Source organism: Heterodontus francisci, chromosome 50, assembly GCF_036365525.1.
Source record: "Heterodontus francisci isolate sHetFra1 chromosome 50, sHetFra1.hap1, whole genome shotgun sequence".
Taxonomy (NCBI): Eukaryota; Metazoa; Chordata; class Chondrichthyes; order Heterodontiformes; family Heterodontidae; genus Heterodontus; species Heterodontus francisci.
In genome coordinates this window covers 4,479,590-4,551,678 of record NC_090420.1, presented here as the reverse complement: position 1 = coordinate 4,551,678, position 72,089 = coordinate 4,479,590, and the positions used below count along the sequence as shown (strand labels likewise).

Here is a 72,089-nt window from a genome sequence, read left to right as displayed (position 1 = left end):
CGATAAGCCATGATCTTCTTTGAATGGCGGTCCAGGTCCGAAGGGCCGATTAGCCTACTCCTGCTCTAATATTTCTATGTTTCTATCATCCTCCGCCATTTCCGCCACATCCAGCATGATGGCACAACCAAACGCATCTTCCCCTCCCCTGTCAACACTCCGAAAGGACTGTTCCCTCCGCAACACCCTGGTCCACTCCACCATTACACATACCACCTCGCCCCCTTCCCACGGCACCCACTCATGCAATCGCATGAGGTGTAACACCTGCCCTATTACCTCTGCTCTCCTCATTATTCAAGGCCCCCAAAGAACTTATTTCAGGTGAAGCCGAGATTTACTTGTATTCTTTCAATTTAGTATACAGTATTTGCTGCTCACAATGTGGTCTCCTCAACTTTGGGGAGACGAAACGCTGATTGGGTGACCGCTTTACGGAACACCTCCACTCAGTCCAAAGAAATGACTCTGAATTTCCGGTTGCATGCTATTTCAACGTCACCTCGCTCTCATGCACACATATGTATCCATGGCTTGCCGCAGTGTTCCAGGAAACATCAATGCAAGCTCGAGGAACAGCATCTCATTTACCTATTAGGCACGCTACAGCCTGCCGGACTGAACATTGAGTTCAATAATTTCAGAGCATGACAAACCCCCTTTTTATTTTTAGCTATTTATGCTTTCTTAAATTTGTTTATTTTATTTTAGTTTGCTTTATCATTCTTTTTTTTACTACGTGCCTACCCTCTGTTTTTATTTCATCTTTGGGCTTTGGGCCAGGGATGTTCATTTATCTGTCACCTAATACACTCTCTGCACAAACGCTTTGTCTTTCAACACTCCACTGACATACCGTTTGCCTTTGCTCCATCACCTTCTGGTCAGTTATTCTATGTGCTCCTCTGTCCTATCAACGTCATTCATTTTGTTATCTCTTGCCAGACCCCCGCTTTAGTTGCTTAAAACCTGTTACGTTTCTAACACTTGCCATTTCTGATGAAGGGTCACTGACCTGAAGAGTTAACTCTGTTTCTCTCTCCACAGATGCTGCCTGACCTGCTGAGCATTTCCAGTATTTCTTGCATTTATTTTATATTAAATTTTTGGTGCTGCATTAGTTTGATGGATTGTATAGTTTGACGATCACGAGACAATTTATATATTGAATTGTTTAATTGAATTAACACAATAAAAGTCAAAAAATCAGAGAGCTGTGGAGGAAGCCGGAGAGTGAAAACTAACATCAGGATTTCAATTTCAGAATGGCCACACCAATATGAAAGCGAACACTGACACAATATGAGATCTAGAGATGGGACCGGTGATATTTGAAGGAATATATCAATTGTTGAGTGCATACGACATTAAATTATCTTGTGTTAATTCATGCAATGTGACGTGAACTTATTCCAATTCAAAATAAGAGCTAAATATAGTCCAGCACAACAGGGACTTAACTCAGCTGTCATAATCTGTTTGTTCAAAATACAAAAAAAGACAAATTAAACAGGTTTAAATTTGCATACTCCTTGGAGATTCCACAAGATATAAATTAAAGGATTTGGGAATGCATCGTCTCAACGTTTCTTTCATATAGATTTCTGAAGCACCAAGGGATAGATCACTTCACGTAAAGAAATGCATCTTCCAAGACAAATGGTTGACAAAATATTCTATATGGTTCTTGCCATTGTTGGTGTTCCTAGTACTTCACACAATATTGAAGTGGAATTTGTTTGAAATGCCTCTGGTTTTAATGTGTGATTTATAAAGTGAAGTGCTGAACTCGTGCTCGCCGTTTTAAAGATCTGTGCTATTATGTAATTAGCCAAACAGATTAAATTGCCTCTGCGTTTTATTCCATTAGCTACAATGACAACAAATCTGTCTGCGGCATACACTAAGGCAGAGGTAGATAGATTTGTGACTAACAACAGAGTCAATTATTCTTGGGGGTAGGTGGGAATGTGGGGTTTAGGCCACAATCAGATCAGCCACGAGCTTGCTGAATGCCGAAGCAGGCTAGAGGGGACAAATATTCTCCTCATGCTACTACTTTGTATGTTGGTATGTTCGGATGAACACTTTCTTTCATTCTCAAGTAATTGCGTTTAGTTAAATATGGTGTAATGTTGAGTCAGATGTTAGTGTAGGTACCTAACTGAGGGAAGGTACGAGGAACTGTAATTACAGAATTTTACTGGGCACATGTCACTAACCGGATCAGAACTCCTACTCACAGTGACATAACCTGACTTGGAGTATCTGCTACTGTGAATGATACCATGGATCTCGAACTGAAATGGAACAATCCGGTTTTCCTTTGTAATCATTGTGTCACGAAATTGATCTCTGCAACCCATGGTACTGTTGGTGTGTTTTATGGATGTAATCGTTGACAAGGGGCATGCTATCTCTGTACGTTGAATATGCTTTATAGTACGTGTTTAATGTGAAATGCATTGGTGTTTATCTGTGATCAATTGCACATCCCCGACTAAATCAATTCACTGAGGTAAATAGCCAGTGAACACTGTTAGTTCTTGCAAATCCTCTGCAAATTTACTTATAGTTACTCTAAGTTTAATTACTGAAAACACTTTATGGTGCTGAGGATTTCCTAAACCTCAGTATGGCCCTGAGAATCTGGGAATCCTGGGTGCTGAATTTTATTACCTTGTTGGTACCTGGATGGATATGTGGCTGTCATTATAAACCATCTCACTTCTGTATGTGATTAAGGTTTGACGAACCATTTAATAATAAAGGACCTAGGAATAGGAGAAGGCCATTCTACCCTTCGAGCCTGCTGCACCATTCAATAAGACCATGGTTGGCTGGATGCAGAACAAAATTCCATAACAATATTTTGAAGAAGAGTCGAAGAATTATCCCCAATGTGTTCGGCAAGAGGTACATCTCAATTATAACCACAAATGGAACAAATGTTTTTGTCAATATCACATTGTGGTTTGTGGAAGCTTGCTTCGAGCAAATTTGCAGATTGCATCTGTGAGGACACTAATGGGGAGAAGGCAAAGTGAGACCTAAGCTTGGGGACTTCGACTGATTTGCAGGGTGTCGGGAGAGGTGGAAACAGCAGTGGTTGTAGCGTTTGGAAAAAAGTCAAACCGTAATATCATCAGAGAGTGGTGAGTTGATTGGCTAGTGTGTATTGCTGCTCGGGGCTGAATCTAAACAACTGGGAGAATAAAATTTTAAAAAAGATTTCATATTATAAACAAGTAAAGCATAGTAGCGCGTAAGTCTTCCATTTTATTTTAAGTAAAATGTTTAACTATTAGTAAGTTTCACTATGATTGGAAAAGTGATTAATGATATTCTTAATTGATATTACCTTCGTTAAGTATTATTACTGTTGGTAAGGCATATTACCATCAGGAAGCGTTATTGGAATAGCAAAGTATATAAATAGCAGTAAGGTTTATTATTTCTGGGATGGTTTATTAACAGCGGTAATTTTTATTCGTAAAAGTAAATTTTATTCATAGTATTGAGCTTTACTATTAACAGTAGTAAGGTTTCTGAGAAAGTTAAAGCTTATTCACAAGAAGTATTAACTAGAAATAGAGGGATGGTAGAGCTACACCGACCACTAGTGGGCACATTCTGCGCTTTGGGGGAACTTCAAGACGCTTCTTGAATTCTGCATAAATATTTGAGCAGTAAGTTTCAGCATCTTCCACCCTGATGGCAAGTTCAAGAATGCCACTGACAGCTGCATAACTCGCTCAGCGGGAGGGAGGGGCTGAACAGGCAGCAGATGCAGTCCACATTGGCGTGAAGGTATAGGTGGAAAGAGTGAATCAGCCATGCCGTCAGAATTTGGTAGTTAGGCAGAAAATTTGAAAGGAGGACTTCAAATGAAGCAATCTCTAGATTACACCCTGTACCACGTGCAAGGGAGTAGAGGAAGAGGCAGGATTTTATAATGTCTAGATATTGAGAAAACTGGGTGTATATTTTCGAAAGCATGGTTGTCACATCTTTTAGGGTGGAGGGTAGCTTTGCGATTTTTGCTTGGTCTCGGGGTCTGATGAGAACATTTGGGAAGTTAAAGGCACTAAAAACGTATCGTACCAATAAAAAACAAAAAAAATGGGCATTTTTGTGAAGAAACTTTGAAATGAGAATACTAATTTGTTGAATTACTTTCTGGTCATTATATTGCAAACTGATTTAGTGACATACCCTGCATTATTTGTGCTTGCATGCACAGTCTATCTATGCCCACACACCTGATGTAGCGATGCAGAGTATTCTGGATAGATGTTTATCTCTCAGGAGAGACCATGATCCCTCTTGCCCCTCTCCCCGTGCTCTGTGTGTGTGTCTCCTTCTCTCTTTCTCTCTCTCCCACTTACCCCCCACCACTCATCTCTCTGACTAAGGGGCACAGAAGAAAATCGTTGTGCAAAAGATGAAGGAAGCATCTGAGGAAGCACTTTCTTACACAGCGGGTGATAATGACCTGGAATTCGCTGCCCAGAAGGGAGGTGGAAGTGGAGAGAAGCAATTATTTCAAGAGGAGGTTGGATGGCCACCTGAGTGAAGTAGAATTGTATGGCTACAGGGATCAGGAGGGGAATGTGGGACAGACTGCATAGCTCCGTGGAGAGCCAGCATGGACTCGATGGGCAGAAGAGCCTCCTTCTGTGCTGTAAGTAAATGACTCTATGTCTTCTCTCTCCTCCTCTCTCACACTCACTATCCCTCTCTCAGTCTCTCTGTCTCTCACTCCCTCTTTCCTCCCTCCGGCCCTCTCTCGCCCTCTCTTAGTACCTCTTTCTCCACTCTCTCTGTCCCTCTCTTATCCCCTCTGTTTCTCTCTGTCTGCATCGACCTCTGTCCCTCTCCCAGTCCCACTCTCCCCCTGCGCCCCATCTCTCTCCTCCCTTTTTCTATATGTCTTTCCCTCTCTCCCCTCCCCATTTCTTTCTTTCCTCTGTCCATCTCCACCCCACCTTGTCTTCCGTCTTGCTTGCTCCATCTTCCCTACTCTCCGCTCAGTGTCCCTCACTCAGTCTTCCAGTCTCCCACTCAGTTTTTCCTGCAGCAGCCATTCCCACAACTGGATACCTACCATGCCTGCATTATTTACGTTGGGGTGAGCGGAGGCGTTCACCTGCTCACGATACAAGACATTTACTGAATAGCTCGAAAGCAGCAGGGGCAGCCGATTCCAGGGTCCCGTCTCCGCATTCCACCAATCAGCGCTAACGCTGCCTGGGCAACCGCAGTCAGCAACGGGGAGTGAGAAATGGCAAACGGGGGTAACCCGGCCCGCCATAAACAGGTCCCGTCTACGCTCTCCGTCTGATGGACATGGGAGTTGTCAATCAGAGCTGAGCCACAGGGCGAAAGGAAGCCATCGGCGGACCGGATTCAGGCCCAGGGATTATATCTTGAACATCCTCGGTCTATAACCATGTGACATAGCTCTAGAACATGTGGCAGGTCATTTAAGACAGAGATGTGAAGTACTTTCTTCACTCAGGTGGTGGTTTATCTTTGAAATTCCTACCTCAGAGGACTGTGGAAGCTTAATCATTATTCATGTTCAAGACAGAAATCAATAGATTTTCAGATACTAATGACGTCAACATGGGGATTGCGCCGGAAAGTTGTTTTTATTCATTCATCGGATGTGGACGTCACTGGCCAGGCCAGCATTTGTTGCCCATCCCTAACTGCACTAACTAAGTGGCTTGCTAGGCCATTTCAGAGGGCATGTAAGAGTCAACCAAATTATTGTGCATAAATAAAAGCAAAATACTGTGGATGCTGGAAATCTGTAATAAAAACAAGAAATGCTGGAACCACTCAGCAGGTCTAGCAGCATCTGTGGAAAGAGAAGCAGAGTTAACGTTTCGGGTCAGTGACCCTTCATTCCGATGAGTGATTCCAGCATTTCTTGTTTTTATTTCAGATTACTGTGGATCTGGAGTCACATATAGGCCAGACCAGGTCAGGGCAGTAGATTTCCTTCCCGAAGGGACATTAGCGAACCAGATGGGTTTTAACAACAATCGACAATGGTTTCATGGCCATCATTAGACCAGCATTTTTTTTTTTAAATTGAATTCTAGATTTATTATTTGAACTCAAATTCCACTTTCATCAATGGTGGGTTCTGAACCCACGTCCCCAAAGCAGTACTCTGTGTTTATTGGTTTAGTGACAATACCACTGCGCCACTGCCTCCCCGAAAGTAGCGCTTGGGTCGATGATCAGCCATGATCAAATTAAATGTGAAGGAGTCTCGGCCGGCTGAATTGCCTGCTCCTGTTTCGATGTTCTAATGTTCCAAGTTGATGAGGCATCAAGATGAGATAACATGCGTCCAAGGACATTGAGGGAAGTGAAAGTGGAAATCGAAAAGACGTTGCCCATAATTTCCAAGACTTCCATAGATGCAGGGTGAAGCCAAAGGACTGGAGAATTGCAAAGGAGGGTGTAAAGATAATTACAGCTACTGCAGGTCTGTCAGTTTACCTTCAGTGGTATGGAAATATCGAGAAACAATAATTCAGGACCATATTAATCGTCGCTTGGAAAAAAAGGCAAGTTAATTAAGGCAATCCAGCGCGCATTTCTGAAAGGATAATCGTGTTTATGTAACTTTTTGGATTAGTTTGAAGACATAAAAGAGCGGGTTGATGAGGGTAATGCTGCTGATGTGCTGTACATGTACTTACACTAGGCATTTGATGCAGTACTGCACAACAGAACAAGTTATATCTCATGCAATAAAAGGTACAAGATCTTAACGGATATACAGCTGGTTGAATGATGGGAAATATAGTTTATTGGTGAACAGATTTTTTCTGGACTAGAGGAAGGTTTCCAGTGGAGTTCCTCAGGGGTCAGTGTTGGGATTGGAAGAATAGATAACATCGGCTTGATCAGTCATTTCCATGTTCTGTTCACTTCTCTCTCCCTCTCTCGCTGCAGTTAACTTAATGGCGATCCTGATCCTGTTCCGGGGAAAGTGCGGCCTCTCCACCTGCACCACTCGTTACCTGGTGGCCATGGCGACGGGTGATCTAATGGTTATCATCACTGATGTCATACTGAGGCGGTTCCGTTCTTATTATTACCCACTGTGTTTCCTGGATATGACCCTCGTGTGTACTGTTATCAATGTCCTGCTCCGTGCAGCAATTGACTGTTCTGTCTGGCTCACTGTTGTGTTCTCCTTTGATAGATTTGTTGCCATTTGTTGTCAGACGCTGAAAACGAAATATTGCACAAAGAAAACTGCAGCTGTGGTTCTTGCAACAACCTGCACTGTGCTCTGTTCAAAAAATGTCGCCTGGTACTTTAGATTTAAATCTAAAAGAATAATCAACAATGTACCCTGGTTCTGTTCCAATAAGAATAGCTATTTTACTGACCCTAGGCGGGTGGCATTTACTTGGTTTTCAATGGTATTAACACCATTGATCCCATTTGCTTTAATTCTGATCCTTAACGCTCTGACAGTCAGACACATTTTCATGGCCAGCCGAGTCCGTATGGCATTGAGGGGTCAGAGCAAGGGACAGAATCGCAGTGATACAGAGATGGAGAGCAGAAGGAAGTCCATGATTTTACTTTTAACCATTTCTGGCAGCTTTATTCTTCTATGGTTATTGTATATTTTGTATTTATTTGATGCCCTGGATCCCCATTTAGATGGTAATGCTTATGATATCTTTGAACAAGTCGCATATATGCTGCGAAATTTAAGTTGCTGTACAAACACCTTTATTTATGTGGCGACTCAGTCCAAGTTCAGAGAACAGTTCAAGACAGCGGTGAAATATCCGGTTGCATCAGTTACTCAGTTCATTAATAAATGCAACAACTGAGTGCAGCCCTAAAGTCCAGAGTGTATGGGGCAAGATTTGGCTACTGAAGGACCAGAGCAAAGAGTCTATTTGAGGAGCTACATGACCAAGATCCAGCTGACAAGTAGCAAGATGTGACTGCTGGAGGATAGGAAGGTAAGTGTCTTGAGGATCAAACAACCTTAAAGAGCTGGGAGAGGCGGGTAGGAGGTGACAGAGCTGGAAAACCGACGATATACTGGCAGGAAAAGGTCAGGGCAAGTGGGGATCTCCATAGAACGAAACATAAATGGATCTGAAACATTGTCACTGTGCCCACGGATAGTCAAAAGGGGAAACAACACAAATAATTCTCACCCCTACGTCTATTGCTTCGATTCTCAGCACCTCACATCTGCACGCAATAAACTTATTCGACAAAAGCAAAATCTTGCTGATGTTTGAAATCTTCCGTAAATTGATAATGATGCTAATAATAGCGACAATCATATCAAGCCCAACAAGTGGTAGAAGTGTCAGTGGGGGAGCATTTCGGGGATAGTGACCATAAATCTGTAAGATTTACGGTAGTTATGGAAAATGACAAAGAAGGGCCGGAAATAAAGGTACTGAACTGGGGGAAGGCCGATTTCAATCTGATAAAACAGGATGTGGCCAATGTGGACTGTGAGCAGCGACTTGTAGGAAAGCAAACATCAGACCAGTCGGAGTCATTCAAAAAAGAAATAGTGAGAGTTCAGGGCCAACATGTTCCCGTAAATGAACTACAGGTCCAGGGAACCCTGGATGTCAAGGGATATAGAGGATTGGATAAGGAAGATAAAAGAGGCTTTTGGCAGATGCAGAGTGCTGAAAACAGCGGAGGCCCTAGAGGAGTATAGAAAACTGCGTAAGCAGCATGCGATAGATAGAGCTAAGCGATGCCATGCTGTGAAGTCCTGTCACATCCGTGAATTAGCCGTGAATGGTGGTGGACAATTAAACAACTAACTGGAGGAGGTGGCCCCACAAATATCCCCATCCTCAATAATGGGGGAGTCCAGCACATCAGCGCGAAAGATAAGGCAGAAGCATTTGCAACAATCTTCAGCCAGAAGTGCCGAGTTGATGATACATCGCGGCCTCCTTCTGAAGTCCCCAGCATCACATTGATATATGATATTGATATATATTGATATATATCGCCGTTCCTTCACTGACGCTGTGTCAAAATCCTGGTGCTCCCTTCCTAACAGCACTGTGGGTATACCTACCCCAAATGGACTGCAGCGGTTCAAGAAGGCAGATCATCTTCTCAAGGGCAATTAGTGATGGGCAATAAACGCTGTCCTGGCCAGCGTCGTCCACATCCCATGAATGAATTACAAAAAAGAAATTATCGGGGGGTACTGAAAAAAAAAGTAATTAAGATAGCAAAGAGGGGCATGAAAAAGCACTGGCAGGAAGACAAAGGAAAATCCCAAGGCATTTTATAAATATATTAAAAGCAAGAGGATAACCAGGGAAAGTTTAGGTTCCAATCTGTGTTTGGAGCCAAGGAAAGTAGCTGAGGTATGAACTGAACTGTGTTCACTATGCAGAAGGATGATGTGGGAGTACAGATCAGGGAGGCGGAGTGTGATATACTCGAACAAATTAGCATTTAAAGGGGCGAAGTATTAGCTGTTTTAGCGGGGTAAAAGTGGATAAATCCCCAGGCCCAGATGAGATGCACCCCAGGCTTTTATGTGAGACATCGGAGGAGATAGCAGGGGCTCTGGCGCAAATATTCCAATTCTGTCTGGCCACAAGAGAGGTGCTAGGGGACAGAAGGACAGCGAAAGTGGTACCATTACTCATGAAGGGCAGCAGGGATAAACCAGGCCAGTGAGTCTAACATCAGCGGTAGGGAAATAATCGGAAAATAATTCTGAGGGACAGGATTAATCTCAAATTGGACAGACAGGAATTAATCAAGGATACTCAGCCTGCTTTTGTCAGGCGGATATCATAGTTAACAAACCTGATTGAATTCTTCGAGGAGGTGACTGGATGGGGGTAAAGCAGTTGATGTAGTCTACATGGACTTCAGCAAGGCTTTTGATAAGGTCCCAAGTGGGAGATTGGTTAAGGCAATTTGGAAAATTGGATCCAAAATTGGCTTAGTGGCAGAAGGTAGAGGGTGATGGTCGAGGGTTGTTTTTGCGATTGGAATCTTGTGACCAGTGGTGTCCCACAGGGATCGGTGCTGGGACCCTTGCGGTTTGTGGTGTACATTAATGATGTAGACGTGAATATAGGATGTATGATCAGTAAGTTCGCAGATGACACGAAAACTGGTGGTGTTGTGAATAGTGATGAGGAAAGCCTTAGATTACAGGACAACATAGATGGGCTGGTAAGATGGGCGGAGTAGTGACAAATGGAATTTAATCCTGAGAAGTGTTAGGTGATGCATTTTGAGAGGACTAACAAGAGGGTCCGAGTCTGAGGGACCTTGGTATACTTGTCCATAAGTCACTGAAGGCAGCAGCACAGGTAGATAAGTTGGTTAAGAAGACAGATGGGATACTTGCCTTTATTAGCCAAGGCATAGAATATAAGAGCAGGGAGGTTATGATGAAGCTGTACAAAACGCTATTTAGGCGACAGCTGGAGTACTGTGTACAGTTCTGGTCACCACACTGTCGGAAGGATTTGATTGCATTGGAGAGGGTGCAGAGGAGTTTCACCTGGATGTTGTCTGGGCTGGAGCATTTCAGCTGTGAAACGAGACTAGATAGGCTCGGGTTGCTTTCCTTAATGCAGAGGAGGCTGACGGGGGAGCCTTATCCAGGTATAAAACATTGCGAGGGGCATAGATAGGGTAGATGGGAAGAAAGTCCCCCCCCCCACCTCCCCCCCCCGTTAGGCAGTAACCAGGGGCATAGATTTAAGGTAAGGGGCAGGAGGTTTAGAGGGGATTTGAGGAAATTCTTTTTCACCCAGATTGTTGTTGGAATCTTGAACACACTACCTGAAGGGATGGCAGAGGCAGGAACCCTCTCAACATTTAAGAAGTATTTAGTTTAGCATTTGGAACGCCATTGCAAACAAGGCTATGGGCCAAGTGCTGGAGAATGGGATCAGAAAAGATAGGTGCTCGATGGACGGCACCGACACGATGGGCCGAAGTGCCTGTTTCTGTGCTGTGTAACTCTATGTCTCTAGGACGAGCAAAGGGATCCGGGTTTAGCACTGGAGCTGACCGTCCCAGCGCCTCAACTTTGCTGCAATTTAAAAAATTAATTCTTCTTCTGCCAACTGCCTCAGGATGAACCAGACTGTTCACAACCTCGATGTCATATTTAACCCTGAGAGAGGTTGGGAGAATATATTCGCACCATCCACGACATTTTCTACCATCAGCTCATCCGAAGCAGTCTCAGCTAATCTGCTGTTCAAACTCTTGCCCTCTCATTCCTTAAATCTGTAGTCCATAATTCCAACCAACTTTCAGGTGAAGTAGCAATTTACTTGTATTTCTTTCAACTTAGTATACTGTATTCTTAGCTCACAATGTGGTCTCCTCTACATTAGGGCGACCAAACGTAGATTGGGTGACCACTTTGTGGAACACCTCCACTAAGTCCGTAAGCATGTCCCCGAGCTTCCAGTTGCTGGCCATAGAACCCCACCCCAGCCCCACCCCCACCATGCTCTCATGCCCACATCTCTGTCCTGCGATTGCTGCAGTGTTCCAGCGAACATCAACGCAAGCTCGAGGAACTGCATCTCATTTATAGAGTAGGCACACTACAGCCTGCTGGACTGAACATTGAATTCAATAATTTCAGAGCATGACGCCTCGCCCGCCCCCAACTGGTTTTTCTGTTTAGTTATTTTTTTTTCCTTTTTTCTTTTATTATTTGGTTATATTATTTTAGATTTTTCAGTGTGTTCAGTTTGTTTCTACTGTGCCTACCCACTGTTTCTGTTTTATATATATTTTTTTAATGTTGGTGTTTGGAGTGATTGGTACTTTACAGGCAATTCACACCCTTTCTGTACTAATGCTTTGTCTTTCAGCACACCATTAGTAATCCGTTTACCTTTGCTCCATGACATTATGATCAGTTATTCGCTTTGAACTTGCCCGAGCAACACCTTCTCTTTTGTTATATCTTGCCCCACAGCCCCCCACCCCCTCCCTCTCCTCGCTTTACTTGCTTAAAATCATTTACATTTCTAATATTTGTAAGGTCTGACGAAGGGTCACTGACCTGAAACGTTAACTCTACTTCTCTCTCCACAGATGCTGCCAGACCTGCTGAGTATTTCCAGCATTTCTTGTTTTTATTAATAGTAAATCCAATGTTCACCTAACTGCCAATTGGGTGCTTTGTTGGAGTAGATTACTTGTTTTCTTTTTAATCTACGGTTTGACGTGATTTGTTTCTGTTTTATCTGGTTATTATCACAGTGCTGTTTGTGGGAGCTTGCTGTGGGTAATTACTGCTGCGTTTCCTACTTTACAACAGTGAAGTACAATTCTCAAAGACCTTCATTGGGTGGAAAGTGGTTTGGGACGTCCTGAGGTTGTGAAAGGTGCGAGAGAAGAGCAAGTCTTTCTTTGTGGAGAGAAAATGGATAATCTCATGAGAAGATTGCTTAAAAGTCATGAGGCTGTCGAGATGTTGATAGAAACTTTCGGAAGAGACAAGCTTATATTTCTGACAGAAAGGAGAAACACTGTATGTATTTGAAAGTTATCTACAAAACATAGTTCGGCTCCTAGAGTTGGGATCTTTAATTTTATGTACTCAAGGAATTGGAAGAAATATGTTCAGTAAATAGCTAACTCTATTTGATCGCTGTTTGATTATTTGTTTTGCATTTTAATACTTCGAATCAGGGCTCCTGGGATATTTTATTTCTTCTAAAACTGAACTGTAATTTTATAGAGGAACAAGACAGTCCAGTGTGTAAAAACAATTAACAAGCAGCCCATGCTGTTTCTCTACCTGGCAGTGAGACAAAAACTTACAAAGATCTCAAAGGATAGATGGACACGATGAAATCTATTGATATTCTAGAGCAAGAATATTTGTTTTTAAAAAGTGATACGAACCTTTATGCAAAATTGTATCAAATTTCAATGCTAGAAATTGTTCAAAATAATTTGTCAACTTTAACATATCCGTTACTTGTTTGCTTTGTCGGCTATTCGAGGTGCTGGCCATTATGTGTACGCTGATCAACCAGAATTCTTCAATCAAACACTACTGTAGATCTGTATATCGTAGACTAATGATCAGATAGCACCGGGAATCTGCAGTACTGTACATTAACTATCAAAACGTACGGGGAAAGCCTGCTAGCTGACCTGCCATTTTTCCAATCAATCAATTTTTCCTTTCACTGAAATTTACCTTACAGTCCAATCTCTCTGAATTGAATTCACTGAGCTTAGGAAAAGCAGTAAGAAAATGATCATTGGCTTCTGTGTTGCTCATGTTCAAATCTTCATGGCCTTGCACCCACCACAATCCACTCCAAATCTTTACAGCATTGCAACCGTCTGCAAACTGTGTCGACCAAAAAAGGGAGAGGGTAAGGAAATCATTAGGTTTCTACCCCGATCATGTCCAATGCACTCGGCCACAAAGTGCTCATGTGTGAAAGTTGAGGGATGGGGGCGTTGGCTCGTGCTGATGTGATCAGGATCAGATTACCCACAACTCCATCTGCAAGAATAGCCTGCTGCTGGAACGGATGAACCGGATCACAACATTTGGATAAGGTAGAGCGCAATAACCTGTTTGATATCAGGAACTTTATTGCGATAGTCGGATCTGGTTGGGTCGGGTCGGGTCGGGCACGAAAAAACTGAAAGAACTCGGTGCCGGGTCCGGTTCGGGTTGGATGTAAGGAATAAACTAAATGAGCTGCAGGCGCAAATTCAAATGGAAGATTATGATGTTGTGGCCATTGGGGAGACGTGGCTGCAGGATGGTCTGGACTGGGAACTAAATATACCTGGTTATAAAGTTTACAGGAGGGACAGGGAAATGGCAGAGGGGATGGCGTAGCCTTAGTGATTAGAAATAATATCACCACATTAGTGAGGGAGGATATAATGAGGGGAAAGCATCCAGTGTAGACCTAATGGGTGGAATTGAGGAACAAAGAATGATCTAAAACTGTTATGGGTGTTGTGTATCGACCCCCTGGTAGCAGTTCTGAGGTGTTAGATTGTATAAATGCACGAATTAGGCAAGTGTGTAACAAAGGCAAAGTAGTGTTAATGGGGGATTTTAACTTACACATAAATTGGGAGAGGCAGAGTAGCACCTGTCAGAAAGGTAGCGAATTTCTGGAATATGTTGGCATAGTTTCCTACAGCAATACGTCCTAGATGTAACAAGGAGACATGCAATATTATATTTAGTTATGAGTAATGAGCCAAATTTAATTAGTAGCCTATATGTGCGTGAACATTTATCAAATAGTGATCACAACATGATCAAATTCAAGGTAGCGTTTGAAGTGAAAAGCACGAATCGGCGACTAGAATTTTAGACTTGGGTAAGGCTGACATAACCGTGTTGAGACAGAGGCTGGGTAGATCTGTTAATGGGTGAAACGACTGAAGAACAGTGGAGAATATTTAAAGAAACATTTAACGAAATACAGAGTGACTATATACCCCTGACAGGAAAAGAGCTCCATTTCACAGAAAAAACAGCCATGGACAACTGAAGAGATTAGGGATAGCATAAAACAAAAAGAAAGGGCTTGCAAAAATGCAAATCGCAGCATAGATCCGGCCGAATGGGATCGATACAAAGACCAGAAAAGGGTCACAAAGCAGCTTATAAGAGCTACTAAAAAGGATTATGAAAGGAAATTTGTAAGGGACATCAAAATCAAAAACAAGAAATTTGATAACTTACATAAAGGGAAAACGGGTGGTCAAGAGCAATGTAGGCCCACTAAAAGCTGAAATGGAGATATTGTCATTGAGAATGGGGAAATGGCAGACATGTTGAGCAATTACTTTGCCTCAGTATTTACAGTTGAAAGGAGGATAACTTGCCGGAAGTCCCGAAAAAATTAATAGCCGACAGGGGACAGGGACTTAATACAATTAATGTAAGTAAAACATCAGTAACAAGGAAATTAATGGAACTAAAGAGTAAGAAATTCCCATGACATGACGGTTTCCATCCGAGGGTGTTAAAGGAAGTAGGGTAGCACATTGTAGATGATCTAACTAATGTCTTTCAGAGTTGGCTAGATTCTGGATTGGTCCCTCTCGATTGATAATTTGCACATGTCACTCCTCTTTTTAAGAAGGGTGAAAAGGGAGAACCAAGGAAATTGCAGACCAGTTAGCCTGACATCTGTGGTGGGCAAGTTGCTGGATTCCATAATCAAGGATAGGGTGACTGAACACCTAGAAAAAATCAGTTAATCAGCGACAGCCAGCACGGATTCATGATGGGAAGGTCATGCCTGACAAATCTCACTGATTGGTTTGAAGAGCTGACAAAGGTAGTGGACAGGGGAATGTTTGCTGATGTTATTTATAGAGATTTCCAGAATGTATTTGATAAAGTCCCGCAGAATAGACTGTTAACTAAGGTAGAAGCCCATGGATTTGAGGGCAAATTATTGACATGGTTAGGAAGCTGGCTGAGTGGTAGGCGATAAATAGTGTGGATAATGAGTAGGTATGCCAAGAAAATAGGAACTCAGTGATGCCATTGATTCTCCAGCCAGTGGAAAAGCCCTTAGGAAGGAGGACATTAGAGTCATAGATAGATACAGCACTGAAACAGGCCCTTCGGCCGGCCTAGTCTGTACTGTCCAACAACCACCCACTTGCTTTAATCCTACATTAATCCCATATTCCTTACCACATCCCCACCACTCTCCCACCACCTACCTGCACTAGGAGGAATTTACAATGGCAAATTTACCTATCAACCTGCAAGTCTTTGGCTGTGGGAGAAAACTGGAGCACGCGGTGGAAACCCACACAATCACATGAAGAGCTTACAAACACTGCATCGGCAATGCCCAGAATCTAAGACAGTTTGCTGCAGCTCTGAGGCTGCAGTGCCAACCACTGCATCACTGTGCCGCCCATCACTACTAGCATAATCAAGAGTGCCAAGCCTGCTATACTCTCAGCAGTCCATGAACTGCTTTGCCTGTGCTTGGTTAAGGGAGCAGTACAACAGGACATGCGCGATGCCAATAACATCAACCTCTATAAGAACAAGGGTGACCGTGGTGACTGCAACATAGTGGGGAAAGTCTTCGGTCGAGTCATTTTAAACATGCGCCAGAAGCTGACTGAGTGTGTCTACCCTGAGACACAGTGTGCTTTCGAGCAGAGAGATCCACCATTGACATGCTGTTCTCCCTTTGCCAGCTACCGGAGAAATGCCGCGAACAAAGATGCCCCTCTATGTTGCTTTCATAGATCTCACCAAAGCCTTTGACCACGGCAGCAGACGTGGTCTCTTCAGACTACTAGCAAAGATCGAATGTCCACCAAAGCTACTAAGTATCATCAACTCAATCTATGACAATATGAAAGGCACAATTCAGCATAGCGGCGCCTCATCAGACCCTTTTCTTATCGTGAGTGGCGTGAAACAGTGCTGTGTTCTCGCACCTACACTGTCCGGTATCTTCTTCACCTTGCTGCTGTCACATGCGTTCAAGTCTTCAGAAGAAGGAATTTTCCTCCACACAAGATCAGATGGCAGGTTGTTCAACCTTGCCGATCTAAGAGCGAAGACCAAAGTACGGAAAGTCCTCATCAGGGAACTCCTTGTTGCTGACGATGCTGCATTAACATCTCACACTGAAGAGTGCCGGCAGAGAGTCATCGACAGGATTGCGGCTGACTAAAACGAATTTGGCCTAATCATCAGCCTCAAGAAAACAAACATCATGGGACAGGACGTCAGAAATGCTCCATCCATCAATATCGGGGACCACACACTGGAAATGGTTCAAGAGTTCACCTACCTAGGCTCAACTATCACCAGTAACCTGTCCCTCGATGCAGAAATCAATAAGCGCCTGGGAAAGGCGTCCGCTGCTATGTCCAGACTGGCCAAGAGAGTATGGGAAAATGGCGCACCATCACGGAACACAAAAGTCCGAGTGTATCAAGCTTCTTTCCTCAGTACCTTGTTCTACGGCAGCGAGGCTGGACAACGTATGTCAGCCAAGAGAGACGTCTCAATTCATTCCATTGTCGCTGCCTCCGGACAATCGTTGGCATCAGGTGGTAGGACCGTATCTCCAATGCAGAAGTCCTCGAGGCGGCCAGCATCCGCAGCAAATGCACCCTTCTGAGCCAGCGGAGCTTGAGATGGCTTGATCATGTGACCTGCATGGAATATAGTAGGATCCCCAAGGACACATTATACAGCGAGCTCGCCACTGGTATCAGACCCATCGGCCGTCCATGTCTCCACTTTAAAGACGTCTGCAAACGTGACATGAAGTCATGTGACAGTGATCACAAGTCGTGGAAGTCAGTTGCCAGTGATCGCCAGATCTGGCAGACAGCCATAAAGGCAGGGCTAAAGAGTGGCGAGTCAAACTGTCTTAGCTGTTGGCAGGAAAAAAGACCGAAGTGCAAGCGGAGAGCAAACTGTGTAACCGCCCCGACAATCAATTTTATCTGCGGCACCTGTGGAAGAGTCTGTCAGTCTAGAATTGGCCTTTTTTGCCACTACAAGCGCTGCTCCACACACCACTGACCACCTCCAGGCGCTTACCCATTGTCTCTCCAGCCAAGGATGTCAAAGGAGGCTCCGATTGGCAAGATGTGACTAGTGGTGTCCCGCAGGGATCAGTGTTGGGGCGTCAGTTGTTCACATTATTCATTAACGAATTGAATGATGCCATAGTAAGCCATATATATTAATTTGCTGGTGATACAAAGTCAGGCGGCATTGTAGACAGTCTAGATGATAGCATAAAATTGCAAAGCGATATTGACAGACTAGGTGAGTGGGTAAAACTGTGGCAGATGGATTTCAATGCGGGCAAGTGTGGGATTATCCATTTTGGACCAAAAAAGGATAGATCCGGGTATTTTCTAAATGGGAAGAGTTTAAGTGCAGTGGATGTCTAAAGAGACTTGGGGATTCAGATGCATAGATCTTTAAAATGCCACGAGCAAGTGTAGAAAATAATCAAAAAGGCTAATGGAGTGCGAACCCTTATATTTCCACGATTGGAGTAAATAGACACAGAGGTTATGCTGCAGCTGTACAAAACCATGGTTAGACCCGACGTGGAGTGCTGTGAGCATTTCTGGGCACCGCACCTTCGGAAGGATATATTGGCCTTGGAGGGAGTGCAACATAGGTTTACAAAAATGATACCTGGACTACAGGGGTTAAGTTATGAGGAGAGATTACAGAAATTAGGCATGTTTTCGCTACAATTTAGAAGGTTAAGGGGTGATCTGATCGTAGTTTTGAAGATATTCACAGGAAAAGACAGGCTAGATTAAGATAAACTATTTCCACTATTTGAAAATTCTAAAACTAGGGGGAATAGTCTAAACTTTAGGATCAGTCCGTTCAGGAGAGATGTCAGAAAGCACTTATTCACGCAAAGGGTGGTCGAGGTTTGGAACTCTCTCCTACAAACAGCAGTTGAAGCTACAACAGTTGTTAAGTTTGAATCTGACATAGATAGATTTTTATTAAGCAAAGATATAAAGGGCTATAGGCCAAAGGCAGGTATATGGAGTTCGGTCGCGATCAGCCATGATCTCATTGAATGACGGCTCGAGGTGTTGAATGGCCTACTCCTGTTCCAATCATCCCATGTTCCTATGATGTCGTCGGGTCGGGTTTCAGTATTATACCCGAGCAGGCCTTTACTCCAAATCCCACAGGGAGGTCACCCTACTTTACTGGCCTTGATTCCAGCAATAATGGGAAGAGGCCCTTAAGTAGGTAATAATAGGCCTCTTTAAGGCCTCCAATGGCCTCTGGGCGGAAAGGCCGTTGCTGGTCATTTCCAGTCCCAACTGATTGCAGTGCAATGAGAAGATGACAGGCCCTCCCTCCCATGCCTGCCATAGCAAATCTATGGGTTACATGCTTCCTAGCCCATCTCTGGGAGTGCGGTGGCATTAAATCCAGGCCCAGGATTCATTACACTTCCTCCCTTGGGAAAAAAAGAATGTCTTGATGCAGTAAGGATTTCATTCAGACAGTTCGAAAATACAATTAATTCTTAATACCGTAAACATTTTTAGCAAATAACTTATTGCGTCCTGCAGAGGAGACACTTTCCTATGCTACAATAACACGTACCATATTTTATTAATACTATTTACAGTCTAGCTGACAGTGGCTGCTCGCTTCATCAAAGTACAACTGCTCTCTGGTGTGGGTATGAATTTTCACCTGGATGGGAAACTCATTAACCTCATTCACCTCTGTGCCAAAACTAAACTATGCATCATAGACATACATGATCTGTCGTTTTTGGATGACTAAACTGTCATTGCCCACTCTGCATCAGATTTGCAAACCACTCTCGATCTCTTCACTTCTACATGGAGAGGACTTGAATGCCCTCTACGGTTGTCAAAACAAAACTCATATATCAGCCTATACTTGGTCATAGAAGTATGCCATATCCCACGTATGTTGAAGGAGAAACTCTAGAATACATTGAAAACTTCCTGAAACTTGGCAGCTGCCTCTCTTAAAAGGCCACCATTGATGGGGAGATCCAACACAGGATCAACTGTGCCACATCAGCCAGCTACAAACTTACAGAAGTGAGTGTTTGACAATAAAGACTTCTGCAAGTCAGCAAAAGTCTTAGTTTACAAACAATTCTCGTCACCACACTCCAGCACTGCAATGAGGCCTGAACTGTGTATCACAGACAAATAAAACACTAAAGAAATTCCCTCAGCACTCCCTCCAATGCATCATCCAGATTAAAGGGAAGGACCATAGAACAAATGCTAGTTACCTTCTTGAAGCCAACTCTACTAGCATCCAGGCAAATTTCCTGAAAATCCAACTTCGATGGACTGGACACTGAGTTTGCGTAGCCAAAAACCGTCTGCCCCGCCAGGTCCTGTTTTCCCAACTCTGAAATGGCAAGCGTGACAGGGAAGGACAAAGGAAATGCTTCAAAGAACACTCTGAAGCTCTCGCTGAAGCTCAGCAGCATTGACATTCATGACTGGAAGGAGCTCGCGACTAATTGTTCAAAATGGTGGCAACTTGTCTATCACTTTGCGTCCAAGTGCCTGAATGAGAAGGAAGAGTGGCCGCAGAGAAGGAAAGAAACGGAAGCAAACCCCACACTTGGGATCCCACTACCTCTTGTGAAATCCTCTCCCATGTGCTCAAAGATCTGTGGGCCTAGACGCGGCCTATTCATTCACATGAAGACCCATAGCAGAAACTTGTGACCCTGTGTAGACGTCATCCTCTAACATCTGACGATTTTACAAAATTGCAGAATTTTACCAATAACAAATGAAAGATTAGTAAGATTCGGACATGGCCAAATTCTCACATTTCAGAGCCTCCCTTCAGACGTACGCCTTCTCTTTGAACTCTGGGCAGAGCATCAGCAATGGCATTGCTTTCCCTGCAAGATGTACAATGAACAGTGCAACTGGCTGTAACGATATTCTCCACAGAAACAATATGGCTTCCTTTGCTCTGATTTTTTTTGGCAGAAACACGAGTGGGTATCTGTATAAAACAAAATTTCCCCGTGACATTTGGTGACATCTGCATCAAACTGTTGTAAAGCCAGTACAAGATGGCAACACGGGTTGAAATACCACCAATAAAGTTGTTGAAAATTGATTTAAATTCAAGTTATTAATAGAATAAATCAATTAGTGCAACACAATTTGGATTTGAAGGCTATTGTCAGTCATGATGCCGTAACAACTTAGATCTGGCGTCGCAAACACCCACCTAGTTGACTAAGGCCCTTTGGGAAAGGAAATAAGCTTCTCTGGCGGACATGTGATTCCAGACCAACAGCAATCTGGTTAACTGTTAACTGCCCTCTGAAATGTCTTCGCAGGCCATTCAATCATCAAGGACAACTGGTGATGGGCCGTAAATGCTGGCTGTGCCAGGGCCCCCCACTTCCCGTTACTGCAGCATATCTTATTTTACAAACTTAATGTCTTCCAGGTGGCACAAAACCCCTGACGGGACACTATTACGAACTCTTCCATCGAATTACATCCCTAATGTTCTCAAAGTATTTTGCGAACATTATCGATTTCTGCCATCTGCCAAACTTCATTCTCTCAAGCAAATTCCATAGAATAATTGTTCCTGCTTCGTTTTGTAAATTATTTTTTTCTGTCTTTGGGCCTCTGGTAACAACTCGCAGGGATTTGCAACAGTAGTCTTTACTTTGTCATGGTCACGTGCGTGATCATCTGAAGGAGACTTCCATTCAAAACCAGTCTCCAGGAGCTTGTCTAAGATGATTTGGGCCATTCCATATTGTGGAAGATCTCAAATGGCACCATGTGAACTTCTACTCTCTCTTATATATATACTTTATATATACTTTGCCGAATCAAAGCTACCAGGAATTTCTCCCTATTAAATCTCATCTTACACCTCCAAATCACGTCCTCCAGCTTTGAGCTTTCCATTCTCAATTCACGATTTAATGCAAATTAAACATGCACTAACAGTTAACTCACGTTCGATGTTTGTTTATCTGAAAGATTACTCGTTAATTAGCATATGCAATAACGACAGTCTGTAGTCATCCACTGAACAGGTGTATCAACAAGATGGTGCCAAACACTTCCACAGTACAAGAAAATCGAGAATTTTTTCAGGTAGTTTTCTAAGTCTTTCCCTCCAATTTACAAAGCATCATATTCAGCCTGACACAACTGCTAGGATGGCGAATGGTGTCAGTGAAATGTGTATGGAGTTTGAGGCAGAGTAAAGGATGATTGATTTTTTATTTCATATATTTAATTGGAGAAAATTGCAGCTTCTGCTAAACAGACATTTGAAATCTTGTCACACAGAGGCAGTGGAAAGTCAAGGGAGATGGTGGAGAGCTGGACCTTGGTGTTGTCAACACACATGTGGAAGATGGCCCATGCCTGTAGTTGCTGTTGACATTGGGAAACATGTAGATGTGGAAGAGTAGGAGGCAAAATATAAAGGTCAGGCACAGGCGAATTGATAGTGCACGTAGGTGGACGGAATCGTTGCGAGGGAATCTGTGACTATTTTCGTATCGGGAAGACAGGAACCAAGAAAGGGCAGTCCCACAAAAAGTGCTCAATATTAGAGATATGGAGAGATCACGGGCGAGGTTTGATGGATGTTTGGAGGAATGAGTTGAGCCGGTGAATTTTGAGGCATGGATAGAGTTTAAGCTGAGAACGAGAATTTTAAATTTAAGCCATTGAGCAGACTGAAATCTAATGCGGGTCAATGAAAACCATTGTGTTGTGCGAGCTGCCAGATGTTTTGGCAGATAAAGAAGTGTAGCAAAATTTTGGAAAGAAAGAGAGTGGAGGTTTGGTTGTCAGTGAGCAGTGAACTGGGGGAATAGTGTCAGGAGATGGCCCAGTTCTTATTTAACTGGAGCCTTTAGCCACTGTGGAATGAACTGATAAACATGTGCAATACAATAATAGAGAGAGGAATGTCAATGGAGTACGCTCAGAGTCTGTCCCCTAATTCCACCCACAGTAAGTTCTCAGCTGTAATCTTTAACATGGATTTAATTGTCCTCGTGTCGAAGTTTACATTTTAATTGCATCTGCCGCTGGATTCAGTGTATACTGTGGAGAAAGCCGGAGAATTTATGCATGAACCATTATCAGTGAAAATTGTCATTACAATTATATGAAGCCGCTCATCATTGTGGGATCTGTCCTGTATTAGCACATGTTTCAGCCTTATCCCCAAGATAGGTCTGATTAAGTTACTTTGCTGGACTTTGAGATATTCATGTCAAATGCACCATTTTATTTACATGCCAGTCAAAGTTGCTGATGTAATGTGTTTGTTCAAGTGACTGTCACTAATAGCAATGATCAGGGGTATAACCATGTCAGTGGAGACTTATCCCCTGTATAAATCAGGGCCTATTGGTATGTATCAGCTCAGAGTGAGTACCGGAGCTGTCGGTTTCAGAACAATACCAGCTGTTGCTTCTCACAGAAATGAGATATCCAGTCCTATATCAGATTGAAGATATTTACTATCCCATTCTTGCAGTCATTGGAGTTCCCGGTAAGCTGCTGTCTCCAGCTCTTAATGTTGCAAATCAATATTAAATCGACTGCTGTACTTGATAATGTTTTTCTTGCTGAATGTTTTACGCAGTTGTCTATTCGGTTCGGTCAGTATAATGATGGGCTGTCTGGAGGCTCTGCTCATTTGGTGTTGTAGCAGATGCATAATGACTGTGATAATCTTTGTGCATCAAATCCTTGCATTAGTATTGCATTATTCACTGGGCTGAATGTATTTTCCTTTGATAGAATGCCCTTAGATTCTAAATGTACGAGCTCATTTTTCTTTCTTTATCTGTAATTGTTTGTGTTGATCCATTCCTGAGAATGTGATCAGATTAATATCTCAACTTAATGTATTGGGATCAGATGCTCGGGCTAAGTACGTAAGAATATATGCAATCGAAACATGCATAGGCCATTTGGTCCCTCGATCCTGCTCCACAACACATTCTGATCATTTGTGATTTGATCTCGACCTCAAAACCATTTTCTTGCTTGTTCTCCATAATTCTTGACTAGCCTATAGTTTAAAAATCTCTATATCTTAGCTTTGCATATAATCAATGACTCAGCCTCCACAGCTCTCTGGGTCGAGAATTCCAAAGATTCATGACTATCACAGAAAATAAATCCTCCTCAGCTCCGCCTGAAATGTGCACCTTTTGTCCCTTAGTTCCAGATTCCTCCTCGAAGGGTAAACATCTTCTCCCCACCCGACTCTGAAGCTTCCTCAGAATTTCACATTTCAATGTGTCTCTCATACTTCTAAACTCTGAAGTTTATTGGCCGAAACTATTCAACCTCTCCTCGCAAGACAGCCCCTTTTAACACCAGGAGTCATGGGAGTGAAGCTTCTCTGAACCTACCTCAATGCATGTCTATTCGTCCATAAATAAGGACAACACAACTGCACAGAGTAGTCTCGGTGTGTTGCCACCAACGTTCTAAGAGCAGTTATCAGACCATCAGGAGTTGTTAACAGTTTCATGCTGTGGAACTAACCTGCTTGGAATGTTATTTCATCAAAATAATTTCAATGATTTAAAATCAGGCAGATCCATGTCCTGGTTCCCAACATCAAGGGCTGGATTGTAAAGGGAGTCCAACGTTGGTAAAGGTGGCGGGGCGGAGCGGGGGTGGGGGTGTGGGGTCGGGTTGTGTAGTTTGGGAGGGGGCATGAAGATCGGAGCGGGTGAGGCCCGTCACCAACCCGAAGTCGGCAGGACCCCTCCCTATCTCAGCGGCGACTATCTCAGTTTTATTAAAGACAGAGGGCACAGCAACCCGACGTCCTGTGAGCTCGTAATAATAATGTCCATCATATCAAGTGCATTATCATGTCACCAATCAAAAATCTCAATCAAATCAGTTAAACTCCTTTTTGCATGAAAATATTGGTGCTTCATTTATTTAATTAATCGCACTTGCCCCAGTGACTGTTCGTTTCTTGCCAGTTTACCGTTTCTGAACTTTATTTTCCTATCACACATGTTAAGCACACTGGCCTGCAATAGCTCTGTTTATCTTTAAAGCTCTTTTTGAACAAATTCGTACCGTTTTCTTTTCTCCAGTTCTCTGGCAGCAAACCTTTATCAACAGGGGATTGCAGGATTATGGGCATTGCCTCTATAATTTCCACTCTTACTTCCCTCAGTATGCTCGAATGTACCTGATCCGTCCCTGGCGACTTATCAATCTCAAGTATAACCAGCGTTTCTAATCCCTGCTCCGTATCGATTTGAGCCAATCCAGTCTCTCGATACCTTATTATTCATTTGGTATTTGGGAGCTTATTTTCCTTGTTAAAGTAGTAAAAGGTACTCATTTAGCACCTCAACTATGCCTCTGCTTCCATGCACAAATCATTACTTTTTGTTTCCTAATCGGCCCTATTCCTTCTTTTATCACTCTCTCACCTTTCATACAGACATATATGAATGTACAGGCTTTTTAAATTCCCTTTACCTTGTCTGCCAGTCTCTGCTCATACTCTCTTTGCTGCTGTTATGATCCCTTTTAAGACCACTAACAAATCAAAAGAACTAAATGCACCCATTGATCTTAAAATCTGAAACAAAAACAAATGGACAAGATTTCACTTTTATCAATTTTACTTTAACTCTCAAACAAAACTAGCATAAATTGAACATGAACAGTTAAGTTACGATCAATGTTTGTATATCTCAAAGGTTGCTCATTAATTAGTAGGTGCAGTGAAGGTAGTTCTTATTAATATTCTGAACAGTCTGATCAGTACAATGATGCCGACCATTTCCACAGCACAAGACAATCGGGAACTTCCTCAGGTATTGTTCCAATTCCTGTCCTCCAGGATGCAGATATGGAATTAAAGATGTCCAGTCAATAGCAAACAATGCAATCTTCCAGTTAATGGTTCTGTTTTGTCATCTTTCAAACACCCTCAGCCATTAATCAGCTTTCAGCTGTGTTCAATCCCCCAGACTCTTCTTGTAATACAGAAACCTCAGCTACAATCATATATGCCTTGTAAAAATAAAAACAGCTTGTGTTCTTTTAGTTTCGAGATACAGCATTGAAATAGGCCCTTCGGCCCACCGAGTCTGCCCTTAGGCCCAACGAGTCTGTGTCGACCATCAGCCACCCATTTATACTAACCCTACACTAATTCCATATTCCTACCTGTCCCCACCTGTTCCTATAATTTCCTACCAACTACCTATACTGCGGGCAATTTATAATGGCCAATTAATCTGTCAACCAGCAAGTCTTTAGCATGTGGGAGGAAACCGGAGCACCCGAAGGAAACCCACGCAGACACAGGCAGAACTTGTAAACTCCACACAGGCAGTCCCCAGAATTGAACCCGGATCGCTGGAGCTGTGAGGCTGCGGTGCTAACCACTGCGCCACTCCAGAACGTTAAAGCTTTCGATCTCTTTTCAAATAAGGGTCTGTCTCAAATAAGCTCGCTTTGAATCCTAATCACAACACCAAACATGTCAGCTGCCAAGAATGCAGTTCACACATGAGGCGTTGCGAGGTGTTGGAGCCGGTGGAACTTTGGGAGCTGGTCCAAAAGAAGCAGTGGGAATTCCACTTCTGCCATTCAGAACCACCCATCTCTATTTGAGAGCACTTGGGCAATTTACTTCCTGGTGCCAGGGTCCCTGTCGTTTTTAGGACTGGGATTCCGACTCCAAGAGCCAATCATAGGGCAGGTGGCTCAGTTCTACTGGTAGCGCCACCTGGAGTGTACTACCAAGGGCCTTGGACCGAGGCCAACCGCTGGAGACGCGAACCTCAATTAAGTGAGGCGAGATTACCGAGGGCAGGCTGACAGGCAGCGATGATGGGGCAGGAGGGTGGGAGATGAGGGGAGAAGAATAGGCTTTCCAAAGGAGTGGGTTGCTTTCTGCTGGGGACCTCTGTGGGCCACAGATTGCCCAGGGAGGAAGAGCCCTAAGCTCACAAGGAGGTCACTTCATTTTTCAGGGCTTATTGCCAGCAGCGGCAGGAAGAGGCCGTGAGGTAGTTAATAATAGACCTATTCAGCGCCTCAGCTGTTCTCTGGGTGGGAAGGCCGTTGCTGGCCTTTTCCACTCCCAATGTATTGACTGCAATGGAAAGATGACGGGCCCTTCCTTCCCTGCCTGCCATCGCACATCTATGGTGCACATGCCTCCTAGCCTACCTCGGGGAGAGGGGCGGCATTAAATCCATGCCTCCGATTCAGCACACTTGCCTCCTTGGGAAAAAAAGAATACCTTCCTGCAGTAAGGAATTCGTTCAAACAGTTAGAAAATACAAGTAATTAATAGGGTAAACATTTTTTAACAAATCGCTCATTGTGTACTGCAGAGGTGACACTTTCCTATGCTACAATAACACATTCCATACTTTACAAATACTGTTCACTATCTAGATGACAGTTGCTGCTCGCCTCATGAAAGTTCAACTGCCCTCTGCTGTTGGTATCAAATTTTGCCTCGCTGGAAAAATCTTTAACCTCAGTAGCCCCTCTGCTGGCACTAAACTAAACGCCATAGACATTCATGATTTGCAGTTTGCGGATGACTGCAGTGTCGTTGATCGTTCTACTCCAGATCTGCAAGCCACTCGTGATCTCTTCAGTTCTGCATTAAGGGGACTTGAATGCTTCCAGAACAAATCTAATATATCAAGCTACACCTGGTCAGCCAAATAGTCCATATCCTACATATGCTGAAGGAGTAATCTTCTACTCACTCTTCACTAAATATAGGTACCAGATATATATATACTTTGCCTAATCAAAACTGTGAGGAATCTCCGCTTGGTCAACCTTATCTTTCACCTCAAATAACGTCATTCAGCTTTGAGCCCTTCCATTTTCAATTGAATCTTAAAAGTAAATTAAACATGAACAGCAGTTAAATCACGTTCAATGTTTGTATCTCTAAAAGGTTGCACATTTATTAGCATATGCAAAAATGCTAGTCCGTACCAATTCTCTGAACAGAATCATCAACAAGATGATGCCAAACAGTTCCAGAGAACAAGAAAACCACCAATTTCCTCAGGTAGTTTTCCATGCCTTCTCCTCCAAGATGCAGATGTGGAAATAGTGATTGAGTGTTTCAGTGACAGATGGACTGAGGTGGTCCTAGAGGCTGGCGATGCTAGGGAGGGGGAAATATGTATCTTTTCTGATCGAGGGGCAATGAGATCTGAGATTCAGGTCAGGAAACAATAGGGTAAGGTTCACAAAGCATCATATTCAGCCTGACACAACAGCTAGGATGGCGAATGATGTCAGTGAAATGGGTATGGAGTTAGTGGTAGTTCAAAAGATGATTGCTTTGAGAAAATTGCAGCTTCTGCTAAACAGACATTTGTATTATGGTCACAAAGAGGCAGTGGAGGGTCGAGAGAGATGGTGGAGAGCTGGACCATGGTGTTGTCAGCACACATGTGGAAGCTGACTTCATGTCTGTAGTTGCTATTGACATTGGGAAACATGTAGATGTGGACGAGGAGGAGGAAAATCGAAAGTTCAGGCACAAGTGAATCAATAGTGCTGGGAGGTGGAGGGAATTCATTGCAGGTTTTCGTATTGGTAAGAGGGAACCAAGAAAGTGCAGTCCCACCAAAAGTGGCCAATATCAGAGGTATGGAGAGTTCATGGGCGAGTTTGATGGCGGTTTGGAGGAATGGGTGGAGATGGTGAATTTTGAGACCACAAAGAGGTTTGAAGCGGAGGAAGAGAATTTTAAATTTGAGCCATTGAGCGGATTGAAATCAAATGCGGGTCTCTGAAAACCATTGCATTGTCCAATCAGCCGGACGTTTTGGGGGATGGAGATGTACGGAAGAGTTTAGGATAGAAGGAAGATGGATGTTGGATTGTCAATGAGTAGCGAACAGGAGGAATAGTGTCAGGCTCTGGCCCACTTCTAGTTTTACTAAAACGTTTAGCCACTGTAGAATGAACTGATAAATATTTGCAATAAAATAAGAGAGAGAGGAATGTCAATGGAGAACGTTGACAGTCTGTCCCTAATACCATCCATAGTAAGTTCTCAGCTGCAATCCTGAACATGGATTTAACTGTCCTCGTGTCAAAATTTACATTTTAACTCCTTGTGTCCCTGGAGTCAGTGTATAATGTGGAGAATTCCGTTTCATTTTTAAATGAATCGTAAGGAGTGAACTTCATGACTACAATGACATGAAACCTCATGAGAAGCCGCTCATCATTGTGGGATCTGTCTTGTATGATTGCATGTTTCAGCCTTATCCCCAAGAGAGGTTTGATTAAGATATTTTGCTGGACTTTGAGATATTTATGTTGTATGCACCATTTTATTAACATCGCAGATAAAGCTGCTGTATTGTGTTTGTTCAAATAACTGTCTCTAATCGCAATGTTCAGGGGTATAACCATGTTAGTGGAGACTTATCCCTTTATAAATCAGGGCCTATTAATATGTATCAACTCAGAGTGACTACCGGAGCTGTGGGTTTCAGAAGAACACAGTTGGTGCTTCTCACATAAGTGGTATATCCGGCAATATTTCAAATTGAAGATATTTACTATCCCATTCGAGCAGCCATTGGAGTTCCCGGTAAGCTGCTATCTCCAGCTGTTAATGTTGCAAATCAATATTAAATCGACTGTTGTACTTGATAATGTTTTACTTGCTGAATGTTTAACACAATTGTCTGTTCAGTTCGGTCAGTTGAATGATGGGATGTCTGAAGGCTCCACTCATTTGGTGTTGTAGCAGAAGCATAATGACTGTGATTATATTTGTACATCAAATGCTTGCATTAGTATTGGATGATGCACTGTACTGAATGCATTGTCTGATGATAGAATGCCCTCAGATTCTAAATGATCGGGATTTCTCCCATGCTTCGAAACTCTGATGTATCTAGGTCCAAACTGCTCAAAGTTTCCTGATAAGACAGCCCCTTTAACACCAGGCGTTAACCTAGTGAAACGTCCCTGAAGTTCGCTCAATGCATGCATATTCCTCCTTAAATATGGGGAACAATGCTGTACAGAGTAGTCTGTGTTTCCCACCAACGTTTTAAGACCAGTTATCGCACCATCAGGGGTTGTCAACAGTTTCAAGTTGTGGATTTCGTTGATTTATAACGACACAGCTCACAGTATCAGTCTTACAAGGAGGCAGCGCATTGTCCTCCTTCCCCAGCATCATGTGTCGGTCTCACTGGGATTTCAATATTTTGTTGGAAATGACTGTTATAAAATATGTCCTTATGGGAATCTAACGCTGCTTCAGAGGTCTGGCAACTGAAGTGAGTTTGTTGCTCACACTTTAACATCTCCTTCACTGATTCACTGCGGTTGAATTCATTTACAGCTGCTTGAATTTACTGTAATAATAAATGTACTGGTTTTATGTTGCATCAGTTTGGACTGGATTTGTTGGAATCACGAGCCCTTCTAGTTAATTGCAGATTATAAAACCTAGTGTTGATCTCTATTTGTTTGTTGAACAAACCCACAGTTTTACTCTGAACTTACAAATTATGAGAGATGAAATTTCAATTTTGTGTGTTCCGTCTGGAAGAGGCACTCGGTTTTGCGTATTCTTTGTATTGCAGATAGAGTTAACAGTGCAAGTTGTGGGAATGACGGTCCATCCTAACTCGTAAATGAATGTCCTGGGTTATTTGAGTGATGTGTACACGATGAGGTCAAACAATTTTCAGTATGTGTGCATACAGTAGTTTATTCAGAACTCTTAAACTAATTATATCTTTGCTCGCTGCATTCTATGCAAACTAACACTAAATAATAGTACATCAAAGATGCACACACTGCAATCATTTTCTGTGATGTGCCATTAATGACCAGATGGGGAGAGAGAGAGAGAGAGAGAGAGAGAGAGAGAGAGAGAGAGCGAGAGAGAGAGAGAGAGAGAGAGAGAGAGAGAGAGAGAGAGAGAGAGAGAGAGAGAGAGAGAGAGAGAGAGAGAGAGAGAGAGAGAGAGAGAGAGAGAGAGAGAGAGAGAGAGAGAGAGAGAGAGAGAGAGAGAGAGAGAGAGAGATACATGCACGTCATTATTTCTCAACTGACTAAATAACTAAATGGAACCAGTTATTTACCAACTGAAATGTTTACTTCACTTTGTTCGCTTTCCAAACCCTTCAGGACCTGCCTCCCCTCCAGTTCTCAAATGTCCTTTTCGTTGTCTCCCACCAATCCACTCACTGGTTCAGCCTCCATCGGTCTCTTCCTCCTGATCTAAATTCTGAAACGCAGCGCAGCGGCTCTCGACCTTTTCAGATTTTGAGACAGCCTCTGTTGGCTCTCTTAACAAATAAAACAAAAACAGCTCCCCTGTCCCCTCTCGGCCATTGGTCTGGAGGCTAATCTGGATTTAAACAATTAGATTCTTTCCTAAGCCCTTCCACTGCGTCCAATGCTCATTTTCATTCGCCTGCATTTTTGTTTTCAAATCAATTTTCCAATCAATAGTTGATAATTGCTCTCAGAAGAATTCCCTGCCCGAAAGTGCTGGATGCTGCAACAAGGCTGTAATTTTCACACAGGATCCTGTCGAACTGCTGCTTTAGTTTGATCTCTGATCAATAATTTCTCTGCTTCCCTTTCTATCTCTTTCAGTTAACCTGTTGGCGATTCTGATCCTGTCCCGAGGAAAGTGTGGTCTCTCCAAATGTATCACTCGCTACCTGGTGGGAATGGCAGTGGCTGATCTCTTGGTCATTATTACAGATCCCATATTGAGGAGGCTTCCAGTGAATTATTTCCCAGATTCATTCCTGTCCCTTACTCCCATCTGCAGTTCAATTGTTTTCCTGATCTTTGCAATCACAATGGTTTCGGTATGGCTGACAGTCGCTTTCACCTTTGATCGATTTGTGACCATTAGTTGCGAGAAGTTGAAGACAAGATTTTGCACTGAGAGAACAGCGGCCATTGTTATCGGAACAGTGACTGTGCTGTGTTCTTTAGAAAGTGTTCCTTGGTACTTTATATATGAACCTAAATATATAATTAATAATGTTCCTTGGGGCTGTATCACGAAACAGAGCTTCAGTACTTCCCCTGCATGGACCAGTTTTGTGCTGTTTCACCGCATTTTAACACCTTGTGTCCCATTCTTTCTGATTCTGCTAATCAATGTTCTGACAGTCAGACGTATTTTAACGGCCAGTAGAGGCCGCAGGGCACTTCGGGGCCTCAGCACTGGAGAGAAGCCAAATGACCCTGAGATGGCGAATCGAAGGAAATCCATCATTTTGCTATTTAGTATATCTGGAAGTTTCATACTTTTATGGATGACGCAGGTTGTATTTAACATTTATAAGCGAATTACAAAACAATATAATTTCTCTATCAATGACCCTCATTTTATCACACAAAAAGCAGGTGGTATGCTGCAGCTTCTGAGTTCCTGCACCAACACGTGTATTTACACTGTGACCCACACTAAATTCAGAGAGGAGCTGAAGAAGGCCCTGCTATACCCACTAAATCTAATTGTGAAATTCGTTAAATCATAGATAAAGCAAGGGTGTTCAAGTTCCAGCACTAAAATCCATTCCAGTCGGCATAGCCTAACTCATTGCAGGGCGGACCATTTTCTATTCACAGAATAGATCCCTGAGATGATTGTAAAGCTCAGTTTGTAATATTTTATTAAACATCCGACCTAATGAGACTGGTTATCTTTGCAGAAGACTCAGGCATTCTTTCTCAAAAATGACGGTGCTAAAGAGCACAGCTGAACATCATCTGAAGCAGCTCTGAAACAAAGAAGCTTCTGTTGGCTTGATGGCAAAGTGACAGGGTGGTGTACTGGTTAAGTCACTGCGTTAATAATCCAGAGGTCCATGCTAATGTCTTGGGAACACGGGTTCAAATCACCCCATAGCTGCTGGTGGAATTCAAATTCAAGTGATTCAGAAAAATGTGGAATCAAAGGCTTGTCTCAGTAATAGTGCCATGAAACTACCATCAACTGTCGTTAGAATCCATTTGGTTTTCTAATTCCCTTTGGGAAATGAAATCTCCCTTCCTTATCCGATCATTCCTGCATATGAATCCAAATCTTCGGCAATCTGGTTGACTTAACTGTTCTCTGAAATGCCTGAGCAAGCCATTCAGTTGTCAAGGACAATTGGGGATTGTCAGCAAAGGCTAGAGCTGCAAGCGAAACCCACATCCCGTGAAATACTAAATAATATAAGATGGAGGATGAGTAAGTCACCCAGGAAAGTAAAGGCATGAATGAGGAAAGAGAGTGAAAATCAAACAATAAAAACAATAAGCGAGCATGACTAGCAGAACGAATTAAATATTCAAAACAAAGAGAGAGAACAGAGTAGATAAATGTGGAAAAAAGAAGTCAAACAAAGAGAAGTGGCGTTCGACAGAGCAGGAGCATGAAGGACCGAAATATTAACACCTCAAAACCCAGGAAGAGGCGCACATTGTTTGCTGCATAAAGCAATTATTTCTTTCTTTAAGTTGCATGCATACAACCTCTTTTGACATGGAAATATCTCAGAATATTTCATACACAGAATGGCGTCTGAAGGGTTGGAATCTGTTGGCACCAATGCGATTCCTAGTGCCAGGAGGAAAAGGCAGGGCGAACACAGCTATGGCCTTTCCGAGTCCTCCCCCATTCAAATCCCGACCACCAACGATCGTCCCCACAGCCTCCCGGACCCCAGGCGCGAGCTTACATTGTTGAACAACTTTAGTGCCCGGCGCAGGGATCTCCATCCATTTGAAGACGGAGGTACCCACCTGAAAGAATTGGGGGCCAATCATACGGCCAGTGTCCCAACGTTATTGACAGCCCCAGTGGCGGTCAATGCTGGTACTGAAGAGGCCTTGGGACAGGTCCAGCATTGGAGCCTCGAACCTCTGGTAAGTGAGGCCGGGTCTCTGGGGCATCTGTCTGGCCCCGACAAGGGTGGGGGATTGGGGAGGGGGTGTAGTGGAGTGAGAATAAAGGATAAGGGAGGAGTTAAGGGCGGCACAGTGGCGCAGTGGTTAGCACTGCAGCCTCACAGCTCTAGCGAACCGGGTTCAATTCTGCGTACTGCCTGTGTGGAATTTGCAAGTTCTCCATGTGTTTGCGTCGGTTTCCTCCGGGTGCTCCGGTTTCCTCCCACATGCCAAAGACTTGCAGGTTAATTGGCCATTATAAATTGCCCCTAGTATAGGTAGGTGGTAGGGAAATATAAGGACAGGTGGGGATGTGGTAGGAATATGGGATTAGTGTAGGATTAGAATAAATGGGTGGTTGATGGTCGGCACAGACTCGGTGGGCCGAAGGGCCTGTTTCAGTGCTGTATCTCTAAACTAAACTAAACTAAATATTGAGCTTTTTCCCATGGGTTTCCTCTGTTGGCCACAGATATCCACCAGAGGAGTGTCCCCGATGCCCGCAGGGAAGGTGCGCCGTATAATTAGGCGATGTCACGGCTGATGGAGGCAACCTAAGGTTCTTAATTGTCCTCTGCTTGGGAAGACCAGTATCCACCTGTCCCAACCCAAGCAAAATGGCGTGGCGAGGACCCATCTGCCTTCTGAATGCGACCCAATATGTTGGGGGATACATGTTTAGTTTAGAGATACAGCACTGAAACAGGCCCTTCGGCCCACCGAGTCTGTGCCGACCATCAACCACCCATTTATACTAAACCTACACGAATCCCATATTCCAATAACATCCCCACCTGTCCCTATATATTTCCCTACCACCTACCTATACTAGGGTCAATTTATAATGGCCAATTTACCTATCAACCTGCAAGTCTTTGGCATGTGGGAGGAAACCGGAGCACCCGGAGGAAACCCACGCAGACACAGGGAGAACTTGCAAACTCCGCACAGGCAGAACCCAGAATCGAACCCGGGTCCCTGGAGCTGTGAGGCTGCAGTGCTAACCACTGTGCCACTGTGCCGCTCTAACCGGAATTGTGGAGGCTGTTATGGCATTTGGCATGGAAACCACACCATCTTCCTCCAACGGCTCTTCACTGTCATCAAGCTGGCTGATGCTTCTCTCGCCTGGTTCCATTCTTATCTTGCTAATCATAGCCATTGTATCACTTGCAAAGACTTCTTTTCCTGTTCCCACAATGTTAGCCCTGGTGTCCCCCAAGGAACTATCTTTGGCCCTCTCCTGTTTGTCATCTACATACTATCTCTGGGTATAACAGACAGAAGAAAAAGACGTGCAGAAAACGGACAGAGCAAACAACATACACTCAGAGAAACAGAGACAATGAGAGACAGACATAGATAATTAGAGATGATAAAGGCAGTGTCAGAAAGTCAGTTTAACCCACAGAGTGCAAAGACTATATGTGTTGGCTGGCTGAGTATTCAACAGATGAAACAAGCAGGCAGTTTAATGTCTTCCCTGGTTAATACACTTTAGGCTTTTATGTCAATTCTAAAGTTTATGCGTGTCGGATGAGCAATAATCCCACCCAGTCTTGTGTAACTGATCGTGTTCGCATTTAATGCAGGAGTTTAAACTGCTGTTATGTACAATGTGTAACTTTACTAGTGAACTTCAGTCTTGTGAAATCAATCAGAATGTATTCTTAACCCTTCTTCTCTGTTACACAGTCGATCCCACTGCACAGTCCCTTTCTCTGTTTTCGTGCTATGTTTAATTTTTGATTCACATTGAATATTAAAAATGGTGATTGGCGAGATAGAAACTAAACACTGGATCTGAAACACTTTCAGACTCAGCCCAGTTTTATCTCTGACGTTTGTCATAACTGGACAATATGTGCATTCCGACTGTGTATTATCTCACAATAATAAACTTCCGTCCATTTACTTTAAACAGATGACATTATTTCATTTTCTGTGTGCAATATCATAGAATTACAAAATCAACACAATATTCTCTCTACAGTAGCTCGCATTTCAAGGTTTAATTCACTCAATCCATTACATTCTCTGTTTTAATTCCCATCATGTGTTTTAAGCACAGTTTGCAGGACTGATTACATTAAACCTGTTCAGATATTGTAAACATTGATTTAAAATTATAAACAAATTAATTTTTTCGATGTATATCGCCTGTGAGCTCTGACACGTCTGAAAGTTTCAAGGACACTGAACAGCCTATTCCACCTCTCATTACATCGTACAACGGACTGCAACAGACAGCGACAAACTCAAAGAGTATTTGATGGTCAATAGCTCATTTCTGCCATTCTTGGCAGCATTTTCGGTAAATAAAGTGGGATAGGAGAAATTAATTGTTGATGCTCAAATGTGTTGCAATGGGAGAAATCCGTTATGATTCCAGAAATTTATGAGAACAGGAATAGAACCATCGGGATTCTATATATCGATTGGAATGGGAGAAACCATTTGTTGTTTTCCAGAAATCAAATCAATCAGGACCAAAAAAAATGAGATTCCAGATATCTACTGCGAAAATAGAATCAGGCTTCTTTATGTCTATTGGTACTTAAGAAATCGATTGGGAACCAAAAATATTGGAGAAAGAATGGGTTTCTGTAGATCACTTGGACGTGCAAATTCAATTATGTTTACAGAAAGCAATTGGAACGGGCGAAATCCGCTGTTTTGAAGAAACCAATTGTGTTCGAGAAATCAATTGAGGCAGAAAATTCTGCTGGTGTTCCACAAATCCAGTAGGGTGCTGGAAATGCAGAATAGGTTGAGAAATGTAAATATAATTGTTACACTATTGTACAGATTCGTTCCACACATGTCTTACCTGGACAGCTGCAAAAAATGAGTCAGATAAGGTGATCAAGGTAGAGCGAATATGATCCCACCACACATTGAGACACTGCATTCAGGAACATACGAACTCAGGTGGTTAAAAACAGTTTTGTCATGTCATGTCTGGTACATCGGTGTCCTCCAGTTAGGAGTTATCCTACCTGTGGAAATAGTATCCCCTTATTCACTCTGTGAAAACAATTGGTGTTTTGAGACATCTCTATCAAATTTACTGTCAACTGTCTCTGTTCAAAGCGGCATTTAATTCCCCAACGGGGAGATGTTACTATTTCAAATGCAACCGTGGAAATTTGATTTGAATTGGATTTCGAGTTTGGAATGGACACTCTCAGAAAGTGGGCTGGCAGCGACTTCTGAAAAATCACAAAGAGCAACATTTTCTCAGAGACTATGATATCAGAATCACCTGAGAACAACTGCCCCTTTTCACCATAAGACAGGCTGTATTTCCCGTTCAAGACAGAAATCAGCTATTTCAAAATCGATTGCAGGTGCTGATAATTTCTCTAAAGACAGATGATTTTTGCAGTGAATCGAGGTCAGTTTCCTGAAAGAACATGCTTCAGAAACGACAAGAGAACAGGCTAAACTAAAATTTGTAATGAGTAACGAGACAGAATTAATTAATATTCTGACATCAAATAAGCAGCAAGCAATGAGTGGTCATAATATGTTCTGTTTGAGGAGAAACGTAACGGAAATGCTCTGCTATTCACCTTAAGTAAGGCTGACGTGAAGTAAGATGCAGACTGAGCACGTTAAACTCGGATGTGTTAATGACAGCCAAAACTAGACATTAACAATCTGAGGCACTGAAAGAAGCATTTAGTAAAGTAGCTTTTTAACATAGAGCCTGTGCTAGCTCTTTGGAAGAGCTACTCAATTAATCCCTGCACTCTTTCCCATTAGCTCTATTTGGTGTTTGCCTAGCAGTATTTAAACAATTCTATTTTGAATATTGATATTCAATTTAAAACCATCAACCTTGCAGACCTTGCAGTTCAAGAGCCTAATAGCCCACTGTCTAAAAACAAATAAAAATCCCTATGTAGCTCCTGGTTCGGTTGCCAGTCATCATAAATATCTCTCCTCTGGTTACCTTCCCTTCTGCAAGGAAAGGGTTTACACTGGGAAAATGGGCGGCACAGTGGCATAATGTTTAGCGTTGCAGCCGCACAGCTCCAGCGACCTGGGTACTGCCTGTGCGGGGTTTGCAAGTTCTCCCTGTGTCTGCCTGGGTTTCCACCGGGTGTTCCGGTTTCCTCACACCTCCAAAGACTTGCAGGTTGATAAATTCCCCCTGGAGTAGGTAGGTGGTAGGAGAATTGTGGGGATGTGGTAGAGAATATGGGATTAATGAAGGATTAGTATGAATGGGTGGCTGTTGGTCGGCACAGGCTCGGTGGGCTGAAGGGTCTGTTTCAGTGCTGCATCCCTAAATAAAACAAATAAATAAATTCTCGATTTGGAAAACGTCTGCCAAATTTCCTCATGGATTTGCTGATTTAAGAACACATGGCTAAACCATTAATGCACTACTCCAGGTTGATATGTCGCGCTCCCCTTCCCTTACTCACATCGACTGCTCAAAGAAAAGCGCCAACTCCGTATAGATAAAAATCTGCATCGTTGTGAGCATCCCCTGGATCAGAAGATTCTCCAAGAACATTATGAGAACAAATCGGCCGCTGACACTCAGAATAATGACTGAGTTCAAGGCACAAAGAAACATTGATGTAAATAGAACATATCCCCCCAGGAGCAGCTGTAGCAGCAGAGCAAGGTAAGTGGTGTAACACAATGACAATGAAAGTTAGAGTCAGCTCGGTCGTAGTAAAATGTCAATGAAATGTAAGCAGATCAGTATTAAAACTGGATAGGAGAATAAGCTGGGGGAAGAGGTAGGTTTGCATGATGGACAGGGAACTACAGATATGTGTAAGTGCGAGGATGTAAAAGGAGAACAATGGGTTTTGAACATCGAGAACAAATGCATTTACATGGAGTGATGTTTGTTTTTTGTTACAGTTCTATTAGCAGGTGTGGCAGCTGTTTAAGACAGAAAGCAAGATAAGCCTTGTTACAGATTTGAATTGACACTGTTGTGCAGAGTATTAACCATTGTACGGTCACAGCCTGCGAAAATCCGCTTTGGTAGTCTTAAACAGGCCATTGCAATGCTGGTGAAAGGAAGATATATTTGATAAAGAGCATTACTCCAGAAAATCTGCCCACAATGCTGAAAGTTTTGCAGTCAAATGCTTTCATTTCGAGTTTCTCTTCTCAGCAGTTTTTCTGGCAATACAACGCCAATAACAGCATTGATGGTTTTGAGCTTGGAAGAAATTCGAGCCTAAATCCAGCGCCTTTGGCCGCTCAGTTCCGCCACCACGCTGGGCCCAAATCAGTGTTGATGCTGTTGCCCGGTGGGTGAAAGCTGTCATTCGTGCTGTTTATCATCTGAGTGGAGTGATTTGCAGTGAGAAAGCAGGAATTAAGAGAACATTGTGAGCTCTGTTCACGGGATGAAGTAACCGAGAGGTTAAAGCAACGGACCATTAATCCATTACTCTCTGCATGCATGGCTCAGAATTCCACAAGCATTGTAATTGTATTTCAGACTAGATGTGTTTTTCCCCTTTCTTTAACAAATCCAAGAGTCCAACATCTGAGTCCCAGCCTTCCACAATCCGCAGTGTGGGTGCTTTGCAGAGCGGTCTCAATCATTTTGCTCAAATCAGCACAGTCATAATTTCCACCCAAACTGTTTCTTCACAGAGATATTGATAGTGGAAGGTCTGAGCTGCCTGAATTCTCATTCCAAGTGGCCAATGGCATCCTGGTGAAAGAAGTATCTCTGCACAGATGCTGCCTGATTTCACCAAAGTTTGCATCATTTCTCTGTTTTAAAATTTCGGCTTTCGCAGCAGTATCAATGAAAACACAAAACATAGAACATAGAACATAGAACATAGAACATAGAACATACAGCACAGAACAGGCCCTTCGGCCCACAATGTTGTGCCGATCCTTTGTCCTCTGTCAAGGACAATTTAATCTATACCCCATCATTCTCCTTTATCCATATACCTATCCAAAAGCCTTTTGAAAGTCCCTAAAGTTTCTGACTCAACAACTTCCCCGGGCAAGGCATTCCATGCCTCGACCACTCTCTGGGTAAAGAACCTTCCCCTGACATCCCCCTTATATCTCCCACCCTTCACCTTAAATTTATGACCCCTTGTAACGCTTTGCTCCACCCGGGGAAAAAGTTTCTGACTGTCTACCCTATCTATTCCCCTGATCATCTTATAAACCTCTATCATGTCACCCCTCATCCTTCTCCTTTCTAATGAGAAGAGGCCTAGAATGTTCAGCCTTTCCTCGTAAGACTTATTCTCCATTCCAGGCAACATCCTGGTAAATCTCCTCTGCACCCTCTCCAAGGCTTCCACATCCTTCCTAAAATGAGGCGACCAGAACTGCACACAGTACTCCAAATGAGGCCTTACCAAGGTCCTGTACAGCTGCATCATCACCTCACGGCTCTTAAATTCAATCCCTCTGCTAATGAACGCTAACACCCCATATGCCTTCTTCACAGCCCTATCCACTTGAGTTGCAACTTTCAATGATCTATGCACATAGACCCCAAGGTCTCTCTGCTCCTCCACATGCCCAAGAACCCTACCGTTAACCCAGTATTTTGCATTCATGTTTGTCCTTCCAAAATGGACGACCTCACACTTTTCAGGGTTAAACTCCATCTGCCACTTTTCAGCCCAGCACTGCAACCTATCCAAGTCCCCCTGCAGACGACAATAGCCCTCCTCGGTATCCACAACTCCACCAACCTTTGTATCATCTGCAAATTTACTGACCCACCCTTCGACTTCCTCATCCAAGTCGTTAATAAAAATCACAAACAGGAGAGGACCCAGAACTGATCCCTGCGGCACGCCACTGGTAACTGGGCTCCAGGCTGAGTATTTACCATCTAAGACCACTCTCTGCCTTCTATCAGTTAGCCAATTCTTAATCCAACTGGCCACATTCCCCACTATCCCATGCCTCCTGACTTTCTCCATAAGTCTACCATGGGGGACCTTATCAAATGCCTTACTAAAATCCATGTACACCACATCCACTGGTTTACCCTCATCCACTTGCTTGGTCACCTGCTCAAAGAATTCAATCAGGCTTGTGAGGCAAGACCTACCCCTCACAAAACCGTGCTGACTGTCCCGAATCAAGCAGTGTCTTTCCAGATGCTCAGAAATCCTATCCCTCAGCACCTTTTCCATCAACTTGCCTACCACCGAAGTAAGACTAACTGGCCTGTAATTCCCAGGGTTGTTCCTATTCCCTTTCTTGAACAGGGGCACAACATTTGCCACCCTCCAATCACCTGGTACCACCCCCGTCAGCAGAGAAGATGAAAAGATCATTGCCAGCGGCTCTGCAATTTCATCCCTTGCTTCCCATAACATCCTTGGATATACCCCGTCAGGCCCGGGAGACTTGTCTATCTTCAAGTTATTCAAAAACCCCAACACATCTTCCCTCCTAACGAGCACTTCCTCGAGCTTACCAGTCTGTTTCACACCGTCCTCTTCAGTAATACACCCCTTCTCATTCGTAAATACCGAAGAGAAGTACTCATTCAAAACCTCACTTATCTCTTCCGGCTCAACACACAGTCTCCCGCTATTGTCCTTGACCGGACCTATGGTCCCCCTGGTCATCCTCATATTTCTGACATACGCGTAAAAGGCCTTGGGGTTTTCTTTTATCCTACCCGCCAAGCATTTTTCATGCCCTCTCTTAGCTCTCCTAATCCCTTTCTTCAGATCCTTCCTGGTCATCTTGTATCCCTCCAGAGCTATGCCTGTGCCCTTTTTCCTCAACTTGATATACGCATCCTTCTTCTTCCTAACAAGACTCTCAACCTCTCTTGTCAACCACGGTTCCCTCACATGACCATCCCTTCCCTGTCTGACAGGGACATGCTTATCAATGGCCCCTACTATCTGCTCCTTGAAAAAGTTCCACATTTCGACCGTGCCCTTCCCTGCCAGCATATGCTCCCAACTTATGCTCCTCAGTTCCTGCCTGACAGCATCATATCTACCCTTCCCCCAATTGTAAACCTTGCCCTGTTGCACATACCTATCCCTCTCCATTACCACAGTGAATGCTACAGAATTGTGATCACTATCTCCAAAGTGCTCGCCCACCAACAGCTCTATCACTTGCCCTGGTTCATTACCTAGTACCAAATCCAATATTGCCTCCCCTCTGGTCGGGCAGTCTACATACTGAGTCAGAAAAGCTTCCTGGACATACTGCACAAACACTACCCCATCCAAACTATTCGATCTAAAGAGTTGCCAATCAATATTTGGGAAGTTGAAATCCCCCATAATTACTACCCTGTGACTTCTGCTCCTTTCCAAAATCTGTTTCCCAATCTGCTCTTCCACCTCCCTGCTGCTATTGGGGGCCTATAGAAAACTCCCATCAAGGTGACTGCTCCTTTCCTGTTCCTGACCTCAACCCACAGTGCCTCAGTCGGCAGATCCTCCTCGAAAATTCTTTCAGCAGTTGTTACACTATTTCTAACTAACAATGCCACCCCCCCACCTCTTTTACCACCATTCCTAATCTTATGAAAACATCTATAACCAGGTACCTCCAAAAACCATTCCTCCCCCTCACCTATCCACGTTTCAGTGATGGCCACAACATCGTAGTCCCAAGTGCCCATCCACGCCTTCAATTCACTCACCTTATTCCTGATGCTTCTTGCGTTGAAGTATACGCACTTTAACCCTTCTCCGTGCCCATCTGTCCTCTGTGACAGTGCTACCTTCCCCAATACCTCACTACACTCTTTGTCTTTCTGAGTGGACCCACTGGTCCCTGGATTACAAGTCCGGTTCCCATCCCCCTCCCAAACTAGTTTAAACCCTCCCGAACAGTACTAGCAAACCTCCCTCCCAGGATATTGGTGCCCCTCTGGTTCAGATGCAGCCCGTCCTGTTTGAACAGGTCCCATCTTCCCCAGAATGCAGTCCAATTATCCAAGAACTGGAAGCCCTCCCTCCTACACCATTCCTGCAGCCACGTGTTCAGCTGTGCTCTCTCCCTATTCCTAGCCTCACTATCACGTGGCGCCGGCAACAAACCAGAGATAACAACTCTGTCCGTCCGAGCTTTCAGCTTCCAGCCTAACTCCCTAAACTCACTTCTAACATCTGTGCCACCCTTCCTTCCTACGTCGTTGGTGCCAATGTGCACCACGACCTCTGGCTGCTCCCCCTCCCCTTTAAGGATCCTGAAGACGCGATCACAAACATCACGGACCCTGGCACCAGGGAGGCAACAAACCATCCGTGCGTCTCGCCTGCGCCCACAGAACCGCCTGTCCGTACTCCTCACCATCGAGTCCCCGATGACTAGTGCTCTCCCATTCTCCCTCCTTCCCTTCTGAGCCACAGTGCAGGACCCCGTGCCATAGGCCCGGTCACTGCAGCCTGCCCCCGATAGGCCGTCCCCCCCAACAGTATCTAAAACTGTATACTTGTTGTTGAGGGGAACGACCACAGGAGATCCCTGCACTGACCTCTTCCCACCTCTAACTGTTACCCAGCTGCCTTTGATTTGTGGAGTAACGACCTCCGTGTAGCTTCTATCTATCAACCCCTCAGCTTCCCGAATGATCCTCAGTTCATCCAGCTCCAGCTCCAATTCCCTAACACGGTCTGATAGGAGCTGGAGACGGATGCACTTCCAGCAGGTGAAGTCGGCAGGGTCACCTGCCTCATCTTCGCAGCTCCAGACATCCCTTTGCTCAGCTTTTCTCAGACACATGTTCAATCTTCACTTTCTTACAGGTACTGTTAATTGCGGCGTTTCCACACACAGTAGCCTGAAGGATGGCTTCCCAAATGCACATTGCTCATGTTATCAGTGTTTCTCAGTGAATTCGCAAGGGAAGCATTCCACAGTGCTGTGAGGGAATACAATGGATTATTCAGTTGGCAAGCGGATTTGAAGGCTTTAAGTGGGGTACCGAAAAAGTAAGGGAGTTTCACAAAATGTGGGAGAGGTACGAGAAGATAATGAGCTCCAGGAGAATGAGAGCATGTCAGGCACGCTCAGGAGATATCAGAGAGAGTCGAGACGCTTTAGGGACAGCGGAGATGGTAAGGAACACTCAAAGGCATTACATGGGCTAATGGAGGCTCTAGATGTCTCAGAGACCAGAAGGGACGTTTAGGAGTTATTGGGGAAGGTAAAGCATGCTCAGTTTTTACCAAAGAGCGTAATGAACCGCTCACGTGGTTTCAGTAAAGATAAATTAGGCGCAGACGATTTCAGAGAATATAAAGGACACTTATGCACCTCAAGTGCTTAGTTCAGGCATTTTGGCATGGAAGCTTCAAGTGTGATATCGTTGAGGCATTTAAAATATTTAATGGGTTGAGTGGATTGATCGAGTGAAACTACCTGAACAAGGGATCGTAGCGAGAAGTAATAATAGACTATAAAGAAACATGAATAATGCAGGAAATGAGGGCAGGAATATGAACACTCAGGCACACGCACTATAAACTAACAGGTAATGACAGGGACATAGCGATAATATTCAAACACACGCCTGGCTAGTCTGCCACATTCTATTTTCCATAAACTTGAAATGATCCAAAGCTCTGCTGCCCATATTTTAACTTGCACCAAGTCCATTTTGCATTATCACCCCTGTGCTCGCTGGCCTACAGTGGCTCCCGGTCAAGCATGGTCTTAATTTTAAAAGTGTCCTTGTTTTCTGTAATCTCCTCCAGCCCCACAACCCACAGAGATATCTGCACTTCTCCATTTCTGGTATTTTGTGCATCCCTGATTCTAATCGCTCCACTATTCGTGGCCACACCTTCAGTTGCCCAGGCTGCAATCTCTGGAATACCCTCCCTACACCTCTCTGCTTCTCTACCTTGATCTCTACCTCAAAGACACTCCTTACAACCTACCTCTTTGACTCTTTTGGTCATCTGTCCTACTATTTCTTTATGTGGCTAGATGTCATACTTTGCTCTATAATTCTCCAGTGAAGCACCTTGAGACGTTTTCTTACGTTAAAGGCATTATATGCAAATAGGTTTCTGCTATTAGTTAGATGACCCCTCACTTTAAACTCCATCTGCCCGAAGTATGACTCACATAATTAATCTATCAAGAATGTTTGACAATACACTAATTCCCAAAGGTTAGGCTATTGCATTGCAAAAGGCTACTGCATTTCATGAGGTGCATGCATATCAAGCTGCTATTCCACTGAAAGTGGCTATTGCAAGCGTCTGTTGCATCACAAGTAGATTTTGTATTACAAGTGGAAACTCAATTGCGAGAGTATTGCTATGCAAGATGTTGTTGCATTGCTTGTGTATACACTACTGCAAGAGCCTAATGCACCGCAAGGAGCTGCTGTATGCATCAGGACAGCACATTGCAAGGCCGATTGCAATCTGAGGAGCTGTTACTCTGAAAGGGCCGAGACTATTGCAAAAGTCTTTTGCATTGCCACGTTCTGTTTTCCTGAATAGGCTATTGCATTCCTAAGGGCTATTGAATTGCAAGTGGATGTTTCACGACAAAACAAAAACAACATTGCACAACAAGAAGGTGTTTCACCTTTGCATTGTAATGGACCATTAGCATGTCAGAGGCATCTGCATTTTAGGTACCATTGCATTGTAAGAGTCTATTACATTTCAAAGGGGAATAGCATTACATTTCAAGTTGCCGTTTTATTGCAGATGGTGCCTATACTCGAACAGGCACTGCACTACATGAAAATGTTGCTCTGCATCAGGGTTTCGCAGAGCCAGCAACTATTGCACTCTAAGTAGCTATTATCCTGAAAGGGGCTATTGTACTTCAAGACACTCTTGTCATGCCAGGGACTGTTCATTTCAACAGATTTCTTAAGGCTTTTGCATTCAAAGTGGATATTGCATTGGAAGAGGTTGTTGCATTGCAAAGGGCTATTGTGTTGTATCATGCTTTTACTTTTTAAGGGGCAAGTGTTATTTGCATTGAGAGAGATGATATTGTAGTCAAGGGGCATTTGCATTGCAGTAGAAAGTCGCACCGCAAAGGGAGATTGCCCTGCAAAAGTCTTTTGCATTGCAAGCAGCTTTAACAATCCAATATGATCCTGTCTTGCAAGCAGCTATTGCATCACAACAGGATTTTTGCCTTGAAAATGTGAATTGCACTCAGTGGACTGTTGTGTTGTAAGGGAAAGTGGCATTGCAGAGAGCCTATGCAACATGCAGCTCCAGTTCAAAAGGCTATTGAATTGCAAGAACCATTGAACTACAAAGTGGGATGGCACTGCAAGGGGCTATTGCATTGCAAGTGATTGCTGTGCAATGTAGTGTTTGTACTAAAGGGGAATATTGCATTGCAAGGGGCTATTGCATTGCAACAAGATTTTTAAAATGCAATTATCTATCGCACTCAAGGGGACTGTTACATTGTCAGTGAAGGTTGTTTTCCAAAGGTAGCATTGACCTGTAAGAGGTTACAGCATTGCTCGGGGTCATCGCACCGCAAGCAGTTATTCCATTGCAAGCGATTCCTTTGCCTGTTCGAGGCATTTGCATTGCAGGTGACTCTAGCTTTGTAAGGTTGACGACTTTTGCATTGAAAGGTTCGATTATACTCAAGGATCTATCGGATTGCAATAGAACGTTTCATTGCAAATGGTTATTGCACTGTAAAAGGCTGTTATACTGCAATTGAGTCATAGAGTCAGAGAGTCGCACAGCATAGAAACAGGCCCTTCGGCCCACCGTGTCCATGCCGAACATAATGCCTATCTATCAGCATTAATTCCATATCCCTCTATGCCTTGCTCATTCAAATACCTGTCCAAATGCCTCTTAAATTTCGCTACTGTTCCTGCCTCCACCACATCCTCAGGCAGCTCATTCCAGATACCCACTATTCTTTGTGTGAAAAATGTACCCGTTGGATTAATTTAAACCTTCTTCCTCTCACCGTAAATCTATGTCCTCTAGTTTTATTCACCGCTACCATCGACAACAGACTCTGGCTATCTACCCTACTTATGCCTCTCATAATTTTATATACCACTATCATGCCCCCTCTCAGCCTCCTTCGCTGCAGAGAAAACAGACCCAGCCTATCCAATCTCTCTCTATGACTCAAGCTCTCCAAACCAGGCAACATTATTGTGAATATTTTCTGCACGCTCTCTAGCTTAATCACATCTTTCCTGTCGTATGGTGACCAGAACTGCACACAGTAATCCAAATGCGGCCTAAACAACTTTATGTACAACTGTAACATGACATCCCAACTCTTGTACTCAATGCCTCGGTCGATGAAGGCAAGAATGCCACATGTTTTCTTCACCACCCTGTCTACCTGTGTTGCCACCTTCAGGGAACTATGTACTTGCACCCAAGTTCTTTCTGCTCAAGAACACTCTCCAGGGCACTGCCATTCACTGCAAATGTCCTGCTCTGGTTTAACTTCCCAAAATGCATTACTTAGCACTTGTCTGTATTAAATTCCATTTGTCACTCCCTTGCCCACTTTCTCAGTTGAGCTGTCTGCTGTTGTAAACTTAGACAACCTTCTTCACTATCCACTGTACCAACAAATGTTGGTGTCATCTGCAAACTTACTCATCGTGCTCCTTACATTCACATCCAAGTTATTAATATATATGACTTACAACAGAGGGTCCAGCACCGATCCCTACCACACACCACTGGTCACCGGACTCCAATCTGAAAAACAACCCTCCTCTAGCCCCCTCTGCCTCCTGTAACCAAGCCAATTTAGTATCCAATTTGCGAGCTCACCCTCGATCCCATGTGTTAGAACCTTCTGGACCAGCCTACCTTACGGGACCTTGTCAAAGGCCTTGATAAAGACAATGTCCATCATCCTGTCCACGTCAATCCTCTTGGTCACCTCCTTGAAAAACTCAATCAAATTCGTGAGACTTGCTTCCCACGCACAAAGCCATGCTGACTATCTCTAATCAGACCATGGCTTTCCAGATGTATATAAATCCTGTCTCTCAGAATCCCTTCCAATAACCTTCCCACCACTGATGAAAGGCTCACTGGCCTGTCGTTCCCTGGCTTATCCCTGCTGCCCTTCTTAAATAAAAGCACAACTTTAGCTATCCTCCAGTCTTTGGTACCTTAACCATGGCTAACAACGATACAGAAACCTCTGCCAGGGACACAGGACTCTCCTCCCTTGCTTCCCATAGCATCCTAGGATACACCTGGTCAGGTCCTGGCATTTTATCCACCTTAATGTACTTCAATACCTCCTCCAATATAGCAATGTGCTATTGGACTGCAGTGAAAGATACTTTTGTATTTCAAGAGGCTATTGCAATGGAAAGAGGCATTAAAGAGCAAGAGGCTATTGCTTTGCAACAGGAATTTGCATTGCAAGGGTTTATTTCACTGAAGTGATTTTCCATTCCAAGTAATATTTTTTATTACCAAAGGTCTATTTCGTTATAAGAAGCTATTGCATTCTCAGGAGCTGTTGCATTGCAAAAGGCTGTTGCTTTACAGGAATCTATTGCATGTCATGATCTATTGTATTGCAAGCGGATGTTGCAAGCGACTTTTGCATTTCAAGAGGCTGTTCTGCTGACAAAGTGTCTTCACATTGCAAGGGATTATCTCAGTGCTAGAGGTTCCTGCAATGTAATGAGCCATTACATGACAAGAGGATTTTGCATCACATTGCAGGATTATCTTATGAGGACATATTGCAGAAACTGAGCAGGCATTCTCTACTGTCTCGAAAAATGAGAGGTGACGTCATTGAAACTTACAAAATTTTTAAAGGGTGTGGCAGGGTAGAGGTGTCCATAATGTTTCCTCACGCCGGTGAGTTCGGAACCAGGGGACACAGTTCCAGAATAAGGGACTGGACATTTAAGTGTGAGATGAGGAGGAAATGATTTACATAGAGGCTGGTGAATCTGTGGAATTCTCTGCCCCAGATGGCTGTGGAAGCTCAGTCATTGAGCATGTTCAAACCAGAAATTGAGAGATTTCTGGATACTCATGACATCTAGGGATATGGGAATATTGGGGGAAATGGTGTAGAGGTAGATGATCAGCCATGATCGGTTTGAATGACACAGGCAGCTTGATGGGCTAAATGACCTACTCATGCTCCTATTTCCTATAACACTATGTTCCCTGACAGCTATAGTGTAATAGCACCTTACAATACGGCATCCTCTTTCAATGAAATAACCTGAAACAATGCAATAGCCTTTTGAGCAAAAAAGACCATGGCAATGCAGAAGTGACTTTGTAATGCAATAGCTCCACACGCCAGGAGACCAACCCTGGTTCAATGAAGAGTGCAGGAGGGCATGCCAGCAGCAGCACCAGGCATACCTCAAAATGACGTGTCAACCTGGTGAAGCTACAACCCAGGACTACTTGCATGCCAAACTGTGTAGGCAGCATGCGATAGACAGAGCTAAGCAATCCCATAACCAACGGATCAGATCCAAGCTCTGCAGTCCTGCCACATCCAGCCGTGAATTGTGGTGGACAAGTAAACAACGAACTGGAGGAGGTGGTTCCACAAATAGCCCCATCCTCAATGATGGGGGAGCCCAGCACATCAGTGCGAAAGATATGGCTGAAGCATTTGGTCCAATCTTCAGCCAGAAGTGCCTAGTTGAAGATCCATCTCGGCCTCCTCCTGAAGACCCCAACATCACAGATGCCAGACTTCAGCCAATTCGATTCACCCCACGTGATCTTAAGAAACGACTGAAGGCACTGGATACTGCAAAAGCTATGGGCCCTGACAATATTCCTGCAATAGTACTGAAAACCTGTGCTCCAAAACTTGCCGCGCCCCCTGCCAAGCTGTTCCAGCACAGCTACAACACTGGCATCTACCCTGCAATGTGGAAAATTGACCATGTATGCCCTGTACACAAAAAGAAGGAGAAATCCAACCCGGCCAACTACCGCCCCATTAGCCTCCTCTCAATCATCAGTAAAGTGATGGAAGGTGTCATTAACAGTGCCATCAAGCGGCACTTGCTTAGCAACAAACTGCTCAGTTTGGGTTCCGCCAGGGCCACTCAGCTCTTGACCTCATTACAACCTTGGTTGAAACGTGACAAAAGAGCTGAACTCAAGAGGTCAGGTGAGAGTGACTGCGCTTGACATCAATGCAGCATTCGACCGAGTATGGCATCAAGGAGCCCAAGCAAAACTAAAGTCAATGGGAATCAGGGGGAAACCCTCCGCTGGCTGGAGTCATACCTTGTCACAAAGGAAGATGTTTGTGGTTGTTGGAGGCCAATCATCTGAGCTCCAGCACATCACTGCAGGAGTTCCTCAGGGTAGTGTCCTAGGCCCAGCCATCTTCAGCTGCTTCATCAATGACGTTCCTTCAATCATAAGGTCAGAAGTGGGGATGTTCGCTGATGATTGCACAATGTTCAGCACCATTCGTGACTCCTCAGATACTGAAGCAGTGTGTGTAGAAATGCAGCAATACCTGGACAATATCCAAGCTTGGGCTGATAAGTGGCAAGTAACATTCGCGCCACACAAGTGCCAGGCAATGACCATCTCCAACAAGAGAAAATCTAACCATCCCCCCTTGACATATAACGGCGTGACCATCGCTGAAACCCCCACTATCAACATCCTAGGGGCTACCATTGACCAGAAACTGAGCTGCAGTAGCCATATAAATACCGTGGCTACAAAAACAGGTCAGAGGCTAGGAATCCTGAGACGAGTAACGCACCTCCTGACTCCCCAAAGCCTGTCCACCATCTACAAGGCACAGGTCAGGAGTGTGATGGAATACTCTCCACTTGCCTGGATGGGTGCAGCTCCAACAACACTCAAGAAGCTCGACACCATCCAGGACAAAGCAGCCTGCTTGATTGGCACCCCATCTTCAAACATTCACTCCCTCCACCACCAACGCACAGTGGCAGCAGTTTGTACCATCTACTAGATGCACTGCAGCAATGCACCAAGGCTCCTTAGACAGCACATTCCAAACCCGCGACCTCTACCAACTAGAAGGACAAGGGCAGCACATAAATGGGAACACCACCACCTACAAGCTCCCCTCCAAGTCACACACCATCCTGACTTGGAACGATATCGGCGTTCCTTCACTGTCGCTGGGTCAAAATCCTGGAACTCACTTCCTAACAGCACTGTGGGTGTACCTACCCCACATGGACTGCAGCGGTTCAAGATGTCAGCTCACCACCACCTTCTGAAGGCCAATTAGGGATGGGCAAAAAATGCTGGCCTGGCCAGCGAAGCCCACATCCCATGAAAGAATTTTTAAAAAACACACAGTGTGCTAACTCTACAGAGTGCAATGATCCCTTGCAGCACAATTTCCTCTTGAAGTGTAACAGCACTATGCAGTGCTTTAGTTCCTAATGGCACAATTGCCACGAGTAATGCAACAACAAATTGCATTGCACTGTAATATCACCTTACACTGACAAACCTCTTGCAATGAAGTAGCCCCTTGCTGTGCCATAGACATTTGTAGAACAATGTAACAGAGACCTTCAATGCAGCATTCACTTGCAATGCCATGGACTGTTTAAGCATGCTTTACCATTGGAATGCAAAGGCTTGTTGCACTGCAATATGATATTGCAGGATCCATTGGCAGTGCAATAGCACCTTACAATGCAAAGGCCTTTCCTGTGCATTAGCCCCTTGTATGCAATAGGACTTGCTACACAGTGCTGAGGCCACTTGTAGTGTAAAAAGCACCTTGCGATGCCTTGGACATTTTCAGTGCAACACACATTTGCAATCCCATTGACCATATTGTGCACTGGACCTTTACAATGCAAAATACGTCTGTGGTGCAACAGCCTTTGCCGTGCAAAATCCACTAGCAAAGCAGTAGCCCCATGCATTGCAATACTTGGCATTTTTATTTCTGCATCCACAAGTAGTCAATGTCTGCGTGCACACCTATTGTAGTGATGTAGAATATTCTGGATAGGTATGCAACTGTCAGGAGTGATCTTGATTGCTCTCTGTTCTCCACTCTCTCTTGTGTCTGTTTCTCTTTGACTCCTCCTCTGTGTCCTTCTTCTTTCTCCCCACTATGTTGTTGCCCGTGTCACCCCTCCTTTGTATTGTTTCCTCCCCTCTCTATCATTCCCCTCTCTCTGTGTTGTCACCAATTCTGTGTGTCATATCCCCTCTCAGTGCTCACGCACTCTGTCTGTCCTCCACTGTCTCTGTCATCCCCTTCTCTCTCTCTCCCGCGGTCTCTGTCCTCCACTGTCTCTGACATCCCCTTCTATCTCTCTCTCTCAGCCCGCCACTGTCTCTGACATCTCCTTCTCTCTCTCTCTCTGTCTTCCACTGTCTCGGGTCTCCCCTTATCACTCTCTCTCTCTCTCTGTCCTCCACTGTCTCTGACCTCCCCTTTTCTCTCTCTCTCGAAATGCCCTCCACTGTCTCTGGCCTCCCCTTCCTTCTCTCTCACTGTCCTCTATTGTCTCTGGCCTCCACTTCTCTCTCTCTCTCTCTCTCTATACCCCTCTCTCTTCCCACTCACGAGGCCGCAAAACAGTGTAATAGCCCACTACATTGCAGTAGCAAATCATATTGAAAAGCCCATGCAGTGCCATAACCACTTGGAGCGCCATAGCCACTAGCAATTCCACATTCTCCTTCAGTGCCATAGTCCCTTGCAATGCAATAGACCTTGCCGTGCAAGACCCCCTTGTAGAACGACAACCGTTGCAGTGTAGCGTCTGCTTGACGTGCAAGAGCCACTTGTGGTGTAATGGTCCCTTCTAGTGAAATGGCCCCTTGTAAGCCATATTCCTTTACAATGCAAACGACACTTGACGTAAATGGACATTTGAAAAGAAAATCCGTTGAAATGGAATAGTCCCATACAATGAAATCACCTCTTCCAGTGCAATACCCTCTTGCAATGCAAATTCCTGCTGCAATGCAACAGCTCCTTAAGAACACTAAAATCTTTCAATGCAAGAGCTTCTTGTAATGCCTGTTGCAATGCTGCAGCCCCTTGCAATGGGAGCATCATTACAAAGAATAAAGGCAATTGCAGTGGAATAGTCTTTTTGATTGGAACGTGCAATGCCAATGCATGTTGCTGTGCACAAGTCCGTGCAGAGAAAATTGCCTGGAAGTTTAGCAGACACTTACAATGCAATAGCCCATGGGATGGCATAGCACTCTCAGTGCAATAGTCACTGGCGATTCAAAATCCTGTCACAATGCAGCAGCCTCTTGAGTACAGTAGAATATTTCTAGTCAAAAGCAAATAATTGGCCTTGTAATTGTACAGCTCCATGCAGTACATTCGTCAGTGCAGCATAAAAGTGACGAAGCTGTGGCATAGTGATGTGATCACTACACGAGCAAACCAGTAACCCAGAGCATTGCTCCAGCGAGAAAAGTTCGAATTCCACCACAGCAAAAAATGGAATTTGAATTCGAAGTTAATCAATAAATCTGGAATAGCAATGATCAGGGGTATAATCAGATCAGGGAGGACTTATCTCCTGTATAAATCAGGGCTTATTAATATGGGTCAACTAAGAGCGACGAGCTGAGCTGTGGATTTCAGAATGACATCAGTTGGTGCTTCTCACAGAAATGAGATATCCAGTAATATTTCAGATTGAAGATGTTTACTATTCAGTTCTGGTAGCCATTGGAGTTCCTGGTAATCTGCTATCTCCAGCTCGTAATGGTGCAAATCAATAGTAATTGGAAAGTTGTACTTGGTAGTGTTCTGCTTTCTGAATGTTTCACACAGTCGTCTGTTCAGTTCGATCAGTTGAATGATGGGATGTCCAAAAACTCAATTAATTCCATGTTGTACAGCTGCATAATGACTATGATGATTTTTGTCCATCAATTCCTTATGTTAGTATTGGATCATGTGCTGTACCGAATGCATTGTCTGTTGATAGAATACCCTCAGATACTAAATGTTCGGGCTTGTATCAGTTTCTTTATCTGTAATGATTTTTGTTTTTTGCAACCCTGAGAATGTGATCAGATTAATATCTCAAATGTACGTCTTGGGACCAGGAGCTCAGACGAAATACGTGAGAACATAAGCAATATGAAGAGGCATAGACCTTTTTCCCCTCGAGCATGCCTCAAAACCACCTTCTCGCTGGTTCTCGTTAACCCTTGACTAGCCTTTGGTTCAAAAATCTCTCCATCAAAGCCATGAATATAATCAATGATGCAGCGTCCACAACTCGCTGAGGTCGAGAATTCCAAAGATTCATGACCCTCACAGAAAATAAATTCCTCCTCATTTCGCCTGAAATGTGCCCCTTTTGCCCCCTAGTTCTAGATTCCCCTTGAGGAGAAATATCCTCTCACCATCCGCCTGTGGAGCTTCCTCAGAATATTATGCCTCATTTTGTCTCTCATACTTCTAAACTGTGAAGCATATAGGTCCAACCTACTGAACCTTTCCCCACAAGACAGCCCTTTTAACACCAGCGGTCAGGTAGTGAAGCTTCTCTGAACCTCCCCCAATCCATGTTTATTCGTACTTAAATAAGGAGAGCAAAATGTACACAGTTGCTTCGGTGTGTTCCCACCAACGTTCTAAGAGCAGGTATCAGATCATCAGGCGTTGTGGTACTAACCTGGCCCGGTATTCCCTGTATTGTAGACAGATTTAACAGTGCAAGTTATGGGAATGAGTGTCCACCCTACCTGGGTTTATCAATGTCCTGTATACTTGTGGGATGTGCACACGACGAGGTCAAACAAATTTCATTATGTTTACATACGGTATTTTATTCTCAATGCTTACACTAATTCTTCCTTTCATCTTTGCATTCCATGCAGACAACCACTGTATAATAATTCATGAAAGGTACACATATTGGAATCACTTTATGCGATGTGTTATTAAACAACAAAATTTATATCGTTATATAAGATACTTGTGTACTCTGGTTTTTAACGTAACAATTTGAATTAAATCAAGGGAGCAATCCAATACAGGATGCAATTATCGGTGTCTCCCAGTGATTTGGACTGGGGGCGGAGCATTTTACTGTATTTCCAGATAACTTGAATTAAGGTTTCGAGGGCTGTACAACTAAGATTGCAGAAGACCATAGGTTTAGTGACTAAGTACATAGTGAAGATGAAAATAAAAATGTGCAAATGTCTGTCGATAGTTTAAATGATTTGTTAAGTTAATGGAGTTTTATGTGAGGTGTTACGAGGTCATCCACCTTGTATCAAAGAGAGATACATCAGAATGCATTCTTAAATGTGAGAAGCTGGGAGCGGGGGACAAGCTGAGAAGTTCGCTGTGGCGTCATGGTATTGTCACCAGACTAGTAACCCAGAGACCCAGGCTGTTGCTCGGGGGCATGTGTTAAAATCCCACTGCAACAAGAGGAGAATTTGAATTCAATTAATGAATATGGAATTAAAAGCAAGTCTAATGATGCCCATGAAACCATTGTCGATTATTGTAAAAACCCATCTGTTTCACTAATGTCCTTTCGGCAGGACAGTGGTATTAATTCGGGAGGGTGTTGCCCTGGAAGTCCTTAACATCAACTCTGGACGCCATGAAGTCTCATGGCCTCAGGTCAAACATGGGCCAGGAAGCCTCCTGCTGATTTCCACCCACTGCTCCCACCCGCCCTCAGATGTTGTAGCAGTACTGCTCCATGTTGGAGGAAGCACTGAGGATGGCAAGTGTGCGGAATGAACTCGGAGTGGAGGATTGCAAAGTCCATCACCAAAAGTGACTCTGTAGCACCACTACTGACCGAATACTTAAGGACATAGCTGCGAGATTGGGTATGCGGCAGATGGTGAGGGAACCAACACGAGGAAAAAAAAGGACAGACTAGACATCGTCTTCACCAATCTGCCTGCTGCAGTTGCATCTGCCCACGAAACTATTGGGGGGAGTGGCCACCGCAGTCCTTGTGGAGCCGATGTCCCGCCTTCACAATGAGGATACCCTCCTCGGTGTTGTGTGGCACGACCACCGTGCTAAATGGGATAGTTTTCGAAAAGATCGAGCAATGTTAAACTGTGCATTGTGAACCAGCATCAGCAGCAGAATTGCACTCTACCACAAACTGTAACCTCATGTTCCCGCATATTCCCCACTCTACCATTACCATCAAGTCGGGGGACGAACCCTGGTTCAATGAAGAGTGCAGGAGGCCATGCCAAGAACAGCACCAGGCATACCTCAAAATGAGGTGTCAACCTGGTGAAGCTACGACCAAGGACTACTTGCCTGCCAAACTGTGTAAGCAGCATGTGACAGGCAGAGCTAAGCGACCCCATAACCAATGGATCAGATCTAAGCTCTGCAATCCTGCCGTGAATGGTAATGGACAAGTAAACAACTAACTGGAGGAGGTGGCGTTATAAATATCCCCATCCTCAATGATGAGGGAGCCCCGCACATCTGTACGAAAGATAAGGCTGAAGCATTTGCAACAATCTTCGGCCACAAGTGCCGAGTTGATGATCCATCTCGGCCTCCTTTTGAAGTCCCCAGCACCACAAATGCCAGACTTCAGCCAATTCGATTCACTCTGTGGGATATCAAGAAACGACTGAAGGCAGCGGCTACTACAAAGGCTGTGGGCCCTGACAATATTCCGACAATAGTACTGAAGACCTGTGCTCCAGAACATTCTGCAACCCTAGCCAAGCTGTTCCACTTCAGCTACAACACTGGCATCTACCCGGCAATGTAGAAAATATTCCTGGTATGTCCTGTGCACATAAAGCAGGACAAGTCTAACCCGGCCAATTACCGACCCATCAGTCTACTCTCAATCATCAGTAAAGTGATGGAAGGTGTCATCGACAGTGCCATCAAATGGCACTTGCTTCGCAATAACCTGTTCAGTGACGTTCAGTTTGGGTTCCACCAGGGCCACTCAACTCCTGACCTCATTGCAGCCTTGGTTCAAGCATGGGCAAAAGAGCTGAACTCAAGAGGTGAGGTGAAAGTGACTGCTCTTGACATCAAGGCAAGTTGACCGGGTATGGCAATAAGAATCCCCAGCAAAACTGATGTCAACGGGAATCAGGGGGAAAACTGTTCGCTGGTTGCAGTCATAGCTAATGCAATGGAAGATGGATGTGATTGTTGGAGGTGAATCATCTGAGCTCCTGAACATCCTTGCAAGTTTTGCTCAGGGTAATGTCCCAGGCCCAATCATCTTCAGCTGCTTCATCAATGGCCTTTCTTCAATCAGAAGGTGAGAATTGGGGATGTTCGCTGATGAAAGCACAATGTTCAGAACCATTCGCGACTCCTCAGATACTGAAGCAGTCCGTGTAGAAACGCAACAAGTCCTGGACAATATCCAGGTTTCGGCTGATAAGTGGCAAGTAACATTTGCGCCACACAAGCGCCAGGCAATGACCATCTCCAAGAAGAGAGCATCCAATTATCGCCCCTTGACATTCAATGGCATTACCAACGCTGAATCCCCCACTTTCAACATCCGAGGGGATACCATTTACCAAAAACTGAACTGGAGTAGCCACGTAAATACGGTGGCTGCAAGAGCAGGTCAGAGGCTAGGAATCCTGCGGGGAGTAACTCACCTCCTGACTCCCCAAAGCCTTATCACCATCTCCAAGGCACAAGTCAGGGCTGTGATTGAATGCTCTCCACTTTCCTGGATGGTTGCATCTATAACAACATTCAAAGAGTTCTATACCATCCAGGACAAAGCAGCCCGCTTGATTGGCACCCCAACAACAAACAATCACTCCCTCCATCACCGACACACAGTGGCAGCAGTGTGCACCATCTACAGGATGCACTGCAGCAATGCACCAAGGCTCCTCAGACAGCACCTTCCAAATCCGCGACCTCTGCCAGTAAGCAGGATAAGGTCAGCAAATGCATGGTAACAACGCCACCTGCAAGTTCCCCTCCAAGTTAGACACCATCCTAACTTGGAACTATATCACCATTCCTTCACTGTCGCTGGGTCATAATTCTAGAACTCACTTCCGAACAGCACTGTGGGTGTACCTACCTCACATGGACTGCAGCGGTTCAAGAAGGTAGCTCACCACCACCTTCTCAAGGGCAATTACGGATGGATAATAAATGCTGGCCTGGCCAGCGAGGCTGACATACCATGAATGCATTTACATTTAAAAAAAAGATAAATAGTGTACAAATTAAAATTACAAAACTGAGGTTGATGGATTTTTTGAGGTAACCAGATTAAGAATTGAGGGAACAATGTAGAGCATGGCTATCAGACCGAACCCGACGCAACCCGACTCTGTCACCACCTCAGGTCAGTGGCTCCAATGTTAATGCACTTTCTGGACCTGAAAGTTGGTTTTCTTGCAGTTTTCTTAAGCTTGTGCAGATAAGTGACCAAGGGAAAACGGAAGATAGATTAACTGATGGCCATGTCAGGCGCGGGAAAAAAAAGGAAGGATCCGGGCCAGGTCGGGCTCTTTCGAGGTTATCTTGGACTCGGTTAGAGTTTCGTTTCGACCCGGCCTTAAGTGCAATGCAGTGGACGGAATGAATAGGGATAGATGAGGTTTTAACGGTTTGAAATGCAAGGAAGGAAAAAGTAAATAAACTGGAGGTGTTGGGGTTCCCCATGCAATGCTGGTCAGCAAATAGAGCACTGATTTTGAGATGAACCTGGTCTGGCATAGGATAAAAGCAGCAGAGTGTTGGATCCACAAGGAAATGGGCGTTGGGGAAGGGCCGTCAGCCAGGTGACAATTGGTACATTCGAGTCTGGATGAGACATGGCATGGCTGTACGTTTCAATGTCTGATGGACTGAGACAAGTGTGGAAGAAAGAATCGTGATACTATGATGTGGAAGGAGGGGATAACTGTTACGGTGTGACACATGGTGTTATGAACGTGACTCTATTTGTCAAAAATATATTTTTACAAAATTATAGTCGAGCTAAAAATACTGTCAGATTGTTTTTTTATCAAGAGGACTGAGGAAGCTGGATTGGCAACAGTGTTACTGTTTGTCACATGGCTTGGGTTAAAGACGAGCAGAAGCCCTGGTAATAGGGGCATAAAAGTGACAAGTACTCCTCTGATTGGATTAGCCCAGTAGCAACAGAGAGCAAGCCTTCTGGTTGTCAGTCACTGCATGTATGTGCGTGTGACACCTTCTAGAAGGAGACTAAACTCAAGTTTCTGCAGAAGAAGGGGAAAAGTTTAAGGGCGAACAGAAGACCACAACCCAGCCTGTTTTCTCGCAATTCCCAAAATAACTCCATGAAGTTCAACGTATCAATTCTTCTTGTTTCCTGTATTGCAAGAAGGCCTCCTAAAATCCTTTTCAATGCCACCTGAAGACAACTCATTGCGCAAGATCCTGAAGATCTTGCCTGTGTGTGCTCGGAGGTTGGTCTTTGAGCCAATGTGTTGCATTGTTTCTCATCTGCGATTTATATAATTTTTTGAGGGCAAGTTATCTGCCCGAGTGTGATTTTTGTCTCTAATGGAGATGTGATCTTAATATCGTTTGTATATGTTTGTGTGTGTGTGTCGCGCTCTGTGTGTGTAGATATGTGCGTGTGTGAAGAGTTAATTTAGAAATGGTGACCTTTATAAATCTTAATGTTGGATTTTTAAAAATATGATATCTGCGATACTTTTTTACTTCACTACTAGTTAAGACTTGTTCCATAATAAATTGTTAACTTTGCTGTTCAGTAAAGAAACATGGTCAATGCTTTCTATTCTGGGGAATATAGTTGACTGTCAAAAATTGGGAAAAAATAAATAATATGCTGTGACCTATGCAGTGGCGGACTAAATTAACAGTGCACACCTCCAGCCTCGGTCGCAACAATGAGTATCAAGCATAACCTGGGGTCAGATAGTGTGCTGAGGGTCACTCAGAGACAGCAGTCATCATGTGGATTGGAATGGATTCCTGGGATACAGTTTCTGGATTGGAATAAAGGTGATGGATTCAGTCCTGACAATGTTAGATAAACGACAATTATGACCCATCCATAGAGATTGCGTTGGATATGTAAATAAAAGTAAAATACTGCAGATGCTGGAAATATGAAATAAAAACTGAAAGTGCTGTAAATACACAACAGATCTGTCAGCAGATGTGTCGGGATAAACAAAAGTTAACTTTCCAGGTCCGTGCCCTTTGATCAGAACATTCTGAGTTATACTCAGGCTGGATTGTGGAGGGTGGGTAACCTCACCGATCATGTTGAGTGAACATGTGGACGCTTGGATAATCTGGAGAAGCGATTGGAAAGAGTACGAGCTGAGGATAGTTAGAGAAGTTGTCTGAGAGAGACAGCAAACAAGCAGAAATGGAGAGGAAGAAACGGAACGATTACAGTGAAACCGGGGGTTGAAGATATGATGAGACAAGGAGTCGTACAGCATCGAAACAGGCCCTTTGGCCCACCGCGTCCATGCCGACCATAATGCCTATCTACACTAATCACACCTGCCTGCATTAATTCCATATCCTTCTATGCCTTGCTCATTCAAGTCCCTGTCCAGACGCCTCTTAAATGTCGCTGCTGTTCCTGCCTCCACCACCTCGTGTGGCAGCTCATTCCAGATACCCACTATTCTTTGTGTGAAAAATGTTCCCCTTTGATCCCCTTTAAACGTCCTCCCTCTCACCTGAAATCTATGCCCTCTAGTTTTAGTCACCCCTACCATGGGAAACAGCTTCTGGCTATTTACCCTATCTATGCCTCTCATAATTTTATATGCCACTATCATGTCTCCTCTCAGCCTCCTTCGCTCCAGGGAAAACAGAGCCAACCTATCCAATCTCTCTTCATAACTCAAGCCCTCCAAACCAGGCAACATCCTTGTGATTCGCTTCTGCAAACTCTCTAGCTTAATCACATCTTTCCTGTAGTGTGGTGACCAGAACTACACATAGTACTTCAAATGCAGCCCAACCAACGTTATGCACAACTGTAACATGACGTCCCAACTCTTGCACTCAGTGCCTCGGTCGATGAAGGCAAGCATGCTATCTGCCTTCTTCACCACCCTGTCTACCTGTGTTGCCACTTTCAGGGAACTATGCACTTGCACCCCAAGATCTCGCTGCTCAAGAACACTCCCCAGGGCCCTGCCATTCACTGCATATGACCTGCCCTGGTTTAACTTCCCATAATGCATCACTTCACACTTGTCTGCATTAAGCTCCATTGCCACTCCCTTGCCCACTTTCTCAGTTGATCTATATCCTGTTGTGAACTTAGACAACCTTCTTCACTGTCCACTGTACCCCCAATTTTGGTGTCATCTGCAAACATACTCATCATGCCCCTTACATTCTCATTCAAGTCATTAATAAATATGACAAACAACAGAGGGCCCAGCACCGATCCCTGCGATACACCACTGGTCACCGGCCTCCAATCTGAAAAACAACCCTCCACTATCACCCTCTGCCTCCTATCACCAAGCCAATGTTGTATTCAATTTGCTAACTCACTCTGGATCCCATGTTTTCGAACCTTCTGGACAAGCAATCCATGCAGAACCTTGTCAAAGGCCTCGCTAAAGTCCATGTAGACAATGTCCATCGCCCTGCCCTCGTCAATGCTCTTGGTCACCTCCTCGAAAAACTCAATCAAATTCGTGAGACATGATTTCCCACGCACCAGGCCATGCTGACTATTCCTAATCAGACCATGCCTTTCCAGATGCATATAAATCCTGACTCTCAGAATCCCTTCCAATAACGTTCCCACCACTGATGAAAGGCTCACCGGCCTGCAATTCCCTGTTATATCCCTGCTGTCCTTCTTATATAAAGGCACAACATTAGCTATCCTCCAGTCTTCCAGTACCTCACCCATGGCTAACGATGATACAAAAATCTCTTTCAGGGCCCCAGCAATCTCCTCCCTTGCTTCCCATACCATTATAGGAAACACCTGGTCAGGCTCTGGTGATTTATCCACCTTAATGTGCTTCCATACATCCAACGCCTCCTCATTTGTAATGTTGATGTGCTCCAGGATGTTGGTGTTCCCTCCCTTGAACTCATCAGCTTCCATGACCTTTTCCACGGTAAATACGGACGATAAATATTCATTTAAGACCACACCCATTTCCCGTGGCTCCACAAATAGATTGCCACACTGATCCTTAAGGGTACCTACTCTCACCTTAGCTATCCTTTTACTCGTAATATACTTAAAGAATCTTTTAGGATTATTATTTATCTTATCTGGCAGGGGAATCGCATCGCCCCTTTTCGCCCTCCTAATTTCCTTCACAAGTGTATTCCTACATCCCCTCTACTCCTCGAGGACTCGCTCGATCCCAGCTGCCTATACCTGACATATGCCTCCTTCTTTGTGCTGACCAGACCCTCAATATCCCTCGTCAACCAAGGTTCCCTAAACTTGCCAGCCTTGCCGTTCCATTTAACAGGAACATACCGGCCCTGAACTCTTCCTATCTCAATTTTTAAAACATCCCACATGCCAGACGTCCCTTTACCTGTAAACAGCCATTCCCATTCAACTTTTGAGAGTTCCTGTCTGATGCCATCGAAATTATCCTTCCCGCAATTTAGGACTTGAACCTGAGGACCAGTCCTATCCTTTTCCATAACTACCTTGAAGCTAATAGAGTAATGGTCACTGGTCCCAAAGTGCTCAACCACTGACACATCAACCACCTGCCTATCCTCATTTCCGAAGAGGAGGTCGAGTGTAGCCCCTTCTCTGGTAGGGCCATCCACATACTGCTTCAGAAAACTATCTTGGATACATTTCACAAATTCTTCCCAATCTGATCCCTTATCACGAAGGCAGTCCCAGTCAATATTAGGGAAGCTAAAATTACCTACCATTACAACCCTGTAATTCCTACACCTATCTGATTTCCTGACATATATGCTCCTCCACTTCCCTCTGACTATTGGGGGCCTATTGTATAATCTGATCAAAATGATCACCCTTTTCTTATTGTGCTCAGTTCTGGTCGCCTCATTATAGGAAGGATGTGGACGCTTTAGAGAGGGTGCAGAGGAGATTTATCAGGATGCTGCCTGGACTGGAGGGCATGTCCTACGGGCTTTTCTCATTGGAGCGAAGAAGGATGAGAGGTGACTTGATAGAGGGGTACAAGATGATGAGAGGCATCGATAGAGTGGATAGTCAGAGACTTTTTCCCAGGGTGGAAAGGGTTATCACCAGGGGGCATAATTGTAAGGTGATTGGAGTAAGGTTTCGGGGAGATGTCAGAGGTAGGCTCTTTACACAGAGAGTGGTGGGTGCGTGGCGTGCACTGCCAGCGGTGGTAGTCGAAGCAGATATATTAGGGGCATTTAAGCGACTCTTGGATAGGTACATGGATGATAGTAGAATGAAGGGTAGGTAGTTAGTTTGATTTTAGAGTAGTTTAAATGTCCGGCACAACATCGTGGGCCGAAGGGACTGTACTGTGCTGTACTGTTCTATGTTCCATGTTCTATGTTCTCTTACATCCACCTCTGTCACGCCGGAAGGATCGGTACCCCGGAACATTGAGCTGCCAGTCCTGCCAATTCCTCAGCCACGTTTCTGTAATAGCAATAATATCACAATCCCATGTACTGATCCATGCTCTGAGTTCATATGTCTTACCTGTAAGGCTTCTTGCATTAAAGTAATTGCAGTTTAGCCTACCAGACCTTCCACGCTCCCTGTCCTGCCTACTGGACTTGCTTGCTTTAACCTCTAAATCTGCCACAACTATCTCATCTGAGAGACTACTACTTTGGTCCCAACCACCTGCAAGACTGGTTTAAACCCTCCAGAGTAGTACTAGCAAACCTCCCCGCAAGGATATTGGTCCCTATCCAGTTAAGATGCAACCCGTCCTTCTTGTACAGGTCACCTCTGCACCAGAAGAGATCCCAATGATCCAAGTAGCTGAAGCCTTCCCGCCTACACCAGCTCTTCAGCCAGGCATTCATTTGCCGAATCCTCCTCGTCCTACCCTCCCTCTCACGGGGCACCGGGAGTAATCCTGAGATTACAACACTGGACGTCCTGCTTTTTAACATTCTGTCTACCTCCCTATATTCACTTTGCAGGACCTCATCTCTCTTCCTGCATATGTCGTTAGTACCAATATGGACCATGACCTCTGGCTGCTCACCCACCCCTTACAGAATGTTCTGCAGCTGCTCCGAGACATCCATGCTCCTAGCACCAGGGAGGCAACATACCATCGTGGAGTCGCATTTGTGGCCACAGAAACGCCTTTCTGCACCACTTACGATAGAATCCCCTACAACTGTAGCGCTTCCAACACTTTTCCTCCCCTGCTGTGCAGCAGACCCCTCAGTGGTGCCACGAACTTGGCTGTTGCTGCTTTCCCCTGGGAGGTCATACACCCAAAAGTATCCAAAGCGGTATATCTGTTTGAGAGGGGGATGGCCACAGAGGACCCCTGCACTACCTGTCTGCGCCTACTACTCCATCTTGTGGTCACCCATCTCTTTTCGGCCTGCGCAGCCATTACCTGCAGTGTGACCACCTCACTAAACGTGCTATCCACGAATTTCTCAGCAAGGAGGAGGTGTTTGGTGTCTTGCAAAGCATTAAGGTAGATAAGTACCCAGGGCCCGATGGGACCTACACTGGAATACTGAGGGAAGCAAGGAAAGAAATTGCTGGGGCCTTGACAGAAATCTTTGCATCCTCATTGGCTGCAGGTGAGGTCCCAGAGGAGTGAAGAATAGCCAATGTTGTTTCTTTGTTTAAAAAGTGTGGCAAGGATAATCCAGGAAATTATAGGCCGGTGAGCCTAACGTCAGTAGTTGGGAAACTATTAGAGAGGATTGTTCGGGACAGGATTTCCTGCCATTTGGAAAGAAACGAACTTAATAGCGAGAGACAGCATGGTTTTGTCAAGGGGAGGTCGTGTATTATTAATTTGATTGAGTTTTTTGAGGAAGTGACGAAAACGATTGATGAGGGAAGGGCAGTGGATGTTGTCTATATGGACTTTAGTAAAGCCTTTGGCAAGGTACCGCATGGCAGACTGGTGCAAAAGGTGAAGTCACACGGGATCAGAGGTGAGCTGGCAAGATGGATACAGAACTGGCTCAGTCACACAAGACAGAGGGTAACAGTGGATGGGAGTATTTCTGAATGGAGGGATGTGACTAGTGGTGTTCCGCAGGGATCAGTGCTGGGACCTTTGCTGTTTGTAGTATATATAAATGATTTGGAGGAAAATGTAGCTGGCCTGATTAGTAAGTTTGCAGACGTCACAAAGGTTGGTGGAGTTGCGGATAATGATGAGTATTGTCAAAGGATACAGCAGGATACAGATCGGTTGCAGACTTGGGCGGAGAAATGGCAGATGGAGTTTAATCAGGAAAAATGTGAGGTAATGCATTTTGAATATCTAATGCAGGTGGGAGGTATACAGTAAATGGCAGAACCCTTAGGAGTATTGACAGGCAGAGAGATCTGGGCATACAGGTCCACAGGTCACTGAAATTGGCAACGCAGGTGGATAAGGTAGTCAAGAAGGCATACGGCATGGTTGCCTTCATCGGTCGGGGCATTGAGTATAAAAATTGGCAAGTCATGTTGCAGCTGTACAGAAGCTTAGTTAGGCCACACTTAGAATATTGCGTGCAATTCTGGTCGCCACACGACCAGAAGGATGTGGAGGCTTTGGAGAGGGTACAGAGGAGGTTTACCAGGATGTTGCCTGGTCTGGAGGGCATTAGCTATGAGGAGAGGTTGGGTAAACTCGGATTGTTTTCACTGGAACGACGGAGGTGGAGGGGCGACATGATAGAGGTTTAGAAAGTTATGAGCGGCATGGACAGAGTGGATAGTCAGAATCTTTTTCCCAGGGTGGAAGAGTCAGTTACTAGGAGACATAGGTTTAAGGTGCGAGGGGCAAAGTTTAGAGGGGATGTGCGAGGCAAGCTTTTTGCACAGAAAGTGGTGAGTGCCTGGAACTTGCTGCCAGGGGAGGTCTTGGATTCAGATACGTTCGCGACGTTTAAGAGACATCTTGACAAATAAATGAATAGGAAGGGAATAGAGGGATATGGGCCCCAGAAGTGCAGAAGGTGTTAGTTTAGGCAGGCATCAAGATCGGCGCCGGTTTGGAGGGCCGAATGGCCTGTTCCTGTGCTGTACTGTTCTTTGTTCTTTGTTCTTTGCTCATCTAGGATGCTCCACAGTGAATCCACCCGCAGCTCCAGCTCCGTAATGCGGGTAATCAGTCACGAAAGATGGGTACACTTCCTGCACACATGGTCGTCAGAAACACTGGAAGTGTCCCTGATTTCCCATATAGAGCACGAGGAGCAAATCACGGCGCTGAGCTCTCCTGCTATGTCTTACCCTTAGGTTACTTAGTTACTCCCTTGATTAAAAAAAAATACTAATTCTGCTCGGGGCAGAATGGGTTCTACCCATTCAATCTAAAGTCCTTTTAAAAAAAACATTTTTGTAGTACTCACCTTATCACCAGAGATTTGTTTTCCAGCAAAAAAAACAGACAGCTTTTTTAAAAGATATTCTAACAGCTGCTACTCACCAACCAATCACCCTGCAGCTCTCCTCTGACGTCACTGGTTGCCTTTTTTTTTTCAAAACTCTGGCACGCTGGAAGAGCTCCTCTCCGCTCCCGGAAGATAAGAGGATTTTGCCAGACCAGGTGAGGTTTACTGCTGGACTCACTTCCTGTGTGTTTAACCCAGTCATATCCTCAACCTGTTTTCGTGAATGTTCCTCTTCATTATTTCTGAACTGAGTAGATAACTGAATGGAATCAATTATTTACCGAATAAATTGGTTGCTTCACTTTGTTCGCATTCCAAACCCTTCAGGAACAGCCTCCCCTCCAGTTCCCTAATATACTTTACTTTGTCTCCCTTCAATCCACTCACTGGCTCTGCCTCCAACGGCCTCATCCTCCTGATCTGAAGTCTCAAACTCACCACAGCGGCTTTCGAAATTTTCACGTTTTGAGACAGCCCCTGTTGGCTCTCTTAAACATTAAAAGATAAAATCTCCCCTGTCCCCTCAGTTTCTCGGCCATTAGTCTGAAGTCTAAACCGGATTTAAACCATTGGATTCCTTCTTTGAAAACCTCCTTCTCCTTCCACACTGGCACTGCGCCCCCAATAAATGCTTCCACTGTATCGAGAGATCATTTAATTTCACGTTTATTTAAAATCAATTTCCCAATCAATTATTGATAACTGTGTTTAAAACCATTCTCTGCCCGAAAGTGCTGGATGCTGCAACAAGGCTGCAAATTTCACACTAGATCCTGTCAAACTGCTGTTTCAGTTTGAGGTCTGATCATTAATTTCATTGCTTCCCTTACTATCTCTTTCAGTTAACCTGGTGGCGATTCTGATCCTGTCCCGAGGAAAGTGTGGTCTGTCCAATGTATCACTCGCTCCTGGTGGGAATGGCACTGGATGATCTCCTCGTCATTAACTCAGATCCCATACTGACGAAACATCGGGTGATTTATTTCCCAGATTCTCTCCTGTCGATTATTTCCTTCTGCAGTTCAGTTAATTTCCTGTTTTTTGCAAGCACAATGGGTTCTATCTGGCTGACAGACACATTCACCTCTGATCGATTTGTGACCATTTGTTGTGAGAAGCTGAACTCAAAATATTGCACAGAGAGAACGACGGCTGTGGTTATTGCAACAGTGAGTTTGCTGTGCTCTTTAAACAGTGTTCCCTGGTACTTTACAACCAATGCTGAATATAGAATTGAAAATGTTCCCTGGGGTTGGATCATGAAGCAGAGCTGCTATACTTACCACGCATGGAGCGTGTTTGAGTTGTTTCATCACATTTTAACTCCATGTGTCCCGTTCTTTCTGATTTTGCTGCTCAATGTTCTGACAGTCAGACACATTTTAGTGGCCAGTAGAGGCCGCAGGGGACTCCGAGGCATCAGCAATGGAGAGAATCACAATGACCCAGAGATGCAGAATCGAAAGAAATCCATCATTTTAGTGTTCACTATGTCAGGCAGTTTTATACTGTTATGGGTGACGCAGACTTTATTTTACCTTTATCAGCGAATTACAAAACAATATCCTTCCTCCAGCAATGACCCTCTTTATATCACAGAGCAGACAGCAGCAATGCTACAGCTTCTCAGTTGCTGCACCAACACGTGTATATATGCTGTGACCCAGACTAAGTTCAGGGAGGAGCTGAAGGACGTCGTGAAATACCCAGTGAATCTAATTGTTAAATTAGTTAAATCATAGAAAAGTCAAGGTTTCCACGTTCTGGCACTAAAGTCCAATCCAGGCTCCACAGTCTGAACTCACAACATGGTAATAAATTTTCTATTCACAGTCCAGAGCGCTGATATGATTGCAAGCTTGATTTTGTAATATTTGATTAAAGATCGGACCAAATGAGGCTGGTTATCTTTGCAGAAGACATATGAATTTTTTTTCAGAAATGACGGTGCTGAAGAGCACATTTGAGCATCAACTGAAGCAGCTCTAAACCAAAGGAGCTTCTGTTGGCTTGATGACAGAGTGACAGGGTGGTGAACTGGCAATGTCACTGAGCTAATGATCCAGAGGCCCATGTTAATTCCTTGGGAACACGGGTTTCAATCACCCCGTGGCCACTGATGAAAATCAAATTCAATTAATTGATTTAAAAAAACCATCTGGAATAGAAAGCTGGTTTTAATAACAGTGCCATGAAACTATCATCGATTCTCGCAAAAACAAGAAACATTTTGTTTTCAAATTCCCTTTGGGGAAGGAAATATCCCGTCCTTACCCGATCTGTACTACATATGAATCCAGACCTGCAGTAATCTGGATGACTTAACTGTTCTCTGAAATAGCCTAGCAAGCCATTCAGTTGTCGAGGACAATTAGGGATGGGCAACAAATGCTGGCCTTGCCAGAGAAACCCATGTCCCATGACATAGTAAATAATGTCAGATGGAGGATGAGTTGGTCACTCAGGAAAGTAAAGACGTGAATGAGGAAAGCGATCGAAAATGAAACATTGAAAAAGTAGCAAGTGAGAATGACTAGCAGAGAAAATTCAAGAAAAAACAAAAAGGGAGAGAACAGAGCAGAGAAATATGGAAATAAGAAGTCAAACAAATATAAGTGGAGTTCAACAAAAAAGGAGCATGAAGGACGGAAGTATTAACAGCTCAAAAACCAGAAAGAGGTGGACATGGTTTGCTGCATAAAGCAATTATTTATATATTTAAGTTGCATATACACAGCCTCTTCTTACATGTAAATACCTCTGAAAATTTTCTACACCGAATGGCGTGTGAAGGCTTGGAATCTGTTGGCACCACAGCGGTTCCTGGTGCCAGGTGAAAAAGGCAGGTGGAATACCGCTTTGGCCTTTCCGAGTCCTCCCCCACCCAGAACCCCCCCACCCCACCACCACCGACGGCTCATATAGCCCCACACCTCCCGCACACCTGGCGCCATCTTACATTGTTGAACCACTTAAGTACCCTGTGCTGAAATCTCCATCCCTTTAAAGCGGGGAACCCCGCCTCAAAGAATTGGCAGCCAATCATAGGGCCAGCGTTATTGACAGCCCCATCGGAAGCAGTGGTCAATGCTGGTACTGCAGAGGCTTTGGCACAGGTCCAGCATTGGAGCCTCGCCCCTCTGGTAAGTGAGGCCGGGTGCACTGGGGCAGTCTTTCTGGCCCCGACAGGGTTGCAGCGGGCGGGAGGGGGGTGGGGGGGCGGCGGTGGGGGGGCGGGGGGGGTGGGTGTGGGTAGTGTAATGGGTTGGGAAAGAAGTGAAAGGGAGCAGAGTATAGGAATATTGAGTTTTTGCCTGTGGGTTTCCTCCGTTGGCCACTGATATCCCACAGAAGAGGGTCCCTTAAACCTGAAGGGAGGGTGCCTCATATAATTAGGCGATGTCACGGCTGATGGAGGCCATACTAATCGGCAACCTAAGGTTCTTAATTGGCCTCTGCTTGGCAAGGCCATTATCGGCCGATTCCACCCCAAGCAAAATCGCTTGCCGACGGGCCATGTGCGACCTCATATGTTGTGGGGTCCGTAAAATCTAACCAGAATTGTGGAGGCTGTTATGGCGTTCAGCACGGTAAACCACAGCATCCTCCTCCAACGTCTCTCCATTGTCATCCAGCTAGCTCGGCTTTTGTTGCCTGCTTCCATTCTTACCTAGCTAGTCATAGCCAGTGTATCACTTGAAAAAGCTTCTCTTCCTGTTCCCGCAACATTACCCATGGTGTCTCCCAAGGATCTATCCACGGCCCCCTCCTGTTTGTCATCTACATACTATCCCTGGGTCTAAATAGGAAACATAGTCATTGCACTCTGTGGGTTAAACTCAGTTCCTGGCACTGCCATTATCTTCTCTTATTATCTCTGTATGTTTCTCATTGTCTCTGTCTCTCTGATTATATGTTCCTTGCTCGGGGTTTTTTTCTGCACGTTTGTTCTATTTGACACACCACTTATAATGAGCCTGGAGAATGTATGTGCTGGCTGTCTGAGAATCCACAGATAAAACAAGCAGTAATGTTAATGTCTGGTATGGGTAATACATTTTAGGTTTAATTTCAATTCTAAAGGTAATGCGATAGGAAGAGCAATAATCCCACTCAGTATGATGCACCTGATCCTGCCCGCATTTACTGCAGGAGTATAACCTGCTGCTAGGTACAATGTGTAACTTTACTAGTGAGCTTCAGTCTTGTGTAATCAATCAGAATGTATTCTTACCCTTCTTCTGTGTTACTGAACTCGGTCCCAACGCAGTGACCGTTTCTCTGTTTTTGCATTATGTTTTATTTCGATTCACATTGCATATAAAAATGGTGATTAGCGAGATATAAATTAAACACTGGATCTGAAACACTCTCAGACTCAGCCCAATTTTATGTCTTACCTTTGCAATAACAGCTCGAATTGCACAAACTGCACAAAACGTCCTCTTCCTGTGCGTTATCTTAAAATAATAAACAACAGCTCATTTACTTTAAGCATATGTCATTATTTCATTCTCTGTGTTACAAATCTTAGAATTATAAATGCAATACAATGTTCTCTCTGCAGTAGCTCATATTTCAATGTTTAATTCACTCAATCCATCACATTCTCTGTGTTGATTCCCATTCTGTGCGATTAAGCACTGTTTACCGGTCTGATTATATTAAAACTATTCATAGATTGTAAACATTGATTTAAAATGATGAACACATTAATTTTTTCGATGTCTATCGCCTGTAATAGCATGCTTTAGACACGACAGAAGAACAGGCTGAACTAAAATTTGCAATGAGTAACGAGCCAGAATTAATTAATGTTCCAAAGTGATTGATGAGAAGGTTACGTCATCAGAATGCGCCGCGGTACGCACATGCGCTCACGGTCTCGGGCCATCTGCGCATGCGCTGCGGTCCGGATTGCCAGGACCATTTTGCGCATGCGCAGACGACGTCATCGCGGAACGTCATCTTCCTCGGAGAACACGCCAGGTTGGCCTTTGCGCATGCGCGGACTGGTCCTGCCAATCCGGACCGCAGCGCATGCGCAGATGGCCCGAGACCGTGTGCGCATGTGCGTCAATCTTCCGAAAGCTTCGGCGCGAGTTTTTGAAAATGGAAGGAGGAGAGGTTTCGTCCGGCATTTATCTCAATTATTTAGTCATTTTGGACATTTGCTTCATTTTTATTAGACAGAGGAGATTGTTGCAAGGTAAGTTGCTCTGAAAATACATTTCAAGGGAAGCGGGGGAAGGGAGGAGGGGGGAAGGTAGGAGGGGGGAAGGGAGGGGGGAAGGGAAGGGAGGGCGGAAGGGGGAAGGGAAGGGAGGGTGGAAGGGGGAAGGGAAGGGAGGGGGAAGGGGAAGGGAATGGAGTGGGGAAGGGGGAAGGGAAGGGAGGGGGGGAAGGGGAGGGAGGGGGAAGGGAAGGGAGGGGGAAGAGGGAAGGGAAGGGAGGGGGAAGGGGGAAGGGAAGGGAAGGGATGAACGGGGGGGAAGGGAGGAAGGAACGTGGGAAGGGAGAGAGGAACGGGGGGAAGGGAGGACGGGGGGAGGGGGGAAAGGAGGGAAGGGAGGGAGGGAAGGAAGGGAGGTCGGGGGGGGGAGCAGCGGAGCGGAAGGGGAGTGTCTTTTTCTGTGCATGCGCCATAAGCACAAGGACTGGCTGATGAGATGGAGCCAATTAATTTGCCCAACAATTGCCCGGAAGCACCTTCGGATGGAGGTGGCCACGCGGAGGACATCAGTCGCGTGCCACAATCCATGGATCCTGAGCGTTTCACCCCCTGGCCTAATGATCTGATGGACCATACATACGCCTGCCTGTTCAAAGCTCCACTTCCCCAACCTGCGGTACCCTCTCCTTGCTGTTCAGTTACACAGTCACCTGTTCCTGCACCCATCCAAGCAGTGCACGTGGACACTCAGCCACATGTTTCCCCATCCGCCCTTGAAACAACCATGCAGAGCCTTGTGAGACTCCGCAATTGCCAGCTGCTGCCTGTCAAGCAGAGAAGGCGTCCAAAG

The 72,089-nt window shown here is 44.5% G+C and overlaps 2 protein-coding genes across 2 annotated transcripts; both read left to right on the top strand.

Annotated features, from left to right (window-relative positions):
• The first annotated feature begins 6,986 nt into the window (after nt 1-6,986).
• On the top strand, nt 6,987-7,877 carry LOC137358451 (probable G-protein coupled receptor 139). Its single transcript, XM_068024414.1, has one exon. The coding sequence runs from the start codon at nt 6,987-6,989 to the stop codon at nt 7,875-7,877; it is 891 nt and encodes a 296-aa protein (XP_067880515.1).
• A 20,403-nt stretch (nt 7,878-28,280) lies between these two features.
• LOC137358449 (probable G-protein coupled receptor 139) lies at nt 28,281-32,159 on the top strand. Its single transcript, XM_068024413.1, has 3 exons — nt 28,281-28,407; nt 29,186-29,224; nt 31,258-32,159. The coding sequence occupies exons 1-3, from the start codon at nt 28,281-28,283 to the stop codon at nt 32,157-32,159; spliced, it is 1,068 nt and encodes a 355-aa protein (XP_067880514.1).
• Nucleotides 32,160-72,089: the final 39,930 nt, after the last annotated feature.

Bases quoted from the DNA above. Each gene is read 5' to 3' on its own strand.
- LOC137358449 (XM_068024413.1), top strand. From the start codon at position 28,281: ATGGGCGAGTTTGATGGCGGTTTGGAGGAATGGGTGGAGATGGTGAAT. The intron at 28,408-29,185 runs GTCTCTGAAAAC...TTCAAATTGAAG, and splicing joins CGGATTGAAATCAAATGCGG to ATATTTACTATCCCATTCGA. The intron at 29,225-31,257 runs GTAAGCTGCTAT...TATCTCTTTCAG, and splicing joins AGCAGCCATTGGAGTTCCCG to TTAACCTGTTGGCGATTCTG.
- LOC137358451 (XM_068024414.1), top strand. From the start codon at position 6,987: ATGGCGATCCTGATCCTGTTCCGGGGAAAGTGCGGCCTCTCCACCTGC.